Below are 72089 nucleotides of genomic sequence, written 5' to 3' on the forward strand. Positions count from 1 at the left end.
GTATGAAATTAATTGCACAATTTATTTAATGTTCATCTCATAATACAAATTCATTGAACCCACTATTATATATTATTTGCATACTATTAATGTAAGAATTCATTAATATCAATATGTAATATATTTGTATATATCAAGAATTGTTGAGTCTTGTTTCCTATGCCACAAATATCTTGCACGCTGAAAAATATAGTATTAGTCATTAGTATTCAATTGCTATACAATTGTCGTGAAAAAAATAAATATAAAAAGTATAATTATTGTTGTGACATATGTGTTTTGCATGGTCTTGGTTTGTCATTGAAAGTGTTTGTTATGAACATTTGTTTGTATGACATAAATGTATATATGTATTGAACATAAATTGATAAGCGAATAATACACAATTCCGCAATTTTTTCCTAGCAAATATAACTATATTACTAAAACGATACATGTCAGAAAATTAAAGTATTCAATGGCAATTACAGATTGACAATGTATAACTACAATAAGATATATAAATTTACATGTATATATATATATATATATATATATTTATATATGTAGACATTGACATATATAAGATATCATAAAAGTAATATGTGAAATCTTTTGCAATAATACAAAACATGTAATAATGATAAGTTAATTATTCATAATTAAATAATTGGTCATAATGTAGATGTTTAGTGTTACATTTTTTTGTGTGTATGCACCATTTTTTAATTAGATTATTAAATTCACATAAAATTGAAAGAAATTTGTGAATAATTTGTATGAAATTAGAGATTAGTGAGGAAAGATTTTAAAAAAAGAGAAGTTTATAGTGTTTTGTTTGGTTTGATTTGTTTTTTCAAACTTTTACTTTGAATTTTTTGGTTTTCATGTTTTTTGTATTTGACACTATTTTTTTTATAATTTCTTTTATTTTCTTTTTAGATTTACTTAATTGAATACTTTTTATTTTTTAATTTTACTTTTAGATTTAGTGGTAGTAGTAGTAGTAATAACAACAATAACAAAAATATATATATATATATATATATATAACAAAAAAAAGTACATGTTTGAATTTATAAAAAAATTTACAAATATTTTTATTTTAATTCTATTTAGATTATTAGATATTAGATGTTCATGTAAAAGTATAATTCAAATATAAAATATGAAGAAATTCCAATATTTTTAATCACAAAACTGAGAAAAATATGAAAAATTAAAAATTAAAAAACAGATTTAAAAAATAAAACTAACGAAAGTGATTCTTATTTAGATTTTTGATATCATACCTTAGTTATTGAAGTACCATGCAAAATATTGTAGTTCATAAAATATGATTAAAACAAATTAAAAAAAAAAAAAAACAAACGTATATGAAGATAACCTGCTAATTTTTGAGATGCAGCACAAATCTCTATTTTAAAAACACATGCACCTTCCTCTATCTAGATTCGAACAAATGCATATAATTTTAAGATTCAACCAAAATTATCCATAGTGATTTGATCCATGATGGACAATTGTAAATATTATCTATATAAATATAGAAACAGACACATAAAATAAAAAAGAGTAATTATTTTTTATTCTTCAATTATTATCAATGTAAAAAATACAGAGACGATTTTTTTTTTATTAGAATGGAGACAGTTTGTTTATATGTATATAGGACTCTTGGAAGTAGATATATTATTTTTGATTCTTTAACTATAAAAATAAAGAGATAGTTGGTTTGTAACGCCCTCAAAATGTTATATAATCCCAACATCTAACAGTTCTATAGACATGTTGGATAAATCACGTTTCCATACATACATCGGAGTTAAAATTACAAAGAGTATTTCATATAAGTTAAAAAAATGTTTACAAAGATAATAGAATGCCCTGCGGGCTTACATCTTTCCAAGTTGTTACTTGGTTACATAAGAGAAGAGTACTAACTTTTTTACAAGTAAAGCCCTCGGCCCGCATTTACATGTAACCAACAAAACAAATAACAAAGCAGAGTCTTCAACTCCTAAACCTCCCAAGCAAAGATCTTGGAGGCGGCACATCTCCTGTACCTGAAAATGGTGTCCTAAGTAGGGTGAGCCAAAGCCCAATAGAGATATGCTAAACCCAACATAAGAAATAACTAAAACATTAACATTCGACAAATGATTAGCACTTGTAAACCAACTCACACCCTTCCCGTAGCCCAACAACATTTTTATCCATGTTTCAATCCACTTTTCTTTTTCTTTTCTTTTTTTCAATCCAATTCCTAAATATGGTTCATTATCTAACCAAACAATTTAAATGCGACTGCAACTCAACTTATTAACACTTCCGTCATCCACAAATCAAAATGAGACGACAACTCAAGTATTTAACACTTTAAGTATCACCAATTCATAATGAGACTACAACTCATGTTTTTAACACTTCAATTATCAACTTCATTCATACACTTCAATTTATAAGGTTTTGGGACTTTCACCCCGGACACTCCAGTCAACTTAATTATCTATGAAGTCCATCCCCTATCTTCTCCCAAACAATGGAGTACATCCCCCATCTCCTCCCAAACAAGGATACATATACAATGTATTAAAGCATATAATCATACGTATGGCGTACATCCCCTATCTCTTCCCAAACAAAGATACATATACAATGTATTAAACTCTTTATCTTATGCCATGATCAATTAAGGCACATATTCAATGTGCTATTCCAACTGTCATATTCAATGACGTATTTCCATTGATTAGTTTCAATTTACCTAATCATCATGCAGTTCTACAACAATCAAGACTATCCTCCACCGATAGCCCAAAACAGTTATTTCTAAACAGATAAATGAATTTACCAAACAGATAAATTATCACATTTTCATAGGTGAGTGAGTTATCAAATCGACTACACCAACTAATCCCAGTTCTATCCAATTTCATTATATTCAAATCAATTTCATATTCCTCACAATTACCAAATTAATTTTAAAAATTAATTATTTAAATCCAATTTAGGCATTTTCTCCCTTTTCTCAAACATTGATCCTAAAACCAAATCTCACCTATCAAATCCACAAAACCTCATTTTCAAGACCTCATATACATATGGAGCTTAAAACAAAAAACCCCTCTTTTATATAACACAAATCTCAAACCCTAGCTTCCTAAATCACCAAATCTCAACATCTATACTAAATGACTAATATTTATGTTAAAACTCATAAGAAGGAGTAGATCATCCCTACCTCGAAGTTAAGATCCCAAAGGAGAAGATGAAGAAACTCGAAAGTGATCCAAAGTACAACTTTTTCGGATCAAAGTGTAGCCCGCACCAAGCTCCACCTTTCTTACAAAGAGATTAGGGTAGACACACCCAAGAACCAAGGGTATTTGTAGAGAGAAGGTGTATGTAGAGAGAGAAAGAGAGTCGGATCTAGGGTTTGGAAGTAAAAAGAGATGAAAAAGTGAAGAAGAAACACGCTGCTACAACTGATATACTCGAGGCTCGCTCGAGCAAAGGAGTGGTCGCTCGAGCGACCAGACACAGACAAACCTCGCTTGAGCACACAAAGCCTTGCTCGAGCGAACAACACGAAGCTTCAAGTCTGTAACCCAGAAGCACGCTCAAGTGCAAGAGTCCTCGTTCGAGTGAAGAAACTCAAAACATAGTCCCTGCTCGCTCGAGTGAAGGAAAGCTCGCTTGAGCCAAGAAACACAACCTTCAGGTCCAAAAGAGAAGCAGACACACGCTCGAGTGAAGGACCGCTTGCTCAAGTGAAGAGACACACCAAACTGAGCTCGCTCGAGCGAAGAAAAGCTCGCTCGAGCCAAAGCTGCTTCTGAAAAGAAAACCTAAAGACCCACAATGCTCGCTCGAGCGTACAAACCCTCGGCCGAGCGAAGAAGGAAAAACACAAGGCTCGCTCGAGCAACAAAGTCCTCGCTCAAGCGAAGAAACCGCAAACTAAACAACAACCATTTGTTCCAACACCCAACCAACCTGTTTCGAACCTGCCCAACACACCCCAAGAATCAAATACAGAGAATCAAAGGATGGAAACAAGAATAAGACAACAACATACATCCACGGAACCAAGTTCGGAATACAATAAACAATAGAGGGAAAAACCGGGATCGCTATAACCTTCCCCCCTTAAAGAATTTTGTCCCCGAAATTAGATATACAAGTTTAAAAATTGTGATTTTTTCAATTATCACATGATTACAATACAACAGTTATCGACATGATCCTCTACCGATCATTCCATCTCTTTTCAAGGGAATGACTTCACAAATGTAGCTCAATAGGCATTATAAACATGCATTCTTTTGAATTTCAACCAATTTTCAATACACATGCTCCACAATTCTATAACATATGCAATGTTAAAAATATAGTTCCATTTCTACAATACATTCAACATATACCATGTTAAATTAAACTCATTTCTTTGAAACATATGCAACAATTTTCAATACTTCCATGATCCGAAACATGTACAATGTTCTTAGAGTTTATCACAAAACGAAATTCTCAACATAGGCTCAAGCATCCACAAATAGGTCAAGATATTTTTTTTCGGACCTCCAATTCGCGTTCCCAAGTGGCTTCCTCAACCCCGTGATGTTTCCACAACACCTTAATTAATAGAAAAGTCCTGCTCCGCAAGACTCAATAACAATGATAACAGTACGACACATTTAACCACTACAGTGTTTTGAGACATCCACCACGCCTCGACCACCGACAAAACGCAAACCAGTATTGAGTGCTTAATACCCCAACATAGGAAACACGAAATCATTCGTACACAAGGCTTCCGGTCAACTTTCATAGAACGAGGACGTAAAACAAAGCACGGGTAATGAATAACATTATGGCACGTTAATGCCCCAAAATTTCAAGATCTTGCCAAAGACACACAATACGTAACCAGCAACTCAGGCTAGGTTAAATCTAACTTCTCATAAGATACTCCGTCTATGTTAAAGAAATTGCTTTATTTGTTCCATTTGTTTCAAAGCACTCCGTTTTCCCAAAAAGTATTCAGACTTATACCGCCACCACTTAAGCACGTCATTTACAACTGGCCACAGCCGAACTCAGAGATCTTTCAAATTATTTTCCCGAAGAATAAGGATTGCAAATTCATGTTTCGACCAAAAATCATTTTAGTTTATGAAGAGTACTCAATGTCCCTCTAGTGAATCACAACATAGCCATCCCACAAAACCCGTCACACTCACAGTGATGACACAATACCAAAAACAAAACTTTCATGATAGGGACCCCAATAAATTTTGAAATTTCCAACTACGCAACGACACAAAGGGTGAAATTGCACACCCCCCAATCACAAAAATGGCACAAAGCGCTCAAAGGGTCGAAGTTCTCAACCGAACTTCCAAACCGATTACCACAACTCAAAACAACTTTCTAACTGCCCGTGTGGAGGTTACATCCCACATCAAGACACCGATTGATTGCACAACCTCCTAGGTCTAATAGATTGCTCCGGATTCTTCAAAGTTACCCTACGACACCTACACCCAAGTGACCCAACTTTACCAAATACCAAACCACTCGATTCTATCTGTAACCACATCCTATCTGACACTCGTCCCGAGGGTACAATCAAGACTCTAAGTCTCCGTGCCAAACAACTAGCCATTACTACTATTGACCAATTGCCTTGAACCAAACCCCGGTACAATTGCATGTCGCCGACAAGGTTTTCAAAGACTCACCATCCTAACTCTCCAGAAGAGTAAGAGTCCTCACCTTCCTTGCTATTATCCCAAACCTTCATCCGCAAACACCATACCACTGTGACTCTACTCACAGGTCATACCCTAACCACGGGTTACACACCCAACCAACCTTACCGATAGCATCTCCCGACCTAACCAGCATTAAGGTACACACCTAATGCATTCAAACATAGTAAAAGAATCCTGAAACTTAGAGAACATCCATTATACTACTACCCGAGATATAACACCAGCTGCTCACAACACACCACTCCTCGATGCCAACAACCATAATCTTAATAAGGAACAAACACTCCCTCAAATAAAACAAGCAATCAGTATGTATGCAGATACGGCAACGTTACCTACCATGAAGGTACAAGTCCATTCCTAACGAAATTATGCGTTATGCCTCCGTAAAACATCATGTTAAATATACAACACCTAGTGTTAATCGCACACTTCACATCCTCTCGAGGAGTTCTCACGACAATAGATCAAAATCTCTACCATGCACATAAGATCAAATAGGTAACACCCTTAAAATTCCGCACACCCGGTAAGTATAACTGTTCTCACCCCATAGTAGTCCTGACCGGGATATGCATTCCTTGATAATTCTTTATAATTTCAAAACATGGCTCACCAGCCCTCATTTTCCCAAACCAAATCACATGCATACAAATGCATTATTACAAAAATTTTACCATTTCACAACAACTTATTACATTAATAAAACTTTAGAGCCACTATATGCTCCAATCCGCCCAACCCATGGAAATTAACAAACAAATGCATACATATATAAACAAGCACTCTTCTTAACTTTTAGAAAATATAATAGATTTGAAATAAAAGTTTTTTAGTGTTGTACTTACTGCCCAATGTTTTGATAAAATAAAAATTGTTTGAAGGTTCAATTTCTCGTATAGTAAAATTCTCATCAGTACGAGTCAAGGGAATGGTCTCCTGGCCTCAGATTTCTATATAAAGAACACGACGAGAATAAATACCCTCTTTAAATTCTATTTTGACAGATTGAATATCTTTTATAAGAAATCAGAAGAAAAAACAACGATTTTTTCCAGGAAATCCCAAACGAATTAGTATTGACAATAGGTCTGAAAAAGTATCTAAAAATATCAAATTTAGATATTTGTACCCTGTCGAAGTAAGGAACCATGGCATATATGTTTGGAATAGATTCATTTTTGAGAGAGTTGAAAAGGCACTATCTCGTTGAAAGGTTCTATACATCTTGTTAGGATCCTTTGTTGTCAAAATCCATGGATCAAAACCAAGGTTGTTAAAGGTTTTAGTTTTCCAGTTTTTCAAATTTTGGTCTTCCCGCTCGAGCGGGGAAAGTGACGCTCGAGCGGGGATTGGAAGCTCTTAGCATCTCTGCAGTTGCCTGAAAAAGTACTGGATGGTGTGATTCGACGCTCGAGCGTGGAAACTGACGCTCGAGCGTGAAGCCTATATGAATCACACAATTTTGTAGCCTCCGCTCGAGCGGGAATTCCCACGCTCCGCTCGAGCGGACCGCGCGATCCCAGATTCTATAAATTCGCTTGTTGGGTCTGTTGTAGGTTAACTTTTCCTAGATCTTATTCAAGAGTCCTAGGGTTTTGTTTGAAGTTTTCTTCTAAAGCTTTGATGAGTTTTCCTTGATGTTTTGAGAAGAGTTCTTCACTCATGATCTAAAATACATACATCAAGGTGTTGGTTACTTTAAATTCAAGAGAGAGTTCTCTTCGGTGGATTCCGAAGATTCAAGCGTATAGTTTCAAAAGGCGTTTGATTTTATACGTAGTCGTTAATTCGACAAGTGAGGTTGTGGAATCAATTTCAGGATTGATCAGTTCTGAGACGAAGTCGTGGAGAAAGAGTTACAGAAGATTCGAAGACAAATTGACTGAGTTGGGTAATTTGTATATTATCTTTGTAATCTTTCTTAGTTCAGTAGTGGATTGATTAGTGGCGTTTCGCCCGTGATTTTTTAATCACAGTTGGAGGTGTCCAATTGTGGTTTTTTCCACGTAAAAATCGTCTGTGCCGATTTATTATTTATTCTGAAAAACAAACAATCTAAATCACTTTCGTAAGTGCTTGTTGATTTAGATTGTGTGTTTTGGATTTTTGGGATTTGGAATATTTGAATCTTGATCTAATCACAAATCACTTAGGATTTTCAATTGGTATCAGAGCGGGTCACTCTTTTTTTAAAAAAATATAGGAGTGTGATTTTGTGTGACTAGTGATATGGATTCTATTCGTGAAGGTAACTCGACCCATAGACCTCCTTTACTCGATGGTACAAACTATTCTTATTGGAAAGCTCGTATGAAAGCGTTTTTAAAATCCATCGATGAGAAAGTTTGGCACAGCGTAATTTATGGGTGGAATGAACCTACTATCACCGTTAATGGTGTTGATATTCCTAAACCCCTTGATAAATGGGACACTACTGATTACCAAAACTCGAGTTGGAACAGTAAGGCTCTCAATTCCCTATTTTGCTCCGTCACACCTGAAGAATTTTGTCGTATCTGCACGTGTGAGGTAGCAAAAGAGGCTTGGGACATTCTTGAAACAATTCACGAAGGTACTACTTCTGTCAAAAGGTCAAAACTTCAACGTCTCACCTCATCCTTTGAAACCCCTTTTATGCACGATGAGGAGACTTTTGATGATTTCTATGCAAAACTTAGTGATATCGTGAATTCCTATTTCACACTTGGGGAAAAAATCCCGGAAGCTAAAATTGTTGGAAAAATTTTGAGGTCTTTACCCGAGAGGTTCCAACCAAAAGTGACAGCCATTGAGGAGGCTCAGGATGTTGATACCCTCAAGCTTGATCAATTGGTTGGAAACTTGCAGACTTATGAAGCCCACCAGATTTCAAAGAAAAAACAAAAAGAAAGTATGGCTTTCACTAGTGCTCATGAGTCTGCAAAAACTCCGGAGGTTGAATTTGATTTAGAGTCTGAAATGACGGCTATGTTTACTGAACAATTTAAAAAAAAATTGAAGAAAAAGAAGCCTAATTTCAGAGACCCTATTTCTAAAGACAAGAGTAATGAAAAACCCAAAACTTTTCCACCAAAACTTGCTCCAAAAACTGAAAAGAAGATTGTAAAGGGGCAAGGGGTCAAGTGCTATGAATGTCAAGGGTTTGGTCACATTGCCCTTGAATGCCCTTCGAAAAAGAATCGAAAGAAAGTCTACACTGTAACTTGGGATGATGAAAGCGGGTCGGAGCAAGAACCCGAAGAACCTGAATCTGGAGAAGACGGGGATAGTGCTTTCATGGCATTTTGGTCCACTTTCACTCAAACTCTTCCAAAGCCTGCAGAGTTAGCTCGTGGTCAGAACCTGCATCATGCTCCTACCTTTGATGGGAGTAACTACCTGTTTTGGAAAATCAGAATGAGGGCTTTTCTGAGAGCTTTTGATCCAGAAGGCTGGCAGGCCATTGAAGAAGATACAGACAGGGCTGACAATCCGAGCAGTCAGAGAGCCCTGATCACTATTCGTGGAGCAATTTCTACTGAAGAACAGCAACGGGTTGTTCATTGCACAAAGGGTAAAGAGGCATGGGAAATTTTGAGCCAATTCCATGAAAGAGGAAATTCACCTTCACTACCATCCAGCAACTTCCTGTCTTAGTTGCTAGACTGGATGAGGTCAAGGAGAATGAACAGCAAAAAGAGGATGATGAAACATCTGAAGATAATGATGAGATCAATGGCGATGAACTACAACAAGCCTACGAAAAACTGTACAAGGAATCTCTGAATTTATCCAAAATGAACGACAAACTCTCTCTCAAACTCAAAACATGTGAGAGTGAGAATGTCTAGCTGAGAGGAGAACTTGCAACAGCAAAGCAGAATATCATCAAGATCTCTAGTGATAGGCAAGAATTATGTGGAAAACTTCTATCCTGTGAAACTGAAAGGAATGAACTCCTAGAGGTGTATTCCACATATGAAGAAAAGCTTGAAAGTCTTGAGATGTCACAAGCTACACTGGAAGAGAGAGTCTGAAAAAAAGATGAAGAACTCCGTGTTGCTAGAGCCACTATTGCCATGTGGAACAAAGGTTCCAAATCTTTAGAGGACATCCTCGGGTCTCAACAAATGGGTAGTGACAAAAGCGGGCTAGGTTATGGTGCAACAGCTCACAAGGGACAGGCCTCCACTTCACATGACATGAAGACTCAAGCAAAGGAAAAGTTGAAGGTAGACCAGGCTGATCTCTCTCTTCATCCACCTAAAGTTGGTAAGATCAACAAAAGGGAGGTAAAACCTATTTTTATCTGTCATCACTGTGGTAGGTATGGCCACATTCGTCCTTATTGTTTTGAATTGTTTGGTAAGGTGTCTCAAAAGGATAGAAATTCGAAAACTTTTTGGGTTAGGAGACAACCTTATATGTCTAGGCGAAATACCAAGACTAAAAAGATTTGGGTGAGAAAAGATGATTTGACTTGTTTAGTTGTTCGCACTGCTCTAAAAGCACGTGATTCACACATGTGGTATCTTGACAGTGGGTGCTCTCGTCATATGTCCGGTAACAAATCTTACTTCACCTCCCTTGAAAAATATGAAGGAGGAATTGTTACTTTTGGAGATGGCGGCACTTCTAGAGTCATTGGTAAGGGCTCTATAAGTGTTGCTGGTCTTCCTAAGCTCGAAATTGTTCTTCTTGTTGATGGTCTTAAAGCAAATCTTTTGAGCATTAGTCAAATGTGTGATTCCCATCATGAAGTATTGTTTTCAAAAAATAAATGTGAAATTTTGGATAAAAAGGGAAATACTGTCTTACATGGGGTTCGCACATCTGATAACTGCTATGGGATTGTTACTACTAATGATCTCACTTGTCACTCTGCCATCATTAGTAACATTGACTTGTGGCATCAAAGATTAGGTCACATGAATTTCAAAGACCTAACTAAGATAGCCAACACAGAGCTTGTGAGAGGAGTACCTAAATTGGGTAAGAATTTGAGCCATGTGTGTGGACCATGTCAACTTGGAAAGCAAACCCGTGCCCCTCATAAAAAGGTGAACAGCTTTACAACCAAACGTCCTCTTGAATTGGTTCACATGGATTGAATGGGTCCTACTCACACTGAAAGCATCGGAGGTAAAAGATACATTTTTTTAACTGTTGATGATTTTACTCGATTTTCTTGGGTAAATTTTTTAAAGGAAAAATCTGATACATTTGATGCTTTCCAGGCCTTAGTCTTTAAAATCCAAAATGAACAGGGTGTTTCCATTGGGCGTATCATAAGAATCCGAACTGATCATGGTCGTGAGTTTGAAAATAGTTCATTTTCGGATTTTTGTGATATGCATGGAATTAAGCATGAATTTTCTGCACCTATTACTCCACAACAAAATGGAGTTGTCGAGAGGAAGAACAGGGTTGTTCAAGAAATGGCTAGGGTCATGCTCCTTAGTAAGAAATTTCCTCCAAAGTTTTGGGCTGAAGCCTTAAATACTGATGTTTATGTCATAAATCGCGTGTATTTAAGGCCCGACACTTTACAAACTCCATATGAATTGTGGAAGGGTTTGAAACCTAATGTAAAATACTTCAAAACTTTTGGGAGTAAGTGTTACATCTTCAAAGATAGAGAGCCTTTGGAAAAATTTGACTCTCGAAGTGATGAAGGTATTTTTCTAGGGTATTCAACCACTAGTAGGGCTTTTCGAGTCTATAACCTACGAACTTCATCTTTAATGGAATCTATCAATGTGGTTATAGATGACACAGGTGCACCTACTCCAACAACAAATGAGGATGATAATGATGAGTCTCCAATCTTGGATACGGAATCACAAAATCAAGGAGAAGGTGTGGACCCATCACAAGAAATGGTTACAGAACCATCCTCACAGGTAAGGTCAAGTCCAAAGAGTGCTCCAAGGGACATCACTCCTGTTGCCCCTGTCACCGCAAGTCCTGAGCTTAAACCATCAGCTAGGGTGAAACTGAATCATCCAGCTCAACAGGTGATCGGAAGTGTCTCGGATCGAATGAAAACCCGAAAACAGATTCGGGATGAGGTATCACATATGTGTTATGTTTCATTAATTGAACCTAAGAATTTTAAAGAGGCCTTGCTAGATGATAGTTGGGTCAATGCTATGCATGAAGAATTAGGTCAATTTGAACGTAACAAAGTTTGGACTCTAGTTCCCAGACCTAGAGACATGAATGTGATAGGTACCAAGTGGATCTTTAAAAATAAATCTGACGAGAATGGTACAGTTGTTAGGAATAAAGCTAGGTTGGTTGCTCAAGGCTACACACAAGTAGAGGGTGTTGACTATGATGAGACATTTGCCCCAGTTGCACGTCTCGAATCTATTCGTATTTTGCTTGGTGTTGCATGTTTTCTTGGCTTTAAATTGTTTCAAATGGATGTGAAAAGTGCCTTTCTGAATGGGTACTTGAGAGAAGAGGCATATGTTGAGCAACCAAAAGGGTTTGAGAACCCTAAATGTCCTAATCATGTCTACAAGTTAGACAAGGCTTTGTATGGATTGAAACAAGCCCCTCGAGCTTGGTATGATAGACTTACTACATTTCTTCTTGATAATGATTTTCAAAGGGGTAGTGTAGATAAGACTTTATTTGTGAAACATACTAAGTCTCATATTCTTGTTGCTCAGATTTATGTTGATGATATTGTGTTTGAATCCACTGCTGAACATCTTGTGAAATATTTTTCGGATTACATGACACATGAGTTTGAGATGAGCATGATGGGAGAGTTGTCTTATTTTTTGGGTCTTCATATTAAACAGTCTCCTTCAGGTATATTTGTGTCTCAGTCTAAGTACGCGAAAAATCTTGTGTCTAAGTTTGGTCTTGAGTCTGCCAAACATGCACGCACTCCCATGAGCACCAGTCTTCACATCTCCAAAGATTCCTCTAGTATTGATGTTGCATCCAACTTTTATGTACACTGCTCATGCTGCTTACAAGATCTCATTATTCATTGGTCATAGCTCATTTTGAATGCCCATACTCATTAACCTCATGATCTCATTCTGTACACTTCCTTGAGATTAATTGTTGCAGGGGTTTCCGCATATGTGATCAAAGTTCTCTATGGACCACTAATAGTGTTTCTTGTACTTTTACAGTGGAATTGACCGATACTAGCATATCATGGGTGATGTTAAGTCTCTTAACCATCTACCATCTGTTTTTCACTTCCACAGTTTCTCCCTCAGTTCTTTGAAGTCCGGGCATTAGGAAAAGGCTACCTTAGAGGCACCAACCAGGCCATCCTTTATGATTTCATTCTTCTCTGGTTTGGTTTCCATACTCTTGAGAGTGAAAGCCACCAGTGAGTGCCCACAAGAAAGAAAATGTTATAAAAAAAAAAAGGGGACTCATTGCTTGAGGGGGAGCCTCCGCATTTACTCAACAAATACCCCGTGATTCCTAGTGGTTTGACTTTTCTCTGTATTGTTGAGTTACTCTTGATGGAGGTCCAGCCATCCGATCACTACTAGGATTAACTCTAGCTCAGTGACCTCTCATGGATTGCACACACACACTTTCTTTTGTGAGCTCTCATGTTGGCTTTTGAGTTGTACATTCTCATGTAGCTTATGATCACTGATTATATTTTATCTGCTTTGCTCATGATGTTCAGTGTCATTTTTTTTAACAACTGCAAGTTTCCAGACTTCATGAATTGCGGATTATCTCATCTTAGTATTCAATTCTGGCTGAATGTGCTCATCTACTTTTGTTTCGGGTCTCACCTCTTGTTATTGAGTATTTTGTTTTTATTTAAAAAAAAAAAGTTTTTTTTCCGCTCGAGCGGCACTTTTTACGCTCGAGCGTTCAATATTACGCTCGAGCGGACTGGTTTTGTATATATTTCCCTCATTCGTCCTTTCAGTTCATTTTTTCCACAGTGCTCTCTCTCTCCTAGGTTTTTTTCTTGCGCTTTCCGTCCTCTGCTCTTCCGTGGTGTTTCCTTGGTGTTTTCGTGTGTTTCCACATCTCAAGTTTGTCTCTTCTCTCTTTCTCCCTTGCTCTTGTCGGGTCTCTGTTCTTTGATATATTCGTATTTAGTTTTTTTTAGTTGTTTTACAGTATGTAGATGGGTCTGTTGTGCATTTGTTCATCTTATTGACGGTCCTTCATTGTTGCTTTTGATTAGTTAATAATGTTGTACTGTCCCTATCTTGCTTCTAGGGTCAGTATTTCGGGCTCTTTGCTAGTTTTGATTGGTTCTGAAATTGGGGATTTTAGTCTACCTCTATTATCTTGTGTTACTTGATTTTTTTCTCTGCATCAATCCCTCACCATGCTGCATACATTTTTGCATTCTAGATTTCTTTTATTGCCTCATGTTGTGTTACTAATGTTTCTGTTGTTTCTCTTGTCCTTGTTGGTTTTTGGTTGTATTGGGTTGGGGTTTGTTTGTCCTGTTTAGTCATGTCCACCTTCAAAAGACGTAAGTCTACCGCCTCTCGCCCTACATTTAACACTGACCGCTTCCCGTCGGCTGAAAAAGCCAAGTTATACCGCGATTCCTACTCCTCCCGCTCCATCCACCTTGAACCTAATGTTCAAACCTCCACCTTTGAGTCCATTTCTATCCGATCTTTCTTTGATTCTTTGGGTGGGGATCATGTACTTTTGTTCTCTGGGTCACAAAATCTTACTTGGGTACGGGAATTTTATTGCAATATGGATGGTCTTAATGACATTGGAATATCTTTTAAGACCTGGGTTAGGTCCAAGGAAATCACTGTTACCACTAACCTTATCCGCGAGATTTTAGGGATTCGTGAGAGATTTCCTATTTTTTACCCTTTTCCAGTGTGCCCTACGTGTGATTTTGATGAGGTTGCTCAGTTTCTTTGTGGTTGTCCTCGTTCTTGGCCTTCCGGTTCCTTAATCAAACAGCATGAACTTCTTTCACAATTTAGGTTACTCAACTTAATTGTGTGTGCCAATATCATAGTTACCACTCACTGCTCTGAGATTAACCAGGATCAAGGCTTTGTTCTTCAGTGTATAGCCCAAAACCGTCCCATCGATCTTGCCACTCTTATCATTCAAAAGATGGTTGCTCCTTTTGAGCGCAGCAATCTTGGCTTACCCTATGGCTGTCTTATTAACCGACTTTTAGCAAAATTGAAGGTCCCTGCTTTTGATGAGGATGAATTTGCTTCTCCTTCCCGTCCGTTTACCAAAAAGACTGTCTCCCAGAGTCAGTCTCACATTAGGGGGGTTCCTTCTGGTTCGGGTCGATCTGGTACAGGTCCCAGTACTGCTGCGGCCATGGTAGAGGAGGTCGAGTATGATGCTGCTGCTGGTGGAGATCTTGGTGAGGGGGAGCAGCACCCTCCAGTTCGTGGTCAGCTTCAGTTCCTCGAGCGCTCTGTTGGTTCCCAGTTTGACCATCTTGAGGCGCGGATGGATATATTTGAGGCCAGACTCACAGATCTTGAGACCACTACCGATGCTCGTTTCAGTGCCTTGGAGGCTTCTTCCCAGCGGATTGAGGATTCTGTGGCACAGTCTTCATCCAGTTGGCTCAGATCTTGACCTTGCTTCAGATGCAGTCTCCCCCTCCGACTTCGTGATCTTTGCTCTTTGCTATTTTGTTTTGTTTGTCTTTCTTTTGTTCCCTCCCGGACAAAAAGGGGGAGTGTTTTTGGTGATGTTTTGGATGATTTTGGTACAGTTGATGTTGGTACAGTTGCTTTTATCTTATCCTTCTTTGGTACAGTTGGATTGTTTTTTTTGTTTTGGATGATTTTTTTTTATAGACTTGTCATTGGTTATTTCTTATTTCATCCATCTAATCCAGTTCCACATATTTTTGGTTGGCTTGTGTGTGGTTGTTTTCTTTCAGGATAGTTGTTCACAAGCATGGATTTGGATCGTCGTTGGTGGTGTTGTTTTTTTTTTTGATTTATGTTGGAACATTGTTTTTAGACTAGTTTGGAATATTGTTTGAGTTCTTTTGTGATTTTGTTAGGATAACTGTTTTAGAATGGTTTTTTCCGGGATTTGACAAAGGCCCTGTTTGGTACAGCTTAATTTCAGCTTATTTCAGCTTTCAGCTTAATTTAAGCTATTTTGATGTGTTTGGTTTAGCTTATAGCTTATAGCTTATAGCTTTGTGGAAGTCAGAAAACAGCTTATTCTTTAAGTGGGGCAGGAGATGCTTTAAGAATAAGCTGGAAATCAGCTTAAGCTGAAAGTTATAAGCTATAAGTTGTTTAGCCATAAGCTATAAGCACTTTCCCACAGCTCTACCAAACAGGGCCAAAGGGGGAGATTGTTAGGATCCTTTGTTGTCAAAATCCATGGATCAAAACCAAGGTTGTTAAAGGTTTCAGTTTTCCAGTTTTTCAAATTTTGGTCTTCCCGCTCGAGCGGGGAAAGTGATGCTTGAGCGGGGATTGGAAGCTCTCAGCATCTCTGCAGTTGCCTGAAAAATTACTGGATGGTGTGATTCGACGCTCGAGCGTGGAAACTGACGCTCGAGCGTGAAGCCTATATGAATCACACAATTTTGTAGCCTCTGCTCGAGCGGGAATTCCCACGCTCGAGCGGACCGCGCGATCCCAGATTCTATAAATTCGCTTGTTGGGTCTATTGTAGGTTAACTTTTCCTAGATCTTATTCAAGAGTCCTAGGGTTTTGTTTGAAGTTTTCTTCTGAAGCTTTGATGAGTTTTCCTTGATGTTTTGAGAAGAGTTCTTCACTCATGATCTAAAATACATACATCAAGGTGTTGGTTACTTTAAATTCAAGAGAGAGTTCTCTTCGGTGGATTCCGAAGATTCAAGCGTATAGTTTCAAAAGGCGTTTGATTTTATACGTAGTCGTTAATTCGACAAGTGAGGTTGTGGAATCAACTTCAGGATTGATCAGTTCCGAGACGAAGTCGTGGAGAAAGAGTTACAGAAGATTCGAAGACAAATTGACTGAGTTGGGTAATTTGTATGTTATCTTTGTAATCTTTCTTATTTCAGTAGTGGATTGATTAGTGGCGTTTCGCCCGTGGTTTTTTAATCACAGTTGGAGGTGTCCAATTGTGGTCTTTTCCACGTAAAAATCGTCTATGTCGATTTATTATTTATTCTGAAAAACAAACAATCTAAATCACTTTCGTAAGTGCTTGTTGATTTAGATTGTGTGTTTTGGATTTTTGGGATTTGGAATATTTGAATCTTGATCTAATCACGAATCACTTAGGATTTTCACATCTGCCCTTTCTCAATGCATTTCTTTAGACAGAGACTCTGTTTTTTCCTCTTTTCGAATGGTAAAATGGATCTGTTTATCATAAAGAGATTTGTCTGCTTTTCTTTATGCATATATGAAAAAAAAAAAAAACAAAACAAAACAAAACAAAAAGGCTGCTACTTGTATAAAGCCTAACTTGGTAAGTGGATAGTTTGTCTACGAAATAGAGTGGACTGTTATGTTTTTATCTATTTGTACAACCACTAGGTTGTCAAATAGAGTTGATTGAAAAACAATGTGATCGCCTGTTTGATTATGAAATCCGAAACAAATTGGATAACAAAGAATTAAGATGTTATGATAATTCAGAATAATGAATCAGCTCAAAAAAAAAAAGAAAAAAAAAAGAAATGAATTGAATCGTGGGTACTCAATCCACTATTAGCGGTTTTAACATAATCACCCACTCAAATTGATTGTGGGTTTGTACTGTTTAGGTAATACCTTTAAGTGGTGTAAGACTCTTTCTTTTCGACCTTGTTTCCATCAGAGCAAGTCAAAAAGATTGAGAAATAGAACTATCTGATTTGATTCGTTCTCAATAGCCATGAGATGATCATATTAGGGTGATCCTTTTGTCGACGGATGCTCCTATTATACTCGTAGTCTCTGAAGGATGAAAACCAACTATGTAGCATCTACATCGAGAATTCAATACGCCGTTAGTCCGATCCTTTGTAGGAATTACCCGTAATAATAAACTTGCAAAATGGATTTGTTTATCATAACGTGATTCATTGTTCTTGACCCTGCTTCACATTAATTGTTATTTGAACAAGTAAAAGTTGTCTCGGAAAAAACGGATACCCATTCCCATTTTGGATGGAATAGATCTACTAAATTCTTTAATTCCAGTTAGTAAGAGGGATCTTGAACTAAGAAATAGACCCTAGAAGCTAAAAAAGGGTATCTTGAGAAACCAAACCAAACCAAACGAAGCCTTAAGTCCCATCAAATGGGGTCGGCTACATGAATCCTTCTTCTCCACGCGGCCCTATCAAAGGCCATTTCATTGGTCAAATTAAGTAGATTCATATCTCTATTTATAACGCTAGTTAACGTTAATCTAGGCCTACCTCGTCCCCTAACACTTCCATCTACCGTTACAGCATCGCATCTCTTCACTACTGCCTCTGTTGGTCTCCGTTGAATATGACCAAACCATCTCAAACGATTCTCTCTCAACTTATCTTCTATCGGTGCTACTCCTACCCATTCCTGAATACACTCATTCCTAATCCTGTCCTGTCTAGTCTTACCACACATCCACCTTAGCATCCTCATCTCAGCCACACTCATCTCATTTACATGTTGTTTCTTAGTTGCCCAACACTCCGTCCCATACAACATAGCTGGTCTAATAGCCGTTCTATAAAACTTACCTTTGAGTCTAGTAGGTATTCGTTTATCGCACAATACCCCAGACGCACTTCTCCACTTACACCATCCCGCCTTAATCCTATGGGCCACATCTACATCAATCTCTCCCGCTGTTGTGATAATTGACCCTAAATAACGAAAATGTTCACTCTTAGGCAGTTCTTGGTTCTCAATCTTCACTTCTCCTCTGCTTTCATTGTTACTGATACTAAATTTACACTCCATGTACTCTGTCTTAGTTCTGCTTATCCGAAATCCTTTAGATTCAAGAGCTTTTCTCCAAATCTCCAACTTTGTGTTAACTTCTTCTCTAGTCTCATCCACTAACACAATATCGTCTGCAAAAAGCATACACCATGGCATGTCATCCTGAATATTTATCGTCAACTCGTCCATAACTAAAGCAAAAAGATAAGGACTTAAGGTAGATCCTTGGTGTAACCCTACAGTGATAGGAAATTCATTTGTTTCTCCAGCTGGCGATCTAATAGTGGTCACCACCCCTTCATGCATGTCCCTAATCACGTCAATGTAGCCTTTTGTCACTCCTTTCTTCTCTAACGCCCACCATATTATATCTCGGGGCACTCTGTCATATGCTTTCTCAAGGTCGATAAACACCATATGAATGTCTCTTTTCTTTTCTTTATACTTTTCTATTACTCTCCTCAAAAGATAGATCGCTTCCATTGTTGACCTACCAGGCATAAACCCAAACTGATTCTCTGACACCTCTGTTATGTCTCGCAATCGACGTTCCATCACCCTCTCCCACACTTTCATTATATGACACATTAGCTTAATTCCTCTATAGTTGTTACAATTCTGGACATCACCTTTATTCTTATAGATTGGCACTAAAATACTCTTCCTCCACTCATCTGGCATGTTCCTAGTCAACAAAATTTTACTAAACAACCTAGTCAACCAAGCAACTCCCTTTTTACCCAAACACTTCCAAGCTTCAATAGGGATATCATCAGGTCCTAAAGCCTTATTTGATTTCATCTTCTTAAGTGCAATCTCCACTTCAAAATTTCTAATCCTGCGATAGAACCTATAGTCTTGGTTTATCGTATTACTGATTATTTCTTCCCCTATTGTCGTACTTCCATGTTCCTCATTTAATAGTTTCTCAAAATAATTCTTCCATCTTTCCTTAATCTCATCGTCCTTCACTAATACCTTAGAATCCTCACTCTTGATGCACTTTACTTGATTAAAATCTCTTGTTTTCCTCTCCCGCATCTTAGCTAGTTTGTGTACCATCTTCTCTCCCTCCTTACTATCTAGTCTAGTGTATAGGTCATCATAAACTTTCAACTTAATCTCTCTCACTACTTTCTTGACCTCCTTATTAGCCAATCTATAGCTCTTAAGGTTTTCCTCAGTTCTATCCTTCTGCCACTTTTTAAAGCACTCTTTTTTTGCCTTAACTACCGCTTGGACCTCTTCCCTCCACCACCAAGTTTCCCTAGAGCTGGGTCCCGTTCCTTTCGACTCTCCAAGCACTTCCCTTGAGATTCTCCTCATACAATTGGCCATCGAATTCCATATAGTGTTAGCCCCACCTTCTAAGTCCCAAGTACCTTCCTTATCCATTCGATTCTTAAATATTTCTAGTTTATCCCCTTTTAAGTCCCACCATCTCGTCCTACGACGCCCACCATCCTTCCTAGCTTGGTATTGCCCTCTAAAACATAAATCTAGTATCAAAATCCTATGTTGAGAGACCAGACTCTCTCCAGGAATCACCTTACAATCATTGCATTTTAGGCAGTCTACTTTTCTCACTAAGAAATAATCTATTTGGCTCTTAACTAATCCACTCTTAAAGGTTATCAAATGCGCATCCCTCTTCTTATACATAGTATTAGCCACCACCAAGTCAGAAGCCAACGCAAAATCTAAGATTCTCTCTCCAGCCTCATTTCTGTCACCAAAACCGTATCCACCATGCACCCTTTCATAACCTACTTTATCTATGCCCACATGGCCATTAAAATCTCCACCTATAACCAGGTACTCTCCTACGAGTATCTCTTGTAAGATCTCATCCATTTGCTCCCAAAAATCCCTCTTAGTCTGATCATCTAACCCTACTTGAGGGGCGTAAGCGCTAATAATGTTCACTATATTCCCTCCAATAACTAATTTAACTAGCATAATCCTATCTCCTTTCCTAATGACCGCCACCACACTTTCCACAAGACCCTTGGCAATTATGATTCCTACCCCATTCCTGCGTCTATCCTTACCACTATAATAAAGTTTAAAACCAGTATCCTCAATTTCCCTAGCTTTCTCTCCCGTCCACTTAGTTTCTTGTATGCAAGCTATACTAACTCTCCTCCTAATCATAACATCTACTAATTCCATCGTCCTACCAGTTAAGGTTCCTATGTTCCAAGTGGCTATCCTAAACCTATAGTCTTGGACTAGCTTCTTTACCCGCGCTCGTCCAGAAAAATGCGGAAACCTTTGCCCCTTTTTCACCGCACCCAGGCGTCGATGCGGCGCCCCTTGCTCACTTTTCGAAACACCCGGAGGCAGGCGCAACGCGTCACTTGAGGGGAACAACCTAGCATTTAAACGATTCAAAGTAGGATTCATTTTCATAAGGGATCCGAGCGGCTTTTTTACGTGTTGGCTGTCGGCTACCTAACACACAACCCTCCTCCTTAACCCGGGCTTGGGACTGGCAGAGTTGTTAACAACCCCGGCAGAGTTAAAAAAGGGTATCTTGAGCAATTGCAATAATCTGGTTCATTGATATTCCTGATATATAGTAGATGTTATCACATATACAATCATACTCAAGTCAATGGAATTGTTTGATCTTTTATGAGTCTTTTCCTTTTTGCGTATGGCCTCGCCACTCCCTTTAGCAGCATCCACTAATTTGGAACTTAATTTGAAAACCATATTTCGACCTAGAAGTTTTCGGGATGCTGCTAGTAACCAATGAATGACAAGCGCTTTTCCTTGAGTGGATTTTATTTCAATGGGAACTTGATGAGTCAATCCACCTACACGTCTTGCTTTTACTGCTATATCGGGAGTTACTTCACGTATTGCTTGACGTAAAACAGATAGTGGATTTATTTGTCTTTTGTTGAATCATTTTCATGTCTCAATAAATAATTTGATAAGCCAATGATTTTTTTTTTCATGTTTCAGAATATAGTTAACCAACATATTAACTAATCGATTGCAATAAATTGGATCAGATTTTGCAGTTTTTTCTTTGCTGTACCTCGATGTGACATGAGCGTGAAAGACATTCAAGAATCCGTTTTCTTTTTATATGGGCTAAAATCACTTATTTTGGCTTTTTTACCCCATATTGTAGGGTGGATCTCAAAAGATGTGGAAGATCTCTCTCCAAGCCGTACATACGACTTTCATTGAATACAACTTTCCACAGAATTCTATATGTCTCTATGAGATCGAGTATGAAATTCTGTTTACTCACTTTAAATTGAGTATCCCTTTCCCTCCTTTTCCTGCTTCACCTTAATTGTTATTTGAACAAGTAAAAGTTCTGTCTTGGAAAACACTAAGGAAAGTTAGGAATCAACTTATGTAATAGAGTTGATGCACTAAGCTATTGAGCAGCGGTGTAGCATCAGATCCCAAAGATGGCAAGTCTTTTCTTTCTTATGAAGGAAAGTCTTTTTCAAAGATTCTATATAAATTTCTATATGAAACCGGGATAGTTGCCGTTCAGAAACTTCTAACCATAGGAAGAAATGCCTATGCTTTATTCTTCTAAAGGTGGGAGAAAAGATAAAAATAAAACCCAAAAAAGTAGAAAATATGAAAAATTCTTCACACTTTATAATAGTAGTAGAGAATAGATATATGTAACTATAGCAAACAAATTGTACATAAATAAATAAATAAAATTGAAGGGAAACTGTAAACCAACCAACACTACAGGAAATAACAGTTTTGGCGACCAAAATATTGGTCGCCAAAAGTCCCATTTTTGGTCACTGAATCTAATTAGCGACTAAATTTTTTTGTCACCAAGTTAGTCGCCTATACCCTGTCAGCGATAGTATGGGCGACTAAACCATTTTTGGTCGCCGAAAGTAAAACATTTGGCTACTAAACTTTGGTTAGTCGGGAAAGGTGATCTTTTGGTGACTAAATTATTGGTCGCCGAAATTGAACTTTTGGCTACTAAACTTTGGTTAGTCGGCAAAGGTATCTTTTGGCGACTAAAATATTAGTCGCCGAAAGTTCTCACATAAAACTAAATTAAACTATTAGAGACTAAAATTTTAGTCGCTAATAGAATACGTACATTTAGTGACCAAACATTTTAGTCGCCAAAGGATGTTATGTTTTTAGTGACTAAAATATTTAGTGGGCAATTAAACTTCCCTCATTCTAATTTTTTTTAGCTACTATGTCTTTGGTCGCAAAAAGCCATTTGGTTATTTTTTGCTACTAAATTATTGGTCACCAAAACATTTGCTTACATTTTTGGCTACCAACATATTTAGTCACCAAATACTATATTAAATTTCTTTTTTTACTTTCTGAACCACTTGTATCCATTATTAGTGCAACCTGTACCTTGTATAAACGATATAATTCATCAATACTGAATATATTAGCAACCATTCAACAACGTGCACACATTTTACTTCCAACCATCCAAAAAATTTATATTCAATGTCCAATTCTAAATGTAATACAAATTCCATACGAACCAAGTATAATCCAAGCCCCAATAATTTAATTCCATACATAATAGAGGATTAACCAAATTTAATATCCAAAAGGAAATCTATACCACACCAAAAATTTATTTTGTACCGCCCCAAAAACTAATTTGTACCACATTCAATGCTAATTTCTATCAGGCCAAATTTTAGATATTTACCACGCAAAAAAACTAATTTGTATGAACCACTATATATACAGACAAAGATATAAAAACAATGTCCTTCCGTACTTGTCAAAAAAAGTCATCCACATTTGTACGTCAAAAACCATCCGCAAAAAAAATAAAAATAAAAAAATAAAAATTAATCATTAGTATTGACTAAATATTGGCCAATTTAAAATTATAAAAAAAAACATATAAAACTCGAAATTAAGTAATCTTTTGAAATTAATCATTAGTTTTGCATACTCGAACATATATGAAATAAAATTTTTGATTTTCAATTTGAGTACATACAACATATGAATCTAGTTGCTCTATATATCCCAAGTTTATACTTTTGAGGTGGGTGACTAAACTAAAACTAATTTTGAATTGTAAGGATTAAACTGTTCAATTTAAAACTATGAGGATCAAAATAAAATTTGATTCAAATTACAAAAATGAAAAACATAATTAACTCCAAAAAGGATGTTTATAAGAGAGGGAAATATTTCATACTGGCTCCCTTGGAAAGGCCATTATCAGTTCTTTCAAAGGCTGCTTTTGTCATTAGTCTCAATGTCGATGTGAGAGCCCTTGATGCAGCCAAACCAGCTTGGAATGACTGCCAAAAATTCATTACAAAAAATATTCATGTAGTAAGCAAATTTATTCTAAGAATTGAAAGAAAAAAAGAAAAAGAAAAAGCTGAGTGGTTATACTTTTACATTTGTGTGATTTCGCCAAAATCTCACTTTGGATGTTTCATTTTTAATTGTGACGATTAATCACTTACATTTGAAATCAAGTTGTAATGACACCCTTCCATCCAGAGACGAAGGGAAGAAGGGACTAGGTGGGGCACGTGCCCCTCCTCAGATTTTTATAATTACACTAGTACCTATATATTTGCAAAATATTTTTGTTTTGACCCTTAAAAATTATAATTGTGCCCACCTTAGTTTATATAAGATCCTTTAAAAATTAATATTTAACGGCCCTTCCTAATTGAAAAAAATTAAGACTTACAATTTAAGTCTCACAATGACATGTCAAGTAATGTATTAACTTTTGATTTATTACAATCACATAAGAACTCTAAATTAAAAAATTACTCTTTGTCCTTTCTCTGTTCTCTATTTTTTTCTTCTTCTTATTTTTTCTTGTTGGGAAAATTAAACATGTGGTCCTTACAGATTGTTCACTCCAATTTGATTCTATAGTTTCAATTACATCAATTTATCTTTTATTTTTTCACATTATGTCAATTTAATACAATTAGTAATGCCCATTAATAAATTAACACAAATTAAGAATAAAAAAAATGATCTATTCACTCTCAAAGAGATTGAGGGATTAACATAGAATTTGAAATATGTAAACCATGTGTGTAATTTGCCTGCTAATAATGTTACAATAATCATACTTTTACACCGCATTTGAAGTACCATGTGAATTGTCACCACTAGATTGGTTGAATAAGTTTCATCACTTATATTTGTTTACAATGTAGTGTTAAAAACATAATGATAAACTCAATGTAGTATAAAAATGTGGTCATTATAATATTATTGTTTACACTTTCATTTCTTAGCAAAGTATTTTTTTGTAATAAATATTTATGTTTTGTGTTTACTATTAATTTTAAAAAATTCTATTATATTATTGTTGCTGTTTATTGATTTTTTTTTTTTAATTTTAAATTTGTGATTAACAAGTGCCTCTCCTAAAATAATTCTTGTAGCTCCACCACTACTTCCATCTATCTACTATTAATGAGATTGACAGTAGATGATTAACAATAGATGGATGGACCTATAGTGAGATTTTGGAGAAAGTAAAAGGAACAACTAAAGTAAAATTTTAGTAAGAGTATATAAGTGTTATGACTTCAATGACAGATTTCGTCATCCTTATTAATACTAAATAGATGGAAGGTAAATTGGTATAAAATATAAGACTTACGTGTCACAATTAAAAGTAGAGAACTTAAAAAAAATCAAATTTTAATAAAAATATGAGAGTATTAAATATAAGGGTAAACTAAATATAAGGGTAAACTACCAATTAAGATCTACACGTAAGTCTTCCTAAATATAATTAACTTGAAAGAAATAATACACTTTGAAAGGCTTACTTGGATGAACGTAGGGCACATGAAGGATAGGTCTCCAACCATCCCTCCTTGAACATGGCCATCTACAACTCCCAAAGTAGCTACAATGATGCATATACCAGTATAATTTCCAATGTTTCCTTTTCCTGATGTTGCTGAACCTAACTGTCAAGGAAACTAGATGATGAAATTTAAGAGAGGGTTGGGTTTTGGTGAGTTAGATGATAAAAATTGAGCAGTTGATTGACTTGTGTGTTAAAATTTGCCAATCCAACCCAACCTCCCTTTATGAAGATTAAAATTATGTTGGGCAAACTTCACTTTATTCCTTTATAGTTTGGCTCATGTGTGGATTGCCCCCATATTATTTGGAAATAAGCACATAACCCTCATGTAATTTGTGAACTCAAAAGCACGCTAGCTTCTATTATCAAAATATGTAAGTTGACCTTTATGCCTTTTTCTTCTTCCTCTTCTACTCTTTTGAGGAAGAATGGAGAAGAGGAGAAGGAGAACTGAAAAGAGAACAAAGAAAAAAGAAAATAAAATTAGCAATGAAATAGAAGAAACAGAGGAGAGAGAGAAATAGTGAATACAGTAGAAGAATAATGGCAAATTCTATAAATTTGAAGATGTAGAGTGGATATTTTTGTCATAAAAATTGACTTACTCTCTACCGAGGCGTGTGGTTTTCACATCTTGTTATATTGGACATAAAAGCTAACGGTGCATTTTAGTTTACAAACCACATGAGAGTTATGTGGTCATGTCCAAACATTAGAAGGTAAACCGTATATAACCCAAATCACAGGGGTACAGTGAAGTTTTTCCAATTATATTTCACTTGCCCACATGCAACTCTGCCTAACTATAATATCATTAGTCAAATGCACCCTCCCTTCATTTTTATCTCATAATTTTTTCTTAATTTGGTTGTTTTGTTTATTAATTTGTGAAACCAAACATTAATACAAAAAGGAGTCATTGCAGTACTTACAACTAAGAGAGCCAAAGAGCTTATAAAGAAACGAATGTAACCAGTCAAGTTGCGCCTCCTTGTGTCAACCTTGGATTCATTGTGTGCAAGTATTGCAGTTGTTCCAAGCGCAAATGGTTGATAAACTAGGGTTAGTACCCTTGCTGGGTGATATCTCTTCAAAACCAAAACCAAAAAAGGAAACAACAACAAATGGATTGATATTGAAATCCATTACACAACAACCAAAGGATTCCTTTTGGGTTTAGTTTAATGTCAACTTTTGTACTTCTATACTTTACACGTAATCTTACTTTCTTTGTCAACCTTTTATACCAAATTTTATTATATCAAGTTGAGCTGGACAAACCATCAAGCCCATAGCCAGCTCTACGTATGGGGCTTTCTTCTAAAAGGGGAAATAAGCAATTAAAAGATGCCAATTTAGAAATTCACGTTGTTTAGTTTAGTCATTACCCCAATCAATAAACAAGTACTACTGCACTAATTTTTTTTTAGTGATTTTTTATAACTAATAATTAAAGTATATGTGAAGAAATCTAAAAACAAAATAAACTTCATTAAAGAGAAAAAAAATCTTTAGTGAACTTTTTTCTTTTATTTTTTTTTTATAGATTTCTTCATGTATATATTTTAGATCCATGTAGATTAGATTCATCTAAAAAGTCAAAACGAATCATTAAAATATAAAAAAAAAAAAATTCACTAATGACCAAAAACAAAAAACAAAAAACATTGAAAACAAGAAAGCAAAAAACAGTTTATGAAAATTGAACCAAAATATTGTTGTAAAAAAAAATCATCAAAATATGAAATATAGCGATCCCGGGTTTACCCTTTTTGTACAGTGGTCCGGACATGTGTCCGTGGATGATAGTAGTTGATTATTACCTGGTGTACATCCTTTCTTACTTTGTATTTGAGTTATAGGATGTGTTGGGTAGATTTGTTACAGGTTGGTTGAGATTAGAAACCAAAACTAGTTGCCCAGATTTTGACCTGTCCGCTCGAGCGGGGGTTTTGGCGCTCGAGCAGGAGTTTCACCCATCCAGTATTTCCTGTGCTGTGTTCGACGCTCGAGCGTGGGATTGGCCGCTCGAGCGGGTTTGTATGAGTGCTGCTCGAGCCGGGAGTTGGAAGCTCGAGCGGGAGACCTGTCTGCAAAAGTTCTAGGAGTGTGTATCCGCCGCTCGAGCGGGATTGTTGACGCTCGAGCGGGAGTCTGTGAGTGACGCTCGAGCGGGGCGACTTTTATATAAACCCGAGATCCGACTTTTGGATCACTTTTTCAAGATCTTTTCTCTCTCTTGCTTTTCCAAAAAGCCATTTTCAGAGCTTCTCACTCTAAAACCGGCCCTTCTCTCTTAGATTTGATCTAGTAGGAGTTGTTTGCTCACTTTTGGTCTTTACGAAAGTTGTGTTGATCGTCGAGGGCTACATTTTAATCTGAAAATTTCAGAATTTGAAGCATTTTGGTTTTTGTCTTCATCTCCATTGGAGCTCAAACTTTGAGGTAGGGATATCCTACTCCTCTTTATGAACTTTGTCTTTAAATTTTAGTATTTTGAGATGTTAGGGTTGGTTTAGTAATATGTGAAAGTTTGGGGGCTTTTGTGTAAATTTACAAGAGTTGGGGTTTTAACTATATCAAACCTAGATGCATGTTTGGCATGGAAAATGTGAAATTAATGTTAAGATATTAATGAAAATGGAACCTAAGGGTTGTAATGTAAATTATGGAAAATGCCTTAATTACATTGGTTAATTAATTTGCATAATTAATTATGAGAAATGAGGAATTGATTTGGGAAGTCATGGGATAAAAAGGGTGCAGTTGGATTATTTATCACTCACCTAGTTGGAATGTTGATTTAATATCCATTTGTGCATTTATTTTCTGCTTAGAAATAACTACTTTGGACTATCGGTGGAGGGTAGTCGTGATTGTTGTAAACAATGCATGATGATTAGGCAAACTAAAACTAATCGATTGAATGTGTCATAGAGTATGACGATGGATTGAATACATTAAATTTTATGTATTGATTGATTGTGTATAGAACCTTTGTGTTTATATGCATTGTGTATAGAGGAGGAGATGGGGGATGTACTCCGCGGTTTAGGGGAAGATGGGGGATGTACCTCTAAACCAGATAGGATTGGAGGAGATGGGGAATGAACTCCGTAGACACAGCTCATATGCTTGTCTAGAGAAGTGAAGATACAGCTCATAGGCTTATCTTTGAGAAGTGTAGATACAGCTCATATGCTTGTCTAGTGAAGTGTAGACACATCTCATATGCTTGTCTAGTGAAGTGTAGATACAGCTCATATGCTTGTCTAGTGAAGTGTGGATACAGCTTATATGCTTATCTGTTGATGCGAAAGATGTTTATCTGTTGATGTGTTGATATAGCTAATATACTTATCTATTAAATAAGGATGGAAAATGGAAGGTGACATAGACTCGTATGTTATGAAATCGTGACGTGATATATGCGGATGTATCGGTGTTGGCCATCTATCAATTGCTAATCTTTTAGTCATTGCTCATAGTTGGTTTAGTATATCTCTGCTGGGCTGTGGCTCACCCTATATGGGAACATCATTTTCAGGTACAGGTAGCATGTCACCTCCAAGGACGTAGCTTGGGAGGCTAGAGGCGGGCAGACTTTTTGTTGTCTTTTCCCTTTTGATGTATTACATGTATATTCAAGCCAAGGGCTTAATGTGTAAATGAGTTAGCACTCTTTTTGTTGTAACCAAGTGTTACCTTGGAAAGTTGTAAGCCCGTAGGGCATTTGCTTTTGTTGATTAACATGTAATAATTTTGTAAAGAACTACTCTGATGAATAGAAGAATGTTTATCTTTATTACCAATGCATGTCTATATTGATGGGTTTAATATGTTATTTTGAGGGCGTCACATGAAAAAAAGTTCACTAATAACAAAAAAAACAAAAAAAAAACATCAATAAAAACGAAAAAAATACTGAAAACAAGAAAGCAAAAAACAATTTGTGAAAACTAAACCAAAATATTGGTGTTACAATTATAATAAATGAAACTCTTTGCTCTAAAAACCAAAAAACCAGAGAAATTTGATCAACAAACCTGAAGCCTAGTTGGAGATCCACTTGTATCAACATCAATAGTCAAGGTAGTTGCTAGCAGACTTGGTAATGCAATGCTAAGAAAAGCAGCTACCAAGTAGATCCATGTAGATGAGATATATATATATATATATATATTAGAAGCTAACAAGTAGAATGATATATATATATTTGAAAAGCAATGCAATGATAAGAAAGAATCACAAGCTGATACAAATCTTTAATTATGCCTGAAAAAGTGGAAACCCCATTTATTAAATTCTGAGCATCTCAAAGAATAAAAAAAGAGATAAACTGAATCTATGGCTTTGAAAAATATTACACAATAGAAATATATTTATTCATTCATACACACATCTATTCTATTTTATAAACGAAACAACATATTCAGCGCAGATGAAGTCTGATCACGTTGGTGAAATCCTCCACTCCCATTCTGGACCCAATTCTTACTCTATCTATTCTATTATATAAGCTATACAAACCATTTAGGGTGAACCTTTTTTTGAAGCATTGCCATGCTTTTCTCTCTCTTTTTTTTTATTATTTATTTATTCATATATTCATCATCAAAATTCACTATAAAACAATCAAAACCCACAATAATTGAAATCACCCATTTGATTGTAGGGTCGAGATGATACAACAAAGTAGAGCTGAGACTTAAGGCAACTGTGCATGGTTGAGTTGGAAAGCAAAAACAATTTAAACAATACTAAATTAAATATATATTTTCTTCTAAATCCAAACAACCCAATAGAGAAAAATCGAAAACATTCGAAAACCCAACCATAAGAACATAAATTACCAATTTAATCCTAGGGTTTTACTGAATCTCAAAAACCCATCAACTAAACCACAAATTGCAAACAGCCCAACAGAAAAATTTTAGAAGATTGTATAGGTAAACAAAAGTAGATTAGATTTTTGGGAAGCCTAAGAGACATTTTATCAAACAGTTTGAAGGCAAGAAAAAAAAAAGAAAACAAAAAAAAAACAAACAAACAAACAAACAAATTGAAAAGCCATAACAACTTCCCAAACCAACAATTCATGGGGGCAACGAGCCATTAGATTTTAATGGGTTTTGATTTGTATATATGGATATATATATATATACACACAAAGAAGACTAGAAGAGGAAGAAACAGAGAGTGGTAGAAGAATATTTTAATGAAGATACGATTTCAATGAAGATAAACTTTGATGGTTCTATCGATACCCAGAAAAATGGTGTAGAATAAGACCTAATCACCAACCTAGATTTTGTGTCAAAATGCGAACTGCACAAAGAGAGAGAGAGAGAGAGAGAGAGAGAGAGCCTGCAATCGGTGCTCCAGTTGTCGGCGACCGTGAGGAGGAGTGGCGGAGGCACGGCTGGTGGTGCGGCAGTGAGAGAGGGAGGGAAGAAGAGCAGCGGAGAGGCAGAGGCAGAGGCAGAGAGAGGGAGAGGTAGAGAGAAACACTGAAGAGAGAGAGACAGAGGCGCTGGTCTGTTGTCTGGGAACCAAATATATATATATATATATTACACCATTACCGACTAAATACTTTTAGTCGCTAATTATTTTTTTAATCCGTCTGAAATTTGAAATCTCCCTCCACATATTTAGGTTTTTGGCGACTAAATTATTCTTTTGTCGCTATAAATATACTTTTGGCAACCAAACTTTTGGTCGCCAAAGATAAAACTATTTTTTTTTTCTTTTCATTCGGCTACTAAACAATTTTAGTAGCTAAAACTAACTATACGGCGACAAAAATATTCTTTTGTCGCTGAAAATATACTTTTGGCCACAAAATTTTTGGTCGCCAAAGATAAAAAATAATTCTTTTCTTTTCATTCGGCTACTAAACAATTTTAGTAGCTAAAACTAGCTCTACGGCTACTAAAATTTCTTTTAGTCGCCAATTGTGATATTTTTAGCTACTAAATATTTTTGTAGTCGCCAATTGTAATATTTTTAGCTACTAAATTTTTTTTAATCACCAATAATCAATATTCCCCTTCTAAAAAAAAATTAGTATCTAAATATTTCACTTTTGCCGACTAATATTATTTTTGGTAGCCAATTCTGTAACTTTTGGCAACTAAATTTTTTTTAGTCGCCAAAAATGTATTTTCTTGTAGTGCAAATTATGCAAACTCAATGTCCAATATCATTCTAAATCCAATTCTTTCACATACCAATTCATTCAAAATTCAAATTTCAAAATCATTAAAATGAGTGAACAATAATTTGGTCTAGTCCCAATACTTTTGAAAAGTCAAAAATTACAATAATGATATGGCAATTGTTCCATGTTGTTCAAATGTCAATTCACTTCAAAAAAAAGTTTATTTTTATTTATTTATTTATTTATTTTTAAATTATCATCGTCCAAACATGACAAAACTTCCATAGAAGTGTGCATTGTTGGATTAACTGAATTTTTTAAATATATAAATATATTATCTAAGAAAAGGCATTAGAATAAAATTTATTGACACTTTTTTTCTTCAAATTTAAATAAATTAAATATCTGAAAAATTGGGGGACTGTATAATATTTGGGAAGAAAAAAATATCGACTATGCATGTGATTGTGGATAGTTAATGTCAAACATGAAAAGATTATATCCATAATTCATCACTTGTAGCAATAAGATGTTTGAATATCTTAAATAATTATAAATAAATATAATGTGTGATTAGCATTACGTTTGCACACTACAAGAAATTACACTTTTGGTGACCAAATTTTTAGTCGCCAAAGGTTGTTTTTTAGTCGGCGAAAGTCAATGGCGACTAAAGTTATTTGTCGCCCCATTGGTCACCAAAGCCTAGTCAGCAATAGTCAACGGCAACCAAATTTATGTTGGTCGCTAATTATCTTATCTTTGGCTACTAAAACGAACTAAGTCGCCAAACATGACGTTTTGGTGACCAAATATTTAGTCGTCAAAAGTAATTAAATCAAAATGAAATTCTCTTTCAACGACTAAAATATTTAGTCGCTAAAAAATTTTAGTTGCTAATAATCTTATCTTTGGCTACTGAAACGGACTTACTCGCCAAACATAACGTTTTGGCAACCAATTATTTAGTCATCAAAAGTAATTAAATCAAAATGGAATTCTCTTTCAGCGACTAAAATAATTAGTCGCTAAAACATTTTAGTCGCTAATAAGTGCTGAGGTTTTTGGCTACTAAAATGGACTTAGTCGCCAAACATAATGTTTTGGCAACCAAATATTTAGTCGTCAAAAGTAATTAAATCAAAATGAAATTCTCTTTCAACGACTAAAATATTTAGTCACTAAAACATTTTAATCGCTAATAATAATACATTTACCGACTAACAATTATAGTCACTAATAATAATACATTTAGCGGCCAAAATATTTAGTTACTGTTAGTTTTCATGATGAAACATTTTAGTCGCCAAAAGATTAAATACTTTCATTTCATGGTAATTTACGACCAAACATTTTAGTCGCCAAAGGATGCCATGTTCTTTCGTGACTAAAATCTTTAGTCGGCAAAAGTTACTTCCCTCATCTTGATTTATTTTAGCTGCTAACTATTTGGTCGCGAAAAGTCTTTTGTTTCTTTTTACTACTAAATATTTAGTCATGAAAAACCTTTGCTTGCATTTTTGGCTACCAAAATATTTAGTTGCCAAAAAATTTGTAATTTGTTTTTAATTAATTTCTCAACCACCTGTATTTATTCCATTATCAATACAATCTGTACTCTGTATATATATAAAATTATCCATATATTGATAAAATTAGCAACTATTCCACAACATGCACACATTTCACTTTCAACCATAAAAAAATTCATATTTAACATCAAATTAATATTTCCAATAGAAATTCTATACAAACCAAGTATAATCCAATCTCAAAAATATAATCCCATACATAACATAGGATTAAACAAATTAATATCCAATTGTTAATCTGTACCACCAAAAATTAATTTGTACCACGCCAAAAGGTAATCTATACCATGCCAAAAAAGTAATCTGTACTACATCAAAAGGTAATCTGTACCACATAAAAAATTAATCTATACCACGTCAAATTCAATCTGCTGTACCACGCCATAAAACTAATATGTATGAACAATACTAATTTGTAGACTAAAAACAATGTCTTTCTTACTTCTCAAAAAAAGTCGTACACTGCAATTCCACGCCAAAAACCATCTGTACAAATAAAATTAATCATTAGTATTGACTACATTTTGGCATATTTAAAATTATTAAAAAATATGACAATAAAGCTCGAATATAATTAATACTAGCGTATGACTGTGCATGAAGGCACGGTGTAATTCATAACCCATAGCTAGATTAATTGGTGGGTGAAACTCTGTTGACCTCTACTACCCCAACAAAGTTTCCAAATCCGAAAACCCAATATCTAGCTTTTAGAAAATGTGAGGTTATTTCATCTAGTTCTCAAAGATAGCGGAAAGAAACAAATAATTAGAAATTCATAAGACATGGATTATTAGTTCAGCTATTAGTGCCATGTGCAAATTCAAACTTCTAGGAACACTCTGTTCTCTCTACAACCATAAAAATTAAATCATAAATAGATTGTCAATGAAAAACTCAAAATCATGAATGGGTAAGAACAACTTAGTAAATAGATTAACCACTAAGCAAATTATCAAACTTTTTAACACTCACATTACAACCACGGAAATAGCCTCTCTCTCTTTCTCTCTCTACCTTAGGAAAATGGTTGACAGTCCAACCCCAAAACTTCATAGTAAAACAATCAAAAACTACATAGCCCAGCTTGGTATAAAATGAAGGGATTTGAAGTTGGAATTTTATAAAAAAAATATAAGAAGATTAGTTATTCAAAGTAGATGATAACACTAAAGTAGAGGATTGAATAGAGGCATGTTTCATGTATTTTGTACAAAGTTATTTGGAATCCATCATGACAAAGCTCTCAAATCCATTCTTCATATCTAAATTTAAAATATTACATTGGCTTCAAAGGTGATACACTACAGGAAATGCCACTTTTGGCGACCAAAATATTGGTCGCCAAAAGCCCCATTTTTGGTCGCCGAAACAAATTAGCGACTAATATTTTTTGTCGCCAAAGTCGTCGCCTATAGCCTGTCGGCGATAGTATTGGCGACTAAACTATTTTTGGTCGCTGAAAGTGAACGTTTTGGCTACTAAACTTTGGTTAGTCGGCAAAGGTTATCTTTTGGCGACTAAAATATTAGTCGCCAAAAGTGAACATTCGGCTACCAAACTCTGAGTAGTCGGGAAAGGGTATATTTTGGCGACTAAATATTTAGTCGCCAAAAGTGTTCAAATAAAATAAATTAAATTTTCAGCGACTAAAACTTTTTGTCGGGAATAAGTTTTAGTCACAACATTACTACATTTAGGGACTAAAGAATTTAGTCACCAAAAATATTATTTTTCATTTTATTAAACTTTTGGCTACTAACCATTTAGTCACTAAAAGTTCTACCTTAGGCGTGGTGGCTTTTGCCGACTAAAACTATTCGTAGCCAAAAACCTATTAAGATTCATTTCTTTACTTTTTGCCACCAAAAGTTTTAGTCGCCAAATGATACCCTTTTTTCCGTGACTAAAAAATTTAGTAGCCAATAGTTTATTTCTCTCATTCTCAAATTTTTTAGCTACTAATTATTTGGTGGCAAAAACGTTTTGGGTTATGTTTTTGCTACTAAATTATTAGTAGCCAAAACTTTTGATTACCTATTTGGCTACCAAAACATTTGGTGGCCAAATAATTTTCTATTTTTTTTTTAAAAAAAAAAAATTGTAAACAACCTGTATTCATTTATATTACATGTACCCTGTATAAACACTATAATCCATCAACACTAAAATATATTATCAACCATTAAAGCATTCAACATAATACATGAATAACCATGATTTAAATCCATACATAATACATGAATAACCAACGCCAATAATTTAAATTACAACCTGTACCCTGTATAAACAATATAATCCATCAACACTAAAATATATTAGGGTCAATAATCCATACATAATCCATACAAATTCCATACACTCCAAGTCTAATCCAACGTCAATAATTTAAATCCATACATAATACATGAATAACCAAATTAATTTGTTCGAACCACTATATATACAAATAGAGGTATAAAAACAATGTCCTCCCGTAATTGTCAAAAAATTATATATCCACATTTTTATGTCCAAAATCATCTGAAAAAAAAATAAAATTCATTAGTTGGGTGCCTATAAAATGTTAAGAAGGCTTAAAAGCTTTCCCTGTTAATGACATAGATATTCTTACATATAACACTTCTATGTTGAGATATCAGTTCCACAAATTAACTCTACATTTTAGTTAAAATAAGGAGAGAGAAACAATTTATAAAATTAAATGTCTCAGAGAAACAATAGAAAAATAATGATATTCACACAACACTTTTGGAAAAGGGCCACCACATATGTGACCACACTCAAATGTCTACCAACTTCCTTTATTAAATAATCAAATATAGGATATATTATGGCAGAATGATCTATAATCACCGAGAGCTTCAAATTCTTACCATAACTATAGCGATCCCGGTTCTTTCTCCTTTGATTGTAGTATCCGGACTTAGTTCCGTGGATTCCGGTTGTTGTTTTGAACTTGTTTCTAGTCTTCAATTCTTTAAATTTGAATTATAGAATGTTTTGGACTTGTTCGTTCCAGGTTGGGTGTGAATGGGAGCAGGTGGTTGCTGCCCAGGTTTTTAGTCCTTCGCTCGAGCGAGATGTTTGTCGCTCGAGCGAGCGTGGAGTTTTGTGTCTGGTGGGTCGAGCCAGGGTGGCTTCGCTCGAGCGAGCGTTGCGTCTGGTACTAGGACCTGAACACTGGAATTCTTGGCTCGAGCGAGCTTCTGGTTTGTTTGCCCGCGCGTGAGTTTTCTGCGTCTGGTCGCTCGAACGACCAGGTCTTCGCTCGAGCGAGTCTATCGTATTTCAGTAGGCAGCAACGGGGAAAAAGATCTTTTTCTCCCTCTTTCATTCTTGAAACCCTAGCAGCCGAGAGTCTCTCTCTCTAAACTTATTATCTCTCTATATTTCATCTCCTTCTAGTATGAATCCATCCTAGGTCCTTTGTTAAAAAGGTAGAGGGTGTCGAGGGCTTCGTCTTAATCTGAAAAATTGTGGATTTGGAGCACTTTGATTTCGGGTCATCATCTCCTTTTGAGTTCTCCTTTGAGGTAGGGATTCTCCTTGTTCTTTTTCAATACTACGTCTATAGATAGACATGTGGTAATTTTTGTATTGCATGAAAACCATTTTATGTTGGATTTTTGTATAAATTCATGAGGTTAAACTTTGGGTTAGTTGCTGGATTTAGATCTATTATCATTAGATGTGTTTTGGGGCTAATTGGGTGTTAATTAGCATGTTGCTGTTGTAAGGAGAGGAAACCCTAATATTTATTTGGTTTAATAACTCAATAGAGGGGTTTTGATCATTGGGTAAATACTTGGGTATTTTGGGTTTTGAATGAAGCCATTGTTGTTTGTTGTAGATGATTGAACCTTTTTATCAATATTGGGAGAAGGGGAGGGAAATCCTATTTTAGTGATTATGATTTAACTTGTATAATTAAATTGGAATGGCTTGGAGATGAATGTAGTAGATTAAAATGAGCTTTGGCTTTATTGTCCTTGGATTTGATTTTGTGAAAAACAAAAGGAATAAAACCGGTTTTGAAAAATAAAGAGAGTTGGTTTTGTGAAATGGGAAAGGTACTTTGAAATGAGTATGAATGTTGAATTGTTGTATCTTATACTACTATGTTAGTATTAGTGATAAGTTGATGATCTCATGATATTTGAGTCTGTTAATAGATGTACAATATACATGCATCTGAAGGTTTTGTCCTTGGTCATCAGTGGAGGATGACATGGTTGTGTTGAATTGTTATGGATACATTACACCTATGTGTTTATCTACTTTAACTCGTTGTTAGATTCTTGTTGGTTATGTATATGCATTATACATGTTGGTTATGCCTTGTTGCATGGTTGTTGTTTGCGTTATATGCCGCGCTTATAATCAAAGGTACCGTTACCTTCCAGCTAGCGCCTGGAGAACTGTATGCGCTAATAATAGAAGGCACCATACCCTTCCAGCTAGCGCCTGGTAAACTGGTATTTTGGCTTACTACGTACATAGCTAGTAGAACGAAGTTGGTTGTAGTTATTTCAGTATATCTTTGGCTTACTAAGCGCATAGCTAGTTGAGCAGGGTGGAATTGTTGTTGTTTAGTTGTAACTGAAAATATCATAGATTTGATTGGTTCCAGTTCGGAGAACCGAGTTACTCCATTGATTGATTGTATACATGTGGGTGGGTTGTAAATTTATATTTTTACAAGGTTATGCATGTATAGGTATGATAGTAGTGGAAATGAACCAAAATGTCTTTTTTTGTCTTTTGGAAAGTGTGAAGGAGAATGAATGTTTTAACGATAAACATGTTTTGAAAAGGTACATCTGTGTATGTATAGGAAGTGGAAGAGAGTATCGGGCTTAGTGAGAATATTTTCCTAAGTAATTGTTAATGTTATGAAAGAATGGGAATGGGGATTAATGAAAGGAATAAGGAAAGATGAATCGCTTATAGCGTTGAATGAAACGGTTGTTTTCAAGAAAAGTTTATATATATATATATATATATTTTGTATAAACTGTCATATTACTATTCTAGTACGAGAATGAGTGTGCATGATCATAGCTATCTGTAAGTTGTTATTGTTGAGGATCATGTTGAGATCCCTACTGGACTTTATGTTCATCCCACGTTGTTGAATCTTTTTCAGGTGTTTAGCAGGTTGTGCTACAGGATTTGGATCTTCTTATTTGTTGGCCACGGGGTCTCTTTGTTAATTTTGTCTTATTCAACCAAGTTTTTTTTTTGAATCGTTGCAAAGGATTGGTGATTCTAGCATCTATCTCAGAAGTAGAGCAAGGGTAATAGTTTTTCCTTATTTAAATATTTAGTTTCCATTTTATTCTTTTTTTTTTTAGGACGAATTTCCATTTTATTCTTGTGGTTATTGTTTATCTTCTTGATTAGCCACAATGATTTGTAATATATGTTGTTGTTGGTCTTACGCAAACTTTTTACTCTTTTTGTACCTTTTAAAGGTCCCAAAAAGCTTCCCAAGTGGAACTATGATGGATGTAGCATATGCCAAGCTCATGGAGAAAAGTGTTAATTGATCATATTGTATGTCATCTTGTTTTCACTTTGTTTTCTTATTATATTGATTGCTCTTTTCTAGTATTATTTTCCATCTTTTGCTAGATTTAAATTTAAATGAAATGGGTGCTTGCTTTTGTAATTTGGTTATATAACATGACAATCCTGAACCAATTTTTAAAGATCCATTCTGGTGGGGTAACAATATATTGGTAGTGGTGAATTAAGCCTGTATTTTGCATTCAATTTTGGAGAATTTTCATTATGACGTGGTAAACAAATTTTGTTTGACTGTCTTTCTCATTACATTGTCTTCTTAATTGGCATGTGTCAATATTTTTCTATACTCTATTTTATGTTTTCTTGCTATTCATATTCTAAGTCTATCATGTTTTTAAAAAAATTATAATATTGACTTTTTTAATACTTGTTATTTTCCTCTCTAAGAGGTCTTAAATATGTTATAATTGTACCCCCAATACACGTGCACGTTAGGATATGCATCTTTAACAAATTATAGTTGAACAACCAGAAGTTTGCTTTGGGTATTTTGCTTTGGGATTATCAGTTAACAAAACATTTTCTTCCCCCATCAGTATGGGTTAGCAATATAATGTCATGAACTAAAATTATGGAAAGACGTTGCTGATGACTTAACAATGAACACATACCCCATGACGGCGTGCTGGTGACCAATCAACAAACACACTACGAAAAACTTGAGGTTTACACTGTGGTTGCTTTGTATAGTTGAAAATAATTTCTTTAAAAGTCAGCCTCAGTTGAGAAATCTGTGGCCAAAACATAACAAATTAGGATTAGAAAGTGTGATTAATCAATAGCCTAAATACTCTCACATATTTCTAGTGCAAACCTTTGCAACTCCATTGAAACAACAGAGGATAATCTAGTGTAGCCAACAAACCATATTCTAACTAGATTTTTTTTTTGTCTAGGCCTTCAATAGGCTTGAGCCATCTCTGCTGTAGACCAAAATGCCTTTACTGCAAGAACACAAAAGCCATCAGAAAGTAAAGAACTCATAAAGGGGTGGTAATCTATGTAAATATATCACATTCGAACATTCTACTCCAAATGTAGAATGTAAATAGTGCTAGTTGTTCAGGTTTCAATTTTGGATTTTACTAATTGAATATTAGATTTTGTTGACTTTTTAACGATTTTAAGTCAATAGTCTATTTCATGTAATATTTTTCATGAATTTTAAAATTATTTTTCTACTTATTGGAACAAATATATAGAAATTAGCATACTGTTTGTTAAATATAAATTAATCTTGCACCAAGATTAGCAAATGCCCCTATTAATTAATATAGAATTGAAGAATCATATCAAGGGTATATATTTGGAATACTACTTAGAAGGAACAATCAATCCATGTAATTAAATTAAATATTTTGTAATATGAAAATAAATTTGTTCACACACTTTTTTAGTATATAAACAATACAAAATATAATTATAGTTGAAATATAATTTTTGTCAACTTGATTAACACTCTTCTCTAATGAAAAGAAGAAAAAATATCCCAAATCATAGTCTATTGACATATTATGCACAAAATTAGACCCTTTCAACAATCTAACATCTTCGAGCTACCTTCAAAACACATAAACGTCAACTAATTTTATTGATATTATATATTTGTCACAGCTTTAGACCCAAATATGCAAGCAGCAAATAGCCAATGGTCATCTACTACACTATACTCACATGAACTTGTACTTTGTCTAGTATTGAATACACGTCAACTACTGCGTAATGCTTAAAAGAGTCTTTAATACACTCTTATTTGTGAATAATGCATAAAAATAGTATTGAATACACTAATATTTGGAGGTGTTAGTTTCACATAGAATTGTGAATGTATTGTGAATGTATGTCACATTTGCGTATGAATACATGCCAAGTTAGTAGTGAAATTAGCCAACTATATGCAATTGACAAATAGGAAAAACATTCCAATCTGTTATTACTATTTCGTTCATTTGAAAAAGCAATGCTAATCGAACCCCTAAACTTTGCAGAAGCTCTCTTTCATTACAGAGTATATTTTTCCAACTTGTCGTCCATTCCCAGGTTCATCTTTGCTTGATGTGTATTGTTCCAATAATGGACAAGAGTTGGATGATGATCAAAGATAGGTTAAAAAGTAAAGAGTATCTAGAAGGTGTTCAGTCATTTATTGAGTTCGCTACGAGGAATTTAGGGCCGCAGGTTGAAATCCGTTGTCCTTGTGTTGATTGCTTGAACGACACGGAATTTAGTCGACATGTTGTACGGTTGCACTTGATTCGAAGAGGAATCACATGTTCTAATCGAACTTGGGTCCACCACAGGGAACATGTTCCCATGTTTCGTGCTTATCCTACTATGAGAAACGATGATATTGAAAGCCACTGAGTTGGAATGATAACCAATCATGAAAATGTGGGTGAACTTCCAACCATGTTAGAAGAGATTTACATGAGTGGTCTCATGGATGATCATATCGATGAAGAACGTACTAGTTTGGAGAGGCACAATTTGTTGAAGTTCATGAAGTTGTTCAATGATGCTCAATGCAAAGTATATCCAGAGTGTAAAAAGTTCTTCATCTTGTCCATCGTAATTAAGATGCTTCACGCGAAGGTGTACAATAAATGGAGCACCGAATCTTTCGATATGGTTATGCAAGTTTTCAAAGACATTCTACCAAAGTGTGATGAAAATGTTCCATGGACCCTTTATGAAGCGAAAAAGTTCTTACGTGAATTGGGTTTGGGATATGAGGCCATTCATGCATGCAAGAATGATTGTACTTTATTTTGGAAGGACAACGCCACGTTGGAGAATTGCCCTACATGTACGGAGTCTAAATACAAGTTGAACGACAAGACGAGTAAGAAAGTTCCACACAAAATACTGAGGTACTTTCTTTTGACACCAAGGTTGAAGAGATTGTACATGTCAAAAAAAATAGCCGCACATATGAGATGGCACAAAGATAAGCGTGTGGATGATGGAGTATTGCGACATCCAGCTGATGGTGAGGCATGGAAGGACTTTGATAGGCTACATCCTATGTTCTCTGCAGATCCTCAGAATGTAAGGCTTAGGCTTGCCACGGATGGTTTCAATCCATTCGGAAATATGAGTACATCGTACAGCATGTGGCCCGTAATCTTAATGCCGTACAATCTACCCCCATGGAAGTGTATGGAAGATACATTTTTCATGATGTCATTACTTATTCTTGGACGATCCGCACCTGGAAGAGACATCGATGTTTCCTTGCAACCATTAGTAGAAGAGTTAACTAATCTGTGGGAGCATGGTGTGCAAACATATGATGCCTCAAACGGCCAAATATTTACAATGCATGTAGCAGTCATGTGGACCATCAACGACTTTCCTGCATATGGTTCCTTGTTTGGTTAGAGTACAAAAGGTTACCTAGCCTGCCCTAATTGTAACATGGATCCATCATCTCAGAGTTTGCGAAGTAAGATAGGGTATATGGGTGCTCGGCGGTACTTACCTGAGAACTATAATTGGTGAAGAAGTAAGCTATTCAACGGTGAAATTAAGAATCAATCAAAACCTATGGAGTTATCGGGAGAACAAATACTGGACCAAATTAATTTGGGGACGTACAGGCCGTATAGAAAGCATCCAACCAACCAAAAAAGACAATGAACTGAAAATCAAACTCCGAACTGGACAAAAAGAAGCATTTTGTTCGACCTACCCTATTGGAAAACACTTAAGCTTCGACATAACCTTGATGTCATGCACATAGAGAAGAATATATCTGACAATCTACTTGGGACACTATTGAGCATAGATGGCAAGAATAAGGACACAGACAAAGCACGCTTGGATCTGGAGGACATGCGAATACGAAAGGAGTTACACTTGATAAGGCATGCGAATGGCTTTTTCGAGAAGCCTCCAGCATTGTACACATTGTCCCCGGTAAAACGAATAGGGTTTTCTGATTTCTTGAAATCGATTAAGTTTCTTGATGGCTATGCAGCAAATGTATCCAATTGTGTCACCGCGAATGGTGGTAAGTTAGTTGGCCTGAAGAGTCATGACGGTCATGTCATTCTACAACGACTTCTTCCCATTGGGATGCGAGGATACCTTCCTACCAAGATTGGGACCACATTGTTTGAGTTGGGAACTTTTTTCAAACAGTTGTGCTCAAAGACATTGAGGGTGACTGATTTGGAGAAATTGCAAGAACAAATCATACTTATACTGTGTAAGCTTGAGAAGATTTTTCCTCCTGCTTTTTTCGATGTAATGGTCCACTTGGCAATTCATTGGCCTTACAAGGCTAGGCTATGAGGGCCTGTGCAATATCGATGGATGTATCCTATTGAGAGGTATAACTACGAGTCAAAACTTTTTTTATGTAATTATAGTTCAATATGACCATACTGACGATTAGGCTGATGTTTACATGTAGGATGCTCGGACTTCTTAAAGGATTTGTGGGCAATAAAGCTCGGCCAGAAGGTTCCATTGTGGAGGGCTACATATCGAAAGAGCATATGAAGTTTTGTTCATTGTATTTGCATGGAGTTGAAACGGTGTTTAACCGGGAAGAAAGGAACTATGATGGGGGTGACAGTGGCCCGAGGTTGGCGATTTTCACTCAAAATGTCCGTCCTTTGGTCACCTCCCAAGGGCAATTGATGTGTCCATAGCTAATTGCGAATTGGCTCATTGGTTTGTCCTACACAATAGTTTGGAAGTGGACGAATATCTAGAGTATGATTCCTCATCATATATGCAACATACATTTTCTACATGGTTTTTATTATTCCAATTACTTATGACTTACATAGTATTAACTAGAGAACACAAGCTCGTGTTGCAACAAAAATATGGAAGTTCATGCAACATTGCAGCGCGACAATGCAAAGAATTTCCTAAATGGTTCAAACATCGCGTAAGCTAAAACTCGTTGGTGTGTAGTTTGCAGATAACGTTTAATTATTCTAAATTTGAATTGACATGACATACTTTCTTGTGTAGATGAACCAATTGCGAAATCAAAAGTCACCCGAAGCAACCGATGAGATGTGGTCATTAGCCAATAGACCTGATGCCTTAGTGAACACATATTCGAGATGCATTTGTAATGGCGCCCGATTCCATACTATCGATCGTGATAACCGTCGTAAATGTCAAAATAGTGGATTGGTAGTGGAAGGCGACCACCAAGGCCAATTGATAAAGTTCTATGGCTATCTTTCTAAAGTGTGGAAACTGACATATTTTTTTGGACATCGGGTTGTTTTGTTCCAATGTGAATGGTATAACATCGGTAGTAGTCGAACTTTGCGTGTCGAACCACATGTGACAACAGTTGACGTAAGAAGTCGATGGTATAAAGATGACTCGTTTGTGTTCCCAAGCCAAGTTCAACAAGTTTTCTATGTTCATGATACAAAGTTAGGGCCGAATTGACGAGTCGTGGAAAAGTTTCACCATCGACGAATTGGGGAAGTGCTAGAGCTGGATGTGCCAAAATTTGATGAAGTGTTGCAAGATGATGAAACCAGTATTGTTGTACCAACTGAGCCTATTGATGATGATGTTGTTTTGCGTCGGGATGACATTAAACCTAAAATTATTTCAATGGAAGTTTCTCAGTCCAATAAGCGTGTACAACCCGAGGGTGTTATGGATGATGCTTTCATCTGTGATGACGATGATGAACTAACAATCGCACGTGATGACGAAGATGAGGATGAGATAGAAAGTGATTTTGATACAGATACGGACCTAGAGTTTTAACTTAGTTTGTTTCTTTGTCCGGCTTGTTTTGTTGATGTAATGGGGTCAATTAAGAATATGGTAAGTAGACTAGTTATGTCTTCATTCTTCTTCTTCTTCTTCTTGTTCGGACCCCAATTTCCCAAGTACATTCATATTCTATGAACTTAATACCCTTGTAATTAATTTCCTCAATGATTTCTATGAACTTTGTCAGAAAATTAAAAATCAAATTCATACTCAGGTTAGATTTTCCATTCAGTCAGTTGTACTGTTTAGCTGATTTTCCCACAATCTATGGCAGATTTACTCATCTGCTTTGTCTCTGTTTGCTGAATTTGACAGTTCGCTACTGTTTTTTTCCACTTTGGCTGCTTGATGCTTGACTGCTATGCTTAGGTGCTAGCTAATGGTAGGATTGTTGGTTAGCTGAGTTAGGATATTGTGTTGGTTGCTTAAATGTATTCATGCTGCTCTGCTGATGCCTTGTTTTGTTGTTTTGTGTACTTCTATTTGGTTGTTATTCATGTTGTGCTGGTTGTTAATCTGACAGAACATTTAGGCATTTGAAAATATGTTTTGAAGGAAACAAAGCCATGAGAACACTCACATTTGCTGCTGGCTTTGTTTATGTTGAGAACACTCACATTTTGAGAAGTCATTTTTTTGACACTTTGGTTGATATTGCTTCCCAAAAGTCCAACATCCCTATTGTTTGGATGGGGGATTTTAGTGTTGTTAGATTCTGTCATGAAAAAGTTGGGGGGGTCTAGTACTTGGTCTAGTGCTCAAGAGTTGTTCAATACCACCCTCCTTCAAGCTTCTCTGGATGATATTTCTTATATTGGTTGTCAATTCACTTAGGCTAACAAGCAAACTGATAGTTTGTATATTGCTTCCAAAATTGATAAGAGTTATTGTCAATGATAAATGGCTGCAATGTTTTCCTTCTTCCCATGCCAATTTATATCCTATAGGGCCATCTGATCATTCTCCTACTGTTTTGACCATCATTCAAAAACGGCCTAGCTCTAAGAAACCTTTTTAAATTTTTTAATTTCTGGGTTAATCACCAAGAATTTCTGCCTGCTATCCGTGGGATCTTGTGCAAATATGTGCAGGGCTCTCCTATGTTTAGGATTTACAACAAACTTATGTCTCTTAAACCTCTGTTAAAAAATCTTAATAAAAACAATTTCAGTGATGTGTCTACCAGGGTCATTAGTTCTAGAGCTGAGTTAGATAATATTCAAATCAAGGTAGATAAAGACCTTTTGAACCTTAATCTTCAAACTATTGAGATCGCGCTGTGCAAGAATTACATCAACCTCTGCCAGGTTGAGGAGAGGTTAGCATATCAAAAATCTAGGATTCAGTGGCTTAGTTTGGGGGATAGAAATAGTAATTTTTTCTTCAGATTTGTCAGGAACAATCAGAATAGGGGTAGAATTTGGAGAAAAATTGTCATGGCTTTGTTTTCTTTGAACAAAAAGTTGAATTTCTTGGAGAGCAAAAATTTTGTCACCGTTTTTTCCCCTCTTTTGTGTGTGTGTGTGTGTGTGTGGTATTGTTATGGTTTTTGAAAATGCAATGTGCAGAATTTTAAAGGGTGATGTTGCTTGGCTAAGTTGTACTTCAAGTTTTTGTTTGGGTATCACAATATGTATCACCTTATCTGGTTTTGTTTGAAGCAAATAATAAGTCTGCTTTGGTTTCTACTTATTGCTTGCCATTATGAATAATGAATGGTTTTGTTGTAAAAGGGGGGAGAACTCTGTTTGGAAATAAGATGAAATTACATTCAATCTGGTTTTGGAAAACATTCTTCGTGTCATCCTTACCAAACATGCTTCATTTGAGTCATACCTAGCCTAATATATATATATATATATATATATGTTTGAATCACCTCACATCATATTATCAATTGGCTCTCTGTTAAAAAGGCTTCTAATTCTTTCTCAAATGATAAATTTAGCTTATACTTGTATTACTGTAAGTACATTAAGCATGTGTAGTTTATTCTAGTGAATACTTATCTTCAATTTTAGTTTTCATTCTTTTCATATGGACAAAAGAATTGGGACATAGAAATGATAATTGTGTTGATGTGCCATATAGCGACCCCGGTCTTTTCCCATTTGATTATCGTATTCGGACTTGGGTTCCGTTTATTCTGTCATTGTATATTTGTTGTTGTCGTCCTTTATTTTCTCATTTGGAGTTATAGGATGTGTTGGGCAGGTTCGTTTCAGGTTGGTTGGGTTCGCAAACCAAGTGTTGCTGTCCAGTTTTTGGGTTGGTTGCTCGAGCCAGGTTTGTTTTTGTGTCTTCTGGCTCGATCCAGATTTGCTTTGCTCGAGCGAGCGACTGCGTCTGGTATAGACCTGAGGGCAGTGCTTATTCGCTCGAGCGAGATTTTCTTCGCTCGAGCGAGCGAGGTGTATGTTTTCGAGTTCCTTGCTCGAGCGAGAATTCTGTCGCTCGAGCGTGCTCCAGGGTTGCAGACCTGAAGCATTGCATTCTTGGCTCGAGTGAGCTTTTCTTCGCTCGAGCTAGGTTTTCGTGTGTCTGGTAGCTCAAGCGACCAAGTCTTCGATCGAGCGAGCCTGTCAGGTTTAAATAGGCAGCAGCGTGTTTCAGATCAGTTTTTCATACACTTTCAGATTCCAAAACCCTAGTTACGAGTTCTCTCTCCCTCTACACACCTTCTCTCTTAGGATTGATCTACTTAGAGTGAGTTTCTACCTTAGATCCTTTATTAAAAAGATAGAGTGAGTCGAAGGCTTCCATTTAATCTGAGCATTTAGTGATTTGGAGCACATTGGAATTTGGGTATTCATCTCTGTTTTCTCCATTCGGGTTATTTTCTTCGAGGTAGGGATTTCCTACTCCATCTTATAAGTTTTGTTATAAGTTTTAGTATTTTGATATGTTGGGGGTACTTTGGTAATTTTGGGAAAAACCCTAGTTGTGTTAATAAATTAATTTGTATAATAAATTTAAGGAAATTGGGGAAATATGGTTAAATTCATGGAATTGGGGAATTCACTGATTAAATGGCGTAGTTGGATAATTTAAATCACTTGCCTATTGAATTGTTGATATATTTATTTTCAGTTTAGAAATAACTGTTTTGGGCTATCGGTGGAGGATAGCCGTGCTTGTTGTAGACACTGCATGTGGATTAGGGATAACTGAAACTAATCATTGATTAAGTCATCAATTTTGACTGCTGAATTAATACAGACATTATGTGTATTGATTGTGTGATGTATATGTTATGTGTTTACATACATTGTTTTGTGTGGGAGGAGATAGGGGATGCACTCCACGGTTTAGGGGAAGATAGGGGATGAACCTCTAAACTGGATTTTGTTTGGGAGGAGATAGGGGATGGACTCCATTAGCATCACTTTTATGTGTGCTTATTTATATTGAAGTGTTTTTATTGATACAGCACTAAAATGTGTATGAAACTGGAAGTATGAAGTGTTTTGATTTGAGCCTGAGTCTCATCTGTTTGTTGACATTGGAAGAATGTGAATATGATATATATAGTTCACTGTTGTAATTTTGGCCAGGTTCTGAGCCATATTGATAAAGTTGGAAAGTAAAACATGTCTTAGACAATAGTGTCATGAGATTGTAAAATGATGTAATTGATTATCTTGGTTAACCATCTATTGAATGCTATTCCTTTAATCAATGCTTATATTTGGTTTAGTATATTTCTACTGGGCTGTGGCTCACCCTTTATGGGAACATCATTTTCAGGTCCAGGTGATAAGCTACCTCCAAGGACTTAGCTTGGAAGGATTTGGGTTTTGAAGACTATCTTTAGTTATTTGTTTTTATTTGATAAACATTCAAGCCTAGGGCTTTATTTGTATTTGAGTTAGAACTCATATTTTTATGTCCAAGTGTTGGCTTGGAAAGATGTAAGCCCATAGGGCATTTAATTTGATATTACATGTAATGTTTTCATTTAGTAATACTCTGATGAATGAGATAATGAATTGTTTCCTTTTAATATTGCATGCCAATGATATATATATATATATATAATGGGTTTGTTTTGAGGGTGTGACAACTTGGTATTAGAGCGTACCGGGTTTGAATACTTTGGGTACGTGGGAAGTGATTAGTATCACATTGGGTTCGTCTCGTTTGATAGAGACTTGGTGTAAGATAACATGTTTATGTGATTATGTGGGTATGGAATGTAGTTTCTAGGATGTTGATTGGACCCTTGAGTTTCTAGTAGTCTTGTTGGAAAGGCACTTGATCACTGCTGCTTCCAACCGGAACTATAGTAACGCATTGGGACTATCATTATCCAGGAATGAAATTCGTAGGTGCTTATGTGATTATGTGCTTACGTGGAATGAATTATTGTTGTCCCATGCATTAGGACGCGAATGTTTAGCTTCGGCACATTTATTAATGTGCTAACGTCTTTGTTTCCTTTATTAGGATGTCAGGACGAGGACGAGGACGCGGTAGGCGTGGTAGGCCGGGTAGGCAGGAGGTGCCTGTGCCAGAGGAGATTCCAGCAGTTCAGGAGGGAATTGGCCAGGCCAATGTGGCCGAGCCAGTAGGCCAGCAGGCTATGGGCGCTCTAGCCCGAGAGATAGCAGGGGCATTCAGGGAGTCAGTAGGCATTCTCAGAGCTGAGAATCAAGCTCGGGATGTTGCTGCAGATGCAGGACCTTCCTTTCTGAAGAGGGAGTTCTTCCGGTCTAATCCGGATGAATTTGTGGGTGATCCTAAAGAGCCGCTTAAGGCAGATGAATGGCTCGAACAGACAACGAAGACGTTTGAGATGCTTGGCATCGAAGACGAGGGGTTGAAAGTGACCTTGGCATCTTTCCAGTTGAAGGGGGATGCGGGTCAGTGGTGGAAGTTTACTAAGGGTCGTATAGGAGGTACATGGGAGGCTTTTGTGAATGCTTTCCAGGAAAAGTTCTTATCTCCAACAGTTAGGGAGAAGCTGAGAGACCAGTTCTGCCAGCTTAAGCAGTCGAGTTCATCAGTGGCCGAGTTTGAGGCTGCATTTACTAGTTTGTCCAGGTTTGCACCTGAGTTGGTGGCGTCTGAGGAACGCCGTTGTATCGAGTTTGAGAAGAAGTTGAGGCGTGGCCTCAAGCTGAGAGTTGGGGGAACTATGATTCGGGATTATGGGCGTATGGTTGATGCTGCAGCCCACATGGAAATCATGATGCAGGAGGAGGAGAAAGGACAGAAGGGCTCCAAGAGGAGTCAGGATGGTTAGAGTGATGGTAGGAGACAGAAGGGTTTTAATCCTCAGCAGTCTCAGGGTAGCTTTTCTAGATCGACTTTTTCTGTGCCAAGTGCTAGTTCGGGGAAAGGCAGTCAGGGAGACATTACCTGTTTCAAGTGTGGCCAGCTGGGCCACAAGTCTCCAGTTTGTCCTCAGAGGGGAGGAGTGCAGAGAGCAGCATCATCTGCGGCTCGATCTCAGAGCCAGAGCCAGGGTAGAGGCCAGCCACTCTCGTGTTATCAGTGTGGTCAGCCGGGGCATATGAAGAGGTATTGCCCGCAGTTGGGTGGCACAACTGGTGCATCTGGTTTGAGGCCGATTCAGGGTCAGCAGCCAGCTCAGTCGGGTCAGGCCTCAAGGGCCAATCAGGAGACTTCATCGTCTCAGTCGGTGCAGCAATCTTATGCTCCTAAGGGTGAGCAGGTTGATCAGAGGTCGTCTGGGCGCGTGTATGCTGTTACCGCGCAGGATCTTGTGCCGGCACCATCAGTTGTGAGAGGTACCTTCTTGTTTTGCAACTCGGTTGCTAATGTTTTGATTGATACGGGTGCATCTCATTCCTTTGTGTCTGCTGCATTTGCATCTGTTTTGGAGTTGCAGTTAGCACAGTTAGCATCTCCTATTTGTGTAGTGTCACCTCTTGGGGGTGAATTGATTTTGAAACAAGGTGTTAGGGGTTGTGATATAGAGGTTGATTATCATAGAATCCCATTTTCCTTTGTAGTTATGCCTATGAGGGGTTTCGATGTTATTTTGGGTATGGACTGGTTATCGTCATACCGGGCAGTTATTGATTGCTACCGCCAGAGGGTCACTTGTTGTACCGTGAGCGGAGAGTATTTTCATTTTCTGGGGGACCGGGTTGGTAATGTGTTGCCACCGGGGTATGTTCCGCGAGGACGGAGTGAGCTTAGTGGTCTACTTGCTAACCTTTCGATTAGTGAGGATGATGAGACTCAGATTGTGTTGCCAAGGGTGGTTTGTGAGTACTCGGACGTCTTTTCCCGAGGATCTTGTTGGTTTGCCACCGCATCGAGAGATTGAATTCTCTATTGACCTAGTGCCCGGCACGGCGCCGATTTCTATGGCACCTTATCGTTTTGCCCTAGCCGAGTTAGTTGAGTTGAAGATTCAGCTCCAGGAGTTACTAGACAAGGGATATATACGTCCTAGTGTTTCGCCGTGGGGAGCACCGGCCCTCTTTGTTAAAAAGAAAGGTGGTGCTTTGAGACTTTGTATAGATTACCAGAAATTGAATCGGGCTACGGTTAAGAATAAGTACCCTATGCCTCGTATAGATGATTTGTTCGATCAGTTGAAAGGTTCCCGTTGTTTCTCGAAGATAGACTTGAGATCGGGTTATCATCAGTTAAGAGTCAGGGAGGAGGATATTCCGAAGACAGCATTCCGCACACGGTATGGCCACTATGAGTTTCTGGTGATGCCATTTGGGCTCACCAATGCACCGGTAGTTTTTATGGATTTGATGAACCGAATATTCCGGGAATTTTTAGATCGTTTTGTAGTCGTCTTCGTGGACGACATCCTTATCTATTCACCTTCTGAGGAGAAGCACAAGGAACACTTGAGAGTGGTGCTTGAGTTACTTAGAGCCCATAAGCTTTATGCTAAGTTTGGGAAGTGTGAGTTCTGGCTAGAAGAGGTCAAGTTCTTAGGCCATGTAGTTTCTGGGGAAGGAGTGTCTGTTGATACATCCAAGACTGAGGTGGTGCAAGATTGGGCACAGCCTAAGAGTGTGTTGGAGATCCGCAGTTTTCTGGGGTTAGCTGGGTATTATCGTCGGTTTGTGAAAGATTTCTCCATATTAGCTTCGCCTTTGACTAGATTGACTCGGAAGGGAATCAAATTTGTATGGAGTGAGATTTGTGAAAAGTCGTTCCAGGAGTTGAAAGTTAGACTGACCACCGCTCCAGTATTGATTATTCCAGAGAGAGGGTTGGGTTATGCAGTCTATTGTGACGCCTCACGAGAGGGTCTGGGTTGTGTGTTAATGCAAGAAGGGAAAGTAGTTGCCTATGGCTCACGTCAGTTGAAAATTCACGAGCAGAATTACCCTACGCATGATCTAGAGTTAGCAGCTGTGATATTTGCCTTGAAAATTTGGAGGCATTATCTTTATGGTGAGAGATTCGAGGTATTCTCGAATCATAAGAGTCTGAAATATTTGTTTACACAGAAAGACTTGAACTTGAGGCAGAGGAGGTGGATGGAGTTCATAGAGGATTATGACTTTGAGTTGCATTATCATCCGGGAAAGGCCAATGTAGTGGCCGATGCCCTTAGCAGGAAACCTGTTGGTGACATAGCTAGTATAGCCATCCGAGAATGGGAGATGTTGGGTGCACTTGGGGAGTTTAATTTACTTCTGGGCGAATCCGTTGAGGCTGCGACCTTGTTTTCTGTTGTTATACAGCCTACACTCGTGACTCGAGTGTTAGAGGCTCAGAGGGGTGACCTTGAGGTAGAAACCCTCCGTCAGAAGATTTCCGGTGGGAAGGTTGAGAAGGGTTTGACGGTGTATCCCGACCTGAGTGTGAGATACCGAGACCGTCTGTTTGTGCCAGAGTCTTGTCGAGAGGAGGTACTCCGAGAGTTTCATCATTCACGCCTTGCGGTGCATCCGGGAGGCACTAAGATGTATCGGGATTTGGGTCGCCAGTTCTGGTGGCGAGGTATGAAGAGAGATGTGGCAGCTTTCGTATCTAAGTGCCTTACTTGTCAGCAAGTGAAGGCCGAACATCAGAGGCCAGCGAGTTTGTTGCAACCCTTGCCTATTGCCGAGTGGAAGTGGGAACACGTCACTATGGACTTCGTTGTGGGTCTTCCGAGGACTCAGCGGGGTAGTGATTCTATTTGGGTGGTAGTAGACCGGTTGACTAAGTCGGCGCACTTCATTCCTATGCGCGTGAGAGATTCGGTAGATCATCTTGCCGACTTGTACATTCGGGACATAGTGAGGTTGCACGGGGTCCCAGTGACGATCGTCTCAGATAGAGATCCTCGTTTTACTGCCAGGTTGTGGCAGAGTTTGCAGAGTGCCTTAGGCACTAAGTTGACCTTTAGCACGGCTTATCATCCACAGACTGACGGGCAGTCCGAGCGTACTATTCAGATCCTTGAGGATATGCTTCGGGGTTGTGTTCTAGACTTTAGTGGGTCGTGGGAGAGGCACTTGCCGTTGGTGGAGTTTGCCTACAACAACAGCTTCCAGTCTAGTATCGGTATGGCACCGTTTGAGGCCTTGTATGGCCGACCGTGTAGATCTCCTGTTTGTTGGGCCGAGGTGGGTGATGCACCTCTGTTGGGTCCGGATTTGGTGAGGGAAACGACGGAGAAAGTTGAGCTTATCCGTAAGAGGCTTGTTATAGCACAGAGTCGTCAGAAATCTTATGCCGACCGTAGGAGGAGACCTTTGGTGTTTGAGGTGGGTGATCATGTCTTTCTGAAAATATCACCTAGACGGGGTTTGATGAGGTTTGGGAAGAGCGGGAAGTTGTCCCCTCGGTTCATTGGTCCGTTTGAGATCCTTGAGAGGATTGGCGAGGCTGCTTATCGTTTAGCTTTACCGCCGCAGCTGTCCGGAGTACATGACGTGTTTCATGTGAGTATGCTTCGGAAGTATGAGCCGGATCCATCACATGTGTTGGATTGGACCGATTTAGTGGTTGATGAGGATGTCTCGTATGAGGAGAGACCGATTCGGGTCTTGGATAGGCGGGATCAAGTTTTGCGAGGCAAAACCATCCCTTTGGTCAAAGTTTTGTGGAAACATCACGGAGTGGAGGAAGCCACTTGGGAACGTGAGTTGGAAGTTCGCGAAAAATACCCGGGCATGTTTATCGATTTGTAATCTTGTATTTAGATTTTGTAATATTGTTGAACTTAAGAGCTTTACATGTGTCTTAAGTTGTAAAACATTGAGTATGTTGTGGTAAATGGGTGTATCTTGAAACTTGCTTCATTATAGAAGTTTAGTGTAACATTGCATATGTTGATTACATTGTTGAATGAGTTGTATATATCATGCAATTGAATTTGATATGGGAATTGCTAACATTGAAAGGAATAATGCATAATAGTGATGCAGGCTGAAATATATGTTGTTTTATATACACATTATGAGATGCTTCTTGATAAGAGATGAAATGACCAGTTTTGATCAAGTTGTTTACTATTGAATTGTCATATTAAAAAAAAAAAAAAAAAAAAAAACCTGTTTTCAAAAAACTTATGCTTAATTTCGGGGACGAAATTCTTTTAAGGGGGGGAGGTTATAGCGACCCCGGTCTTTTCCCATTTGATTATCGTATTCGGACTTGGGTTCCGTTTATTCTGTCATTGTATATTTGTTGTTGTCGTCCTTTATTTTCTCATTTGGAGTTATAGGATGTGTTGGGCAGGTTTGTTTCAAGTTGGTTGGGTTCGTAAACCAAGTGTTGCTGTCCAGTTTTTGGGTTGGTCGCTCGAGCCAGGATTTGGTCGCTCGAGCGAGGTTTGTTTTTGTATCTTCTGGCTTGATCCAGATTTGCTTTGCTCGAGCGAGCGACTGCGTCTGGTATAGACCTGAGGGCAGTGCTTATTCGCTCGAGCGAGATTTTCTTCGCTCGAGCGAGCGAGGTGTATGTTTTCGAGTTCCTTGCTCGAGCGAGAATTCTGTCGCTCGAGCGTGCTCCTGGGTTGCAGACCTGAAGCATTGCATTCTTGGCTCGAGCGAGCTTTTCTTCGCTCGAGCTAGGTTTTTGTGTGTCTGGTAGCTCGAGCGACCAAGTCTTCGCTCGAGCGAGCCTGTCAAGCTTAAATAGGCAGCAGCGTGTTTCAGATCAGTTTTTCATACACTTTCAGATTCCAAAACCCTAGTTACGAGTTCTCTCTCCCTCTACACACCTTCTCTCTTAGGATTGATCTACTTAGAGTGAGTTTCTACCTTAGATCCTTTATTAAAAAGATAGAGTGAGTCGAAGGCTTCCATTTAATCTGAGCATTTAGTGATTTGGAGCACATTGGAATTTGGGTATTCATCTCTGTTTTCTCCATTCGGGTTATTTTCTTCGAGGTAGGGATTTCCTACTCCATCTTATAAGTTTTGTTCTAAGTTTTAGTATTTTGATATGTTGGGGTACTTTGGTAATTTTGGGAAAAACCCTAGTTGTGTTAATAAATTAATTTGTATAATTAATTTAAGGAAATTGGGGAAATATGGTTAAATTCATGGAATTGGGGAATTCACTGATTAAATGGCGTAGTTGGATAATTTAAATCACTCACCTATTGAATTGTTGATATATTTATTTTCAGTTTAGAAATAACTGTTTTGGGCTATCGGTGGAGGATAGCCGTGCTTGTTGTAGACACTGCATGTGGATTAGGGATAACTGAAACTAATCATTGATTAAGTCATCAATTTTGACTGCTGAATTAATACAGACATTATGTGTATTGATTGTGTGATGTATATGTTATGTGTTTACATACATTGTTTTGTGTGGGAGGAGATAGGGGATGTACTCCACGGTTTAGGGGAAGATAGGGGATGGACCTCTAAACCGGATTTTGTTTGGGAGGAGATAGGGGATGGACTCCATTAGCATCACTTTTATGTGTGCTTATTTATATTGAAGTGTTTTTATTGATACAGCACTAAAATGTGTATGAAACTGGAAGTATGAAGTGTTTTGATTTGAGCCTGAGTCTCATCTGTTTGTTGACATTGGAAGAATGTGAATATGATATATATAGTTCACTGTTGTAATTTTGGCCAGGTTCTGAGCCATATTGATAAAGTTGGAAAGTAAAACATGTCTTAGACAATAGTGTCATGAGATTGTAAAATGATGTAATTGATTATCTTGGTTAACCATCTATTGAATGCTATTCCTTTAATCAATGCTTATATTTGGTTTAGTATATTTCTACTGGGCTGTGGCTCACCCTTTATGGGAACATCATTTTCAGGTCCAGGTGATAAGCTACCTCCAAGGACTTAGCTTGGAAGGATTTGGGTTTTGAAGACTATCTTTAGTTATTTGTTTTTATTTGATAAACATTCAAGCCTAGGGCTTTATTTGTATTTGAGTTAGAACTCATATTTTTATGTCCAAGTGTTGGCTTGGAAAGATGTAAGCCCATAGGGCATTTAATTTGATATTACATGTAATGTTTTCATTTAGTAATACTCTGATGAATGAGATAATGAATTGTTTCCTTTTAATATTGCATGCCAATGATATATATATAATGGGTTTATTTTGAGGGCGTGACATGCCACTTGGCAGTCTTTGCTTTATGATTCTATCTTAAACACAGGACTCTATTACTTGACACCTATGAAGTTTGAATGAGTCAAAATTCTTTCACATTATTTTTGTTCCATGTCCTTCCTAGATAGGAGTCACAGGAGCAGCAATTAATCACTATTCTAGAACTACCACATTATCTTTGATATTGATTGCTCATCTCAAACAACTGAACCCTAGACTTTCAATTACTAGAAACAAACAGTTATTCCATGTTTTATTAGCATATCAAGTGATATGCTTCAAAACTAGTATAAGTGGTGAAAATAATGCGATCCACACCCACATAGTGTTTTCACCCCAAATAATTTGTCTCTTGAAATCCACCTAATATATGACATGAACAATAAAATAGAAAGCCATCGACGACATTAATAAAATTTTCAATGTAAATGATAAATCAAATTGTCTGATAACAATTTTGAAAACGGTAATTACTTTGGATGACACAACTCAAATAAGTAATTCGTGTCAAAGCATACAGGTCCCTCGAAAATAAAATTTTCAATAGTGAGATATTATCACTTTGATTCCTCATTTGCAAGCCTCTCACTTAGTATCCTAACTCCCATGTACCTGCACCATTTACAAACATAGTACTTATCAGTGATAATTAAGCACATTAATTCTAAAGATGATTAAAACACAGACAGTTTCATGGAACAGAGACAAGAGGGGGTCTCTCATCTGAGAACCTTTATGTATTTTATTTATGTGCAAGTAGACGTTTTGTAATGCAAAAGATCTGTCAGGAACAATTATTCATGTATGTTTGTTACGTAATGTAGGTACCATGGTTCTTTGAATCAAGACGGGGCAGCGGAAGAGAGCAACAAGTGGAAACATATTATCAGCCTCTGAAGCATGTCCACAAGAGATTGGCACCCCCTTGACGTTCTCTGATGAGACACAACCACCAAATGAATCACAAACAGTGGTGGACGAGACGCAGCCAGGTGGAGTGGGTAAGAGCATTGAACTTAGTTGTAAGCTAATTTTTTTTTTCTTTTCTTTTTGGGTGCATAAGTTATCAAGTAAGGCAATGAAAACCCCATAAAGACAAAGAAAAACAAAGAAAAAAAAAACAAACATTACTTTGCACATAATAAGGACACTTCCATAACAAATAAAATATTAGCTAAACAACCTTAAAATCAGCTACAACAGCAGCAACAACCAATAGAATGTTGCCCCAGCTGCATCGCTAGCAGCAAAATCCAAGTTGTAGCATAATTTATGTTTGACTTTATGCAGCCAAACAGCAGCTGGCAGCAACAGTAGGCAGCAAAAAAACTAACAGGACCCACAACTAGCACTTTTTTTTTGAAGTTCATTAGCAATGTTTGTAATTTGTGACTTCCTTCCCCTTTTGTACCAGGGAAAACGAGGTCAACTCGTATATGAGGACCAACATTAGGCAAAGGAGTGCAGAAAAAAATTACTAGGAGAAAGGGGGAGAAATTACATGTCTATGTCAATCGGGTGTTGAACGCAATCACAAGAGGGAATACCACCCCAACGACGAATGAGTTGGGCCTTCAAATTAGACGGTTGTGCCCTCTTCAGAGCGTGAAGTCGTGGAGAAAAATTGATCAAACTACCAAAGATGCGGTCGTCCAAGCGATGCTAGTATGAGAATCATCTTGCCATAATGTCTTCATTATGTTATGTGTAATTGCATAAATTAATTGTTGTACTAAGTCTCTTATTATGTTTGTAGGACAAGTTTGTTATCGGCGATGATTTTGATAATGATGAACAAGCTCAACAGATCCTCGATAGAAAGGCATATTTGCTATACAAGGATTGGAGGTACAATCTAAAGCAAGAGTTCCTCGAACTTGAGGAAAATGGTGTTGATGACCCCTATAGTCATCCGCCTAATGGAGTGAGCTTGGAGGACTGGAAATATCTGATTGATGTTGCTTGGAAAGACGAATCTCACTTGGTAACAAATTAATTAGAAACCCCATTATTGAAATTAATTTATGTTTTAATATGTAAAATATGTAAAAATTCTTCACTAATTTTTTTTTCCCTATTTTTTTAGAAATGCTCAAAAGCTGGTAAAGCAAATAGGGGTATGCTCCCCTATAATCATACAAGTGGGTCGCGATCATTTCCTATAGCAATGTCGCTTATGGTGAGAAGTTAATTTACTAATGTAATAGATGACTGATTCTTCTTGATTTTGAATAATACCATGTACTAATTCGTCAATGGAATTTTTCCAAACCTAACAGGCAAATGAGGATGGAGATATAGATTTTCCTGAATTTTATAAGAAAGCACACAAGTCCAAGAGGACAGGAGATTGGATTTACCCCAAATGTGGTGAGCTACATGTGAGTATTGAATGTTGAAACCAAGTGTGTTGCATATCTATTAGTAAAGTTGTTTTACATTCCTTCTCCTAACTTGAATTTATTGTCTTTTTGCCATGACAGGATGATATGGTGAATCTACAAGTGGTAGCCACCGATGCGGGGTTGCCATTGACCTACGAAGAAATATCAAGGCAAGTGCTCGAGGAAAAAAAAAATTACTTGCGTGGATGTGGGATAGGCCCACAACCCTCTTCCACAGCTTCTAGTGCAGCATGAGCACGTGATAAACATATGGAGTCAATGAGAGCGAAACTGGAGGTTCTTCGTGAGGACCGTCGAAGAGATCACGAGGAGTTACTGAAGGAGAAAGATGAGTGCCAAAGAGATCACGAGGAGCTATTGAAGGAGAAAGAGGAGCGCCGAAGAGATCACAAGGAGCTATTAAAGGAGAAATATGAGTGCCATAGAGATCGGGAGGAAATTATGAGGGAAAGAGAGCAGCTGATCAAAGTGGTCGATGAAGAAAAAAAAAGCACATGAGGCACAACAAGTATAACTCAATCATTTGAACGACGTGGTGTCATGGCTCACAACCCTCTTGGAGGGTTCAGATGGTCATCCTACTATTCGGTAAACAAAATTTTCTTTGACAAGCTAGTGCAACTTCTACAAAAAATATGGATCATATTGACATAGAATTGTTTTCTAAAGTTGTTATGCAAATTTTTTTTTGTTATGTGTTTCGAATAGGTTTTGAGGCATAATGTGAGTAGACTTTGCAGCAGTTGACCTGGTGTTTTGATACATTACACAAAGGACCGTAATCTGATTTCCATAAGGAAACCACATGATTTCAATGAAATATTAAGTTCTCCAAAGCAAATACGATGAGCCTATGAATATGAGGCCAGTTACTATATTAGCAGTGATATCCAATTGAATGTCATTTCAAATTTAAGACTAATTGAATAAACCAAGTTAAATTGGAATGAATTTTGATTTAGTAGACTATAACTAGTACAACTGGATTGGTCTAAAGTGCTTGCAAGCCATTATTGGTTCATAGTGATGAGTTTGAGAGAGAGAAGAGCTATGAAGATACAATGCAAATTGAGAGCACTGAAAGGTACAGAAAATCGATTTTTTAGAAAACTAAAATGTTATTTGAATTTTTTAAGTTAGAAACAGTCGGTAGGTTTTAGTCGAGTCAATCGGTATATATTTTTGTAGCGCTTCTATGTACAATAAGTTTATCATTGTTTCACGAGTTTTGGGGTCTGTTAGTGGACAACAATTTTAGTTGGTCTATACCAAATTGTTTAACAATATTTACATTTCACAAGTATTTTGTTTGCCATGTCTCAATAATTCCACTATACAATTGTCATTTTTGTTGCGTAAAAAGGATGCTAATATGTGAAATAAAAAGGATGCTAATACATGAAATAAATTAGGAGTTGTCAACATTGAATAATGACTTTATTTGGGTTGTAATCAACATAATTCCAGGTCTATTTCCCCCTATTGACCATGTTTAATACATTGGCCAATTATGAGTTTCATTATTGTCATATTGGAAAAACATATTAGTTCAGTTAGTCTCCTATGTAAAATGTCGTCTTACTAGAACGCCATAAACTTAGCCGAAGAAGGCCTTCGAGAGCCGAAAATTGAAAGAAGCCGCCCAACCACTATAGGGATGGCACGGGTAGCTTCCTGGTGTAAAATAGGACCTATGGGGACAGACGGGACGTAATTAGCACGTGTACGTTGGGAGTTGGCGTTAAAAACACCATAAACTTAGCCGAAAAAGGCGTTGAGGGCCGAAAATTGAAAGCAGCCCCCCAACCACTGTGGACATGGCATAGGTAGCTTCCTTGTGTTAAATAGGACCTATGGGGACAGACGGGACGTAATTAACACGTGTATGTTGGGAGTTGGCGTGAAAAAGGTCATAAACTTAGCTGAAAAAGGCCTTCGAGGGCCGAAAATTGAAAGCAGCCACCGAACCACTATAGGGATGGCATGGGTAGCTTCCTGGTGTAAAATAGGACCTATGGGGATAGACAGGACGTAAGTAGCACGTGTACGTTGGTAGTTGGCGTGAAAAATGCCATAAACTTAGCCGCAAAAGGTGTTCGAGGGCCGAAAATTGAAAGTAGCCCCCCAACCACCGTAGAGATGGCACGGGTAGCTTCCTTGTGTCAAATAGAACTAGTGGGGACAAACGGGACGTAATTAGCACGTGTACGTTGGGAGTTGGCATGAAAAAGGCCATAAACTTAGTCGAAAAAGGCCTTCGAGGGCCGAAAATTGAAAACAGCCCCCGAACCACTATACGGATGCACGGGTAGCTTCCTGGTGTAAAATAGGACCTGTGGGGATAGACGGGATGTAATTAGCATGTGTACGTTGGGAGTTAGCGTGAAAAACGCCATAAACTTAGCCGAAAAAGGCGTTCGAGGGCCGAAAATTGAAAGCAGCCCCCCAACCACTGTAGGGATGGCATGGGTAGCTTCCTTGTGTCAAATAGGACCTGTGGGTACAGACAGGACGTAATTAGCACGTGTACGTTAGGAGTTGGCGTGAAAAACGCCATAAACTTTGCCAAAAAAGGCGTTCGAGGGACAAAAATTGAAAGCAGCCCCCTAACCACTGTGGGAATGGCATGGGTAGCTTCCTTGTGTCAAATAGGACCTGTGGGCATAGACGGGACATAATTAGCACGTGTACGTTGCGAGTTGGCGTGAAAAAGGCCATAAACTTAGTCGAAAAAGGCCTTCGAGGGAAAAAAGTTGAAAGCAGCCCCCCAACCACTATAGGGATGGCACAGGTAGCTTCCTTGTGTCAAATAGGACCTGTGGAGATAGACGGGACGTAATTAGCATGTGTACGTTGGGAGTTGTCATGAAAAAGGCCATAAACTTAGCCGAAAAAGGCGTTCGAGGGCCAAAAATTAAAAGCAACCCCCCAACCACTATAGGAATAGCACGAGTAGCTTCCTTGTGTCAAATATGACCTGTGGGGATAGACAGGACGTAATTAGCACGTGTACGTTGGGAGTTGGCGTGAAAAAGGCCATAAACTTAGCCGAAAAAGGCCTTCGAGGGCCAAAAATTGAAAGCAGCACCCAAACCACTGTAAGGATGGCACGGGTAGCTTCCTGGTGTAAAATAGGGCCTGTGGGGACAGACGGGATGTAATTAGCATGTGTACATTGGGAGTTGGCGTGAAAAACGCCATAAACTTAGCTGAAAAAGGCGTTCGAGGGCCGAAAATTGAAAGCAGCCCCCCAACCACTGTAGGGATGACACGGGTGACTTCCTTGTGTCAAATAGGACTTGTGCAAATAGACGGGTCGTAATTAGCACATGTACGTTGGGATTTGGCATGAAAAACGTCATAAACTTAGCCGAAAAGGCCTTCGAGGGATGAAAATTGAAAGCAGCCCCCGAACAATTGTAGGGATGGCACGGGTAGCTTCCTCATGTGAAATAGGACCCGTGGGGTCAGACGGGACATAATTAGCACGTGTACGTTGGGAGTTGGCGTGAGAAACACTAGAAAGCTTATAAAAATATATTAAAGCTTATATATTAAAGTTGACAAATATATATGTTCTATAAGCATCTCTGTATATGTACATTTATGAATAAAATACATAGATGTTTACACATTAGACTAAACTTGACTTAGGGCTCATGCTTGACTTGGGAAATTTCTTTGCACTTTAAATTTACACTTTAAATACAATTTAAAGTGTAAAGAAACTATATTGAAATTCCTAAATTCAAACTATAGTTAAATACAATTTCAATTACAATTGACATCTTTGCAATTTGTGTTTTGTAGATGGCTAAAACTTTTTCTTTACAATTTTTGTTTACAATGAAACTAATGGGTGTAATTTTAGTTGTGTAGATGGCTTTTGGCATTGACATGTGGATCTTCTATTTTTTTGTCCGGAAGATAATTCACAATTTTGCAAATTTGGGAAGTTTTTTTTTGTCCTATACTTTTTGTGATTGTGGATGCATCGTACATATAATTTTTGGCGGGGTACATAGTATTTTTGGAGCTTCTATTAATTGCTCTGGTGGTATAGAATCAATGGACCGTGGAATTTGGATGCATCGTACATATAATTTATGGCGGGGTACATAGTATTTTTGGAGCTTGTGTTAATTGCTCTGGTGGTATATATATATTACCTTTTGTCGTGGTACATATTACCATGGTAATTTGTGCCTTGGCAAATGGTCATTACAATGCGTAGTATAGTAAAAATGTTGTGGAAGGAGGACATTGTTTTGGTAACATATTTGGAATGTATACCGTTATTATTTGTAATTAGAATATATATAGTTGGTTTGTATATAAGTTTACATTAGTAGGTGTTCTTTTTTGTTTGATGGTTGTAAGTGAAACATGCATTACGGAATAGGTGATAATATATATAGGTTGTATACCTATTAGAGGTTGCGGTGGATACATACAGGTTCTAACAAAATTTGTTAAAATGAAAAAAACAAAATAAAAATATAAAATGACGTTTTTGGTGACAAAACAATTGGTAGCCAAAAAAGAAATAAATCTTTTGGTGACTAAATATTTAGTAGCCAAAACAAATCGAAAACACTTTTGGCGACAAAATTTTTAGTCGCCAAAACAAATCGAAAACACTTTTCGTGACTAACTGTTTAGTAGCTAAAAGTCAAAACACTTTTGCCGACAAAATTTTTAGTCGCCAAAACATAATAAAACAAGCATAGGCGACTAACCTGTGTAGTAGCCAAACAAGAATGAACCTTCCGCGACTAAACATTTAGTAGCTGAAATAACACTATTGGCGACCAGTAATTTCGTCGCCGTAGATATTTTAAGTTTTCGCAACAAAAGATTTAGTAGCTAAAGAAGTGAGTTAAACAAATTAATGCACCCTTTGGGCGACTAATATGTTAGTCGCTAATGTGAGTCATCAGTGACTAAGGCTCTTTTCGTCGCTAATACCTGTTACTTTTGCCTACTAACGTGTTAGTCGGTATTTTTGTAGCACTTTTGGCGACTAAATGTTCTTTAGTTGCTAATACCTTCGGTGACGATGTATCCCAGACAAAGCCAGCGACCAAAATTTTTGGTCGACAAAGTATTTTGGCGACTAAAATCAATACTTTTGGCGACTAATTTTTTAGTCGCCAAAAGTGTATTTTCTTGTAGTTTGAAATTAGTCACTCGCATGTCTTAAAAAGGTCTCTAAAATAAAATTCAAATTATTATCCTGCAAGGATTAATCTGATGTCAAGCTTCAGAGGTTACGAATATGTATTCTACTATAGAAAAACAGTCTGACTGCATTATCATTTTCTCTAGTCAAGGCCTTTCCCCAATGTCAGTCCTCAATATTCAAAGGGACCTAACCTTTGGCATTATAGGCACTAAGTGGCTGCTCTCAAACTTGAATATATGTTGGCAACATGAGCTGTGACCACAGCACCAAGCAATGGCATATCCTCAGAGTTGACTACATCCATTGTTGTTTTTTCCCTCACCATTCAGCTCTATATTCGGGCCATATCCTAGTTAAATCAATGGTTCTAGTTGATTAAGATATTTTCCTAAAAAAATAATTGAAACCATGAACTTTGACTTTTTGGTTCAATAATATATTCTCACTTAATAGTTTGTTATAAGATTTATGGAGATGTGCAATTACCTTTTGTATCGCTCCAGAATCTTTTATTTTCAGTAATTTGAAGGGAAAATCTATAATGCGCTAGTTGATTGTTGCAATAAAGAGATAAGCATTTAAATGCACCAGCTGTGTGCTTTAGTATATCTATAGATATTGCTGTGACAAAATGAGCCATTGTTTTGATCAACCAACATTAATTTTATTATTGTTATGGGCCCTTCTACATTTGTCGTTCATTTTCAATGTTCTTACTAAGGGCACTTAGGGCATAAATCTACTTTAAATCTTTTGGGCTATTAAGCTCAAGGTATCAAGTCTAGGTAAATCATTCAGTTGAATACTATAGCAAAAGGAAAATCAAGATAACAGTATCTCACCTTAGCTCCTTCCTTCTAGGGATGGCAATCTGAAACCAACCCGACAAGGACCCGAACCCCCGACCCCGAATTAAGCAGTTATTCCCCGAAAAATCCTCCTGACGGGCCGGGGATGGTATTAAAAAATGAATCCCCGATGATATTCGGGCCAGGGACGGGGATACATGTCCCAGCCCCGGAGCTGGCCCCGCCCCGCCCCCGACCCCTGCCCTGTTTAGCCCCAATGTAAGATTACTATTATGCCCTGTTATATATATATATATGTGTGTGTGTGTGTGTGTGTGTGTGTGTGTGTAGGGTTTGGTTGATTGATACACTGCTCTCTCTCTCACACTCTCACACAACACAACGCTGCTCTCTCTCTCTCTCTCTCTCTCTCTCACTCTACTCTTACACAACGACGGCTGAAGCTCGTCCCTCACCGCCACTCATTCCTCACCGCCAATCCTCCCTCATCGCCGCTGGTAATCGATCTAGGGATTTCAAAGGGTATCTCTTTCTCTCTCTCGTACGTTAAACTAATCGATCTAGGGTTTACATACATATATATATATTTGGTTCGACTTTTTTTTTTCCCTCTAAATTTACATATTTGAGTTTATATATATGATGAAGTGATTTTTTTATTATTATTATTTTTTGCAGATCTGTTTTTCAGCCCTCTGCTCTTCAATTTCATATATGCGTTTCAACCTTCTCCTCTTCAATTTTCTTATTTATTTATTTATTTTTTAAGTTGTTGATGATGATTGTTATTGAAAACATATTAAATTGTTGATGATTGTTGCAAAACAGATTAAATTGTTGTTCTTGTGTTGTGTGTTGAACAAAAATAAAAAGTAAAAATGGTCGGGGATATCCCCATTAGGGGGTAGGGGTGGGGGGAGTGATGGGTTCCCCGCCGGGGATCGGGGGCGGGGACGGGGATTTTTTCACCTTCAGGAATCGGGAACGGAGAGTGCGATCCCCGCCCTGCCCCGCCCCGTTGCCATTCCTACTTCAATCTGTGGGCCAGCTTTGCTATAATCAAGAAGTTCATCAGTTACTTTATTTCTTGTATCTTCAATATTCAAAGAGAAAACAATAGACTCATATATCCATTTGCCATCATAATAAGTGTCTCTGGAGAAAGATTTCCTAGAGAACACAACAAATTCTTCCTTTCACTTTGATTATTCCCCGCAAAACCATATATTGATAGTAAGAAAATAAGCTGCCATGTTTTTAGGATTCATTACCACCTCAGTTCTACTTCTATGTCTTACCAAGAGATGTCGTTTTTCTAACTCCATTGACACCTACAATTATTATCACAGTTGGTTTCCTGGTTGTATAACAAAAACAAAACAAGAATGACTTTAAATTAGATCCAATCCAATTATCAGCACAACAATCAATTTAAAAATTCAAACCTAAAAATATCCCAAACCTGAATCCAAGTTGAAGCTCTGTTTTATTCCCTTTCTTAGTTACCAAATCCAATACACACTTCTTCAACGCATCCTTCAACAATAAAAATCCACATTAAAAATCAAATTAACCAATGCTAGTCTATTTAGTTGGTTAGAAAATTTTACAGTGACATTTAAATCTACACCAACATTTAGAACCCAATAAGAAAAATCACTCCAACAAACCCACATTAAGTAAAATAGGCAAGGAAAATTTCTTTTCCTTTCTTTTATTTGCTTAAGTTCCTATGCAACCAAACTTCAGAACCCCAGAACCCTCAAATGTAACAGACAAATAAATGAAGTGGACTGCCATACAAATGCAACTCCAAAACACAAACATTAGAGAGCGCAATTTCAAAATGTATACCATACATACACATAAATCTTTATGAGAAGGGATAATTTTCCTATGGCATCAAATTGATTTGGAGCTAGGTCGATTTGTGGCTGGGTCAATTTGGGGTTGGGTGTGAAGGTATATGCGAATGGAAGAAGACATAGATAGTGAGACAGAGACACACACACACAGAGAAAGAGAGAGAGAGAGAGAGAGAGAGAGAGAGAGAGAGAGAGAGAGAGAGAGGCAAAATAGAGGACATACCTACCCGAGACAAAGCGACGGTGGTGCTTCTGTAACCCTTACGGTGTGCTCGTCTAACCGCGGTGGTGCTCCAGTAACAGAGAGGAGGGCAGAGGCGTGAGGCGTAAGAGAGAAGATAAAACAGAATCATGGGTTTATTCAATGAATGGATTATGCTTCCATTCCCAACCACCTCAAAATTTTAGTCACTAATTCATTTAGGAATCCCTCCAATTTTTTAAGTCTTACCTCCAAAAATTAAATTACGATTGTCGTCTAAACCTTAGTCGCTAAAAGTAAGAGAAATACCAACTAAATTGCTTTTAGTAGCTGCAGATTAATAATTTTAATGGTAATTCGTGCTATGCACGAGACATTATAAATTAAAAAAAAAATCATTATAAATATGTTAAACTAATTTAATATTTTGTCTTGTTGTATACATAAAATTTATAAATTAATTTTTATGTTTATAACATTTTAAATTATTAGTTTAAAAAATTAAGTGTAGCTTTTGAATATGTGTTTATCAATTTTGTTTTGTGGACATAAACAACTGATGTTTCAATTTAAAAAATTAAAAAGTTAAAAAAAAAAGATTAGGTTTTTTGGGGTAAAAGAAGCCATCTAACTCCTCTATATACTATTTTAAGATGAACTATTTTAATTACATAAAAAAATATAAATTATGTTTGGAAATGATCCTTGTATATTATGCTATTGTATACAAATATAGCGGTAGCATATTAATTAATATAATGAAAAATTATACTAAGTTTTCATTTTCAATTAATTGAATAATGATTAACAAACTAACAAATAGCAGTAATGGTATAATAGGATAGAAAGAGGATAAAAATAAAAACCATAATGATATTTAAAAGTTTTAAATTTACCTAATTATACAAAAATCTAAAGTTATAGTACAATCTTGAATTCTCAATAAATTTTCACATTTTATATAAAATGAAATGACAATAAAAAATAAAAAATCCGATACTCATTTTTTAACTTCAATTTCACTGCTTTCATTGATAAAAACAAAATCCGATCAAAATCCTTGACACAAAATGGGCATAGATACTTCAATTGCAACAATCATCACCAATGATTCTTCTCTACCATGTAAATCTATAAACAAACACATAAATCTCACTAAAACCGAAACCAAAACCGAAACCAAACCAACAAAAGAGAAAGCGAACCACACAGGGGAAAAAAAATAAAAAATGAATAAATTTATGGAGTGGTAGGATATTACCCCCCAACAATTTAGACCTTGCCCCACCTAATCTGTCAGCTCTTTCGCCAATGCCTACGAAGTCTAGGAGCTGGGATGGCAAATCAGATTATTCTTTAAATAAGACTTGAAAATTGATTAATTTGTCCTATCAAGTAATTTAAAATTTTGATAGATATTTATCACTATGATAGATATTTATTTTTGGTTATGTTATAATATAATATATAAGTTATAGATAGATACCCACAATTCTCATGAAAAATATTATCTGATTTTTTGAGGAAGAGAAAAGGAAGGAAAGTTTTAATATTTTCTTTTGGAAATTGATGAGAGAAATTAGAATGGAGAGATTACGAAATATTTATCTTTCCATTTGAAATCCATAAATTCTGGGATAATTATTATTTCTAAAATAATTAAATAGGTATGGAAGAAGTTGAAAAGGGTGTGTATATCTTTAGCAATTAATTTTTTGGTCGCGAAAGATTAAAAGTAATATTTATGTCAGTGTTTTGGCGACTAAATTTCTTTAGTCGGCAAAAATTAGTATACAATGGCTAAATGTTTTTTGGTCACTGAAGATCAATATTTGGCTACTAAATTAGGTAGCCACCGAAGATTTTGAGTAAAATTATGGTAGTCATTCGGCAGAGGAGAGTTATTCCATGGCTAGTGGAGCAGCGGTGAGAGAGGGAGGGGAGAGGAGCAGCGGAGACGGAGATGCAGACAGAGAGAGACGCTGATGAGAGACAGAGGTACGGGTTTGTTTAGGCTTTAGTCTGGAGACAAAATATATAAATCCCTCCAATTTGCGACTAAACATTTTACTTGCTAATTAATTTTATAAATCCTTTTCAAATTTGAAATGTGTCCCCAAAATATTTTAGTTCTTCGGCGAATAAAAATATTTTTAGTCGCTGAGCTATAAATGTTTGGCGACTAACCTTGTTGGTCGCCAAAGATAAAAATAATTTTTTTTTTCATTCGGCGACTAAATAATTTTAGTAGCCAAAACTAACTATTCAGCAACTAAATTTTTTTTAGTGGCTAAAAATACATTTTTGGTGACCAAACTTTTGGTCACCAAAGATAAAAAAATAAATTTTTTTTTTCCATTCGGCGACTAAATAATTTTAGTAGTCAAAACTAATTATACAATGACCAAAATATCAGTTGGTCGCTGAAAATAAATTTTTGGCTACCAAACCTTTGGTCGCCAAAGATAAAAATAAATTTTTTATTTTTCATTCGGCGAATAAATAATTTTAGTAGTGAAAACAAACTATATACTGACTAAAATAATTTTGACTGGCTGAAAATACATTTTTTGAGACCAAACTGTTGGTCGCCAAAGATAAAAATTAAAATTTTGTTTTCCATTCGGCGACTAAATAATTTTAGTAGTCAAAACTAACTATACGAAGACCAAAATATTAGTTGGTCACTGAAAATAAATTTTTGGCTACCAAACATTTGCTCGCCAAAGATAAAAATAATTTTTTTGTTTATCATTCATCGACTAAATAATCTTAGTAGCCAAAACTAACTATACAGCGACTAAAATAATTTTTAGTCGCTGAAAATATATTTTTTGCAACCAAACTGTTGGTCGCCAAAGATAAAAATTAAAAAAAAAATTTTTTGTTCATTCCCCGACTAAATAATTTTAGTAGTCAAAACTAACTATACAGTGACCAAAATATTAGTTGGTCCCTGAAAATAAATTTTTGGCTACCAAACCTTTGGTCACCAAAGATAAAAATAAATTTTTTGTTTTTCATTCCACGACTAAATAATTTTAGTAGCCAAAACTAGCTATACAACGACTAAAATAATTTATAGTCATTGAAAATACATTTTTTGCGACCAAACTGTAGGTCGCCAAAGATAAAAATTATTTTTTTTTTGTTCATTCCACAACTAAATAATTTTAGTAGTCAAAACTAACTATACCGCGACTAAAACATTAGTTGGTCGTTGAAAATAAATTTTTGGCTACTAAACCTTTGGTTGCCTAAGATAAGTAAATTTTTTGTTTTTCATTCGGCGACTAAATAATTTTAGTAGCCAAAACTAACAATACAGCGACAAAAATAACTTTTAGTCACAGAAAATACATTTTTTGCGACCAAACTGTTGGTCGCCGAAGATGAAAATTAATTTTTTTTTTGTTCATTCCGCAACTAAATAATTTTAATAGTCAAAACTAACTATACAGCGACTAAAATATTAGTTGGTCACTGAAAATAAATGTTTGGCTACCAAACCTTTGGTCGCCAAAGATAAAAAGTAAATTTTGATTTTTCATTCAACGACTAAATAATTTTAGTAGCCAAAAGTAACTATACAGCGACTAAATTTTTTGTTTTGTCGCCAATTGTGGCATATTTAGCAACTAAAAATTGTTTTCGTCGCCAATTGTGACATTTTTAGCTACTGCATTTTTTTTAGTCGGCAATAATCAATATACCCCGACTAAAAAAAAAATACTAGCTAAATCTTGTACTTTTGCCTACTAATATAATGTTTGATCGCTAATTCCACAACTTTTGGCGACTAAATTTTTTTTAGTCGCCAAAATTGGTCGCCAAAAGTGTAATCTCTTGTAGTGGCACTATCTATTATAAACAAAAATGATACAAAAACTTGTTTGAGTGTTTTTTTTTTTTCAACTACAACTCCACTTGTAATGGTAGTTTCCGGGATTTTATTGGAACGGTATTTGGCGGTTCGAACTTTTTCTTTTTCGTTTAATTTTTATGTGCTCATTTGTTTGGGTTCATGTCCTCTTATATCTTTGGAAATTGGGATTTGAATTAAACGACACTATTTTGCTATCACAGCTTAGTATTGTTAAAGCACCGTCCTCAAATCCTATTCACTTTGCTTGATTTGGGCTTTCTAAAAATATCTTTGGAATAGTATTGATTTTACTATTTTTTAAAAAATATTTTAAGCAATTTTTTTTTAATTTTTAGACATACCTAACATAAATACTCTTCAAAAGTATAATTTTCGTGAAAAACATCTTTAAAAAATTAACTAAACACCAAAAATACAAAAAAAAATATAGAAATTTAGTATATTTTTCGTATTTTTGTTTATTTATTAATTTTTTGAAATATTTCTTTCACAAATATTTTTCTTTTTAGATATATCTAAGTAAGGTGCATATAAAAAGTTTTAAATTTTTTTTTTAAATTTTAAAAATATTTACTAAAAACAAAAAGTAAAAAACTTAATTTTCAAAAAACAAAATTCAAAAAACTGAAATCAAACACACTAATTAAGTTTTTTGGTTTTACTATTTTTTTTATTGATTTTCTTTTTAAAAACTCAAAAAAATGTAAGTTTTTGGGCTTTACTCAACTAAACAATCTGAAAAAGTAAAAAATAAAACATAATTTTGGATAAAAAGTCCTGAAAGGACAAAAAAACAAAAGAGTCAAAAGAAAAAAGGTTGATTTTTATTGTTTTTTTTTTGAATTATTTATTTATTATTATTATTGTTTTTTTATTCCTAAGCACAAAACAGACCGAAAAATTAAAAACTTTTGATATAATTTAAAAATAAAAAATATTCGGAACAAAATGATACTTTTATGAAGGCTCCTTATTATTAGCCATTAGATGTTGCAAGAGTATTGCTCTGTGTGATCCTGAAAAATTATTAGATATTTTTTAAATATTATATTATATTGTTTATGTGGCAAAAATAGAATAAAATGGCAATATGTTATTTTATAGTAGGAGTAACCGAAATTGAATGATTTCTTTCTTATTAAAAAACATAACGAACTCATACAGTTATTTATACACAATCAAATCTAACTAAGTTTGTTACACCAGCCTATCTAACTAACTCTGCTTCCATACGATAAGGGGTCACTGTTGTGCGTGAAGCACAGCAGTGACTGTGGTGCCTCCATTTGGGGTGTGTTATGATTTTATTTTTATGATCCAAACCGTCCATTTTGTAAGGTTTGTTGAGTACTTCATGCCTACCAAAAATCATATTAATCGGATATCAACAACTATATGATCGAATTGCATATTATTTATGTTATTTCTCAAAATAAAACTTATTTATTTTTTTGGTTATCAATCATATAGTTGTTGATATCCGATTAATATGATTTTTGATAGACATGAAGTACTCAACAAATCCTACAAAATGAACGGTTTGGATCACAAAAATAAGACCATAATACACCTCAAACGGAGGCACCACAGTCACTGCTGTGCTTCACGCA

General features: G+C 36.5%; 1 non-coding gene across 1 annotated transcript; it reads right to left on the reverse strand.

Moving 5' to 3' along the window:
• Nucleotides 1-23496: 23496 nt before the first annotated feature.
• Nucleotides 23497-27261, reverse strand: LOC114307882 (uncharacterized). Its single transcript, XR_014328950.1, has 3 exons — nucleotides 26418-27261; nucleotides 25442-25585; nucleotides 23497-23929 (listed from the first exon to the last, which is right to left on the reverse strand). It is a non-coding gene; the product is annotated as an uncharacterized LOC114307882 (transcript).
• Nucleotides 27262-72089: the final 44828 nt, after the last annotated feature.

Source organism: Camellia sinensis, chromosome 5 (assembly GCF_055761805.1).
Source record: "Camellia sinensis isolate YWXY chromosome 5, ASM5576180v1, whole genome shotgun sequence".
In the NCBI taxonomy this organism is placed as follows: Eukaryota; Viridiplantae; Streptophyta; class Magnoliopsida; order Ericales; family Theaceae; genus Camellia; species Camellia sinensis.